At 38.8% G+C, this 72,089-nt stretch overlaps 1 protein-coding gene across 1 annotated transcript; it reads right to left on the bottom strand.

Moving 5' to 3' along the window:
• Positions 1 to 45,034: 45,034 nt before the first annotated feature.
• On the bottom strand, positions 45,035 to 47,313 carry LOC149152168 ((R)-mandelonitrile lyase-like). Its single transcript, XM_089440001.1, has 3 exons — positions 46,529 to 47,313; positions 45,555 to 46,425; positions 45,035 to 45,306 (listed from the first exon to the last, which is right to left on the bottom strand). The coding sequence occupies exons 1-3, from the start codon at positions 47,292 to 47,294 to the stop codon at positions 45,270 to 45,272; spliced, it is 1,674 nt and encodes a 557-aa protein (XP_089296127.1). The 5' UTR covers positions 47,295 to 47,313; the 3' UTR covers positions 45,035 to 45,269.
• Between the last annotated feature and the right edge of the window lie 24,776 nt (positions 47,314 to 72,089).

The raw sequence follows: 72,089 nt of genomic DNA, 5'->3' as shown, positions 1-72,089 counted from the left end.
ATGGAATTTCTCATGTCTGCAAAAGAACTTAGCTATAAATCTACCTATAACTCTATGGACAACCATCCCACTCCTTTCTTAGAGGAGGAGTTAGATGGTGATGTGGTTTTAGCTTGGATCCTTGACTCTACTTCTACTCTAGATTGCTTAGATACAATTTTACCATCCGACGAAGCAATTTTCGAAGTAATGACGGCTGTAGATCGATCAGGGGAAGATTTACATCATCGTTCATATTTTCGTCCCCCTGTGCATGAAGTGGAATATAGGTTTTCCAATCTACTTACTAGCGAGGTTTGTACAATTTCAAACCCTTTGGCTCCAGCACAATTATCTGCCAAAGGTGATATGTCAGTTATCTCAATAAATGTACCTATAAACATCTCTAGGAACAAGCTGGTGGAGCCCCCAAATGGGTTCTACCTTAAGAAGTATTTTTCTTAGGTTCCGGTCGAGCAATTGCTTGTTTGTATATATTATATTTTTGTACATATTTGTTGGGAATTTTGTGATATCTACATTTTTTATTTGCTTTCGCAGGTGTTGATGGATGACTTAATTTATTTCGGATTCACCGATGGAGCTAGTCAGCACACTTAGAATCTCGCTTTTGTAGCTTGGGTGATTTATTATCCATCTAGCCAATTGATGGTGTCAAGGGGAATATGTATTGGTCCTGCTTCAAATAACATTTCCAAATATACTACCATTATTAATTTACTATCCGAAGCTATTTCTTATGGAATTGATTTGTTGGTAGTTTATCTTGACTCACAGCTAGTAGTGTCACAATTAAATAACATTTATCGGGTTCGGGATCCTTATTTATATCACCAATTTTTGAGAGTGAGAGTGTTGCAACGATCATTTGTTTATATTACATATGTGCACATTCCACGATCTAAGAATTCATTAGCGGACTCTATCACTAATCAAGCATTAGATTGGCATATCAATCATTCATCAAATTAAGCAAACATCAAAAATTTGGATCTATATATATATATCATAAAACTGCCTGTGTATACATAAAGTGTTCAAAAAATAATATACAAAATTGGGACGAAATGCCCATAATCATGTCCAGTCTGTCTATCGGCTCAGCTCAGGATGAGTGGCTAAAACGTTAACTACTGCATTGGCTACACGCCGAAGTATGCGGACCCAGTCCCATGGTACTCCTACCATGCGGCGCTGCATATCCTCAAGTAGATCCTCTATGGCTATCATCAGTACCTAGTGAGTCAATCTCACCAAGTTTCTTTGAACTGCATATATGACTCTTTATGTCTCAGCTGATGCCTCTTCAGCACCTCTTCTGTGATGCCTGTGCCTCAGAAATCCATCTAGTCTCACTGGAACCACATCTAGAACATGGTCATTTTGTCATTGTTTTGTCCCATCAAAAATATTTCTATGTTCATTTCATATTTTAAAAAGAAAAAGAAAAGCTTAAAAATTTACAAAAACTTAAAAAATTGTTACCTATGTCTCCCCATGCTGTAGTTGGTGGCAGCATAGAGTCTGGATCTCCTCAGAAATCCATACCAACATACGGGTAGTCGTCGACTACGATAATCTGTTGGTCCCACCAGGCGAAAAACTCATCATCGAAAGTCATCCTAGGCATGTCCCTGCCTCCAAGGTGTTTCATAAAGTCATCCTATCTACACATCCAAGGATCTTGTGGGCTACTGATGGAGACAAATACCTTGGGACATAGCCCAGGTACCTTCTTGAAGAAGAAGGAGCATAAAATAGTCTCATATCCAAAGTTCTTTTTCTAACCCTTTTGAATGGAGGTCAGGTGGCTCTTCATGTTGGTCAGAAGAGGTGTGCACTAGTCGAAAACCATGGTTAGGCATTCTACTACCAGGCTCATGGACACTCATGAAGCCTGATGCAATGAAGCTGATCCATTTACCCTCGCAATGGTAAATAGAAAAATCCTCAGAGATAAACTATCTACGTGTTTGATTGGAATTTGACTTCCAATCTTTTCCGGGTGCCAAGGACAATATATATGTACATAGTCTTCTACTGAAAGACTACTCCTTATCTTGCTAGTCGAATGCACAACCTACCCTCTTTAGGAGAGACCTATAATAAAGTAGATGTCTTCCACCTCAATTCGTAGAGGCATCTGATCTATCATGAAGGCATCATCCTCTACACTCCAGTAGTGGATCAACAATTCAAGCAAGCGTGTGTTGGCTTTCATGTTCGACATTTTGAAGAATTTCAGTAAGCCACACCCTCTCAATGAATCTAGTGCATTATGGTCATTCATTACCTCATTGTCAATTTTGGTATGCTCTCTCTCTCTCTCTCTCCATGTGATGGTCATCCTGAAAAAAAAAAAAATTAGTTTCAACTGTTAGATTTTGTGTTTGAACACAACTCGTGTACACGTGGATTCCCTTTACACAGAGTCACGTGTAGGGACGTCGTATACACGGATTGGTCACATCCAACCTGCATGTACGCAGAGTTGGATTTTTTGGCATGAATTCCCACGGTCACATCTTAATGAAAACTTCTAAAAACTATCAAAAAACATTGCAAGCATGATTTTAGGGTTACCTGGTAACTTTGGCGCGATTTGAACAGTCCAATTCTTTAGAGGCAAGTTTACTCCTTTTTGATCCACAGCTCTTTTCCAAATAGAAATGAAAAATTTGTGAGTCCAAAAGTCAATATATAGCTTTGAAATTTCAAAAAAATTTCTCAAAACTTGATTTTTCATCTCATGAATTTTTTGACTTGTGGGCTTGGATTTTCGAGAATGGGTTATTGTTTCAGGATATTTTGGAGACTTCTTCGAAATCTTATTTTGGTCCCATTACCACTGACCCGTCATGGCAGGTATCATTCACTCAATGGCATATAGGTTAGGTAAAATCATTTTTCCATTGCATCTTGCATACTAGCCTCCGTTCAGCGATACATTAGCCATAGGGTTAACCTTATCGTGTCTTGGTTAGCAAACCATGTTCACTTGATAATTTTTAAATCATGATGCGATGGTAGAGCCATCATTTACATGGGCATCTTAGTTAGAACCTCACTAACATTGGTTTCCCATGTTGTTATATTGAGTAGGCTCGGGAGTCCTCTTTAGTCTCTCCATGACTTGTGCGTTGAAGACTCATTCTCCTTGCTTCTATGCTTATTTCTCGCCTTACACCCTAGAGGCTCCTTTGTGTTGAGTTGTACTGCTACATTACATTTTGACTATTTGCACCTTTTGGCCTTGAGCCGGCTTCACTTAGACTCGTGTTTAAGCCACTTATTTGGCCATGTTTTTTGCAAAATCAATCATGCAATCACTTAGCTTCTGCAACTTGACACTTCCTTTGACCCATGGAAGGAACACCCCTTTGACTATCCTTGACCAGTTTCACCTCCCTGCATTGAGCATAGGACTATTCCCATCCCAGGAACTAGATCATCTGTTTCTATGAAATTTGTTCTTTCCACTGTACTATAGCATTCTTTTATTCTTTTTCCAGCTTAAAGAAAAAGACAAAAAAAAATTATATATTCCAAAAAGAGCAGGAACGGGACAACATTTCCATATATTGTTGGCAGCTAGAGTCAGTCATGTCGCCCTTGAACAAAGAAATCAAAAGAAAGTCTCTCCTCTATTTTGGGCGGGATTTAGTTTGGCTTAGGTACGCCTTAACCTTGTTATTGAGTCAGTTCTCCTCTGATTGGTTACCTCCTCAATCATATGGAGATTTTTCTCCTACCTCCTGCATGACGTACTTATACAGAGTTATCATATGTTACCATATAGTCATCATTGAGTTGTGCTTTTGTTCAAGGGAAGTAAGCCTGAGTCGACCTCTCTGTAGTGTCTCTTGACCTATTTTTTAGTCAACCATCCTTGGTTGTCAGTGTCATGTTTGTCATTACATCAGTTATATTGGTCCTTTGCTCGTGCCGGTTTGAGAAGGTCTCCATTGACTTCTTGCTAGCAGGTCTTGTCCTTATCGACGATGACATATTGCTCTAAGGGCAGGCCTAGAGCCGCACCTTGGCCCTATTTTCATTATTGATAGGTCACCTTGTGTTCAACATCGATCAATATCATGGGTCTTTGACTGAGTGGTTTCCCTTGTGTTGGACATCAGCTTTCTTTATCACACATTGGGATTCATGCAGTGCCTTGGTTTCCATTTGACCCTATTGGTGGATTCCTCACCTCTGTGTTAGCTTTCATTATTGGTTAGTTCAGAGGGTTTCTATCATGCTCTAGCTACATCTTGTGTACGCCGGAAATGTGCTTCGGTTGGGTTACTACATCTTTTTCGTCTGATTCCTTCCACATTATTGGACTATGGGTTACACTCACGCTAGATTGATGAAGGATGCCTTAATGCCTTCCTTCTAGTGGATCTTTTCCTATAGACTACGGCTCATTGCTCTAGGACAAAGATCTAGAGTCCATTTGGCAGTACCTCGGGGTTTGCAGTCATTAGTGGTAGATTCCTTCGCTACCGATAGTGGGAAAGCATCATTGTCCCCTAATTGATAGATTCTTCCATGTGTTCGACTTCAGCTCATTCATTCGCACTTGTTAGATGTACTGGGTACCTTGACTCTCATTATCATTATCACTGAGTAGTCTCGCATTTATTAATAGTATACATCAATGAACAGTAATCAAACAATTTCTCACATGGTCAACCTCAGATCATTTATTCCTATTTTGTAGAAATGTACCACAGTGGTCAGTGAAGACCTTAGGTTGCATCATCATGTTTTGGTTCACTTGTCAGTTGCTCCTATTACTGCTAGTTGACACCATCCACCTTATATGTTGCAATCCTCCACAACGACATCTTATATGCTGGCATTTGAGTTGCGATGTAGTATCATTTTATTCCATCATGTTCATTTGGTACTATTGGGATCAGTTTTTGACATTAGTGATCAGCTTCATCTTTCAACTTCATTGATCATCTTCTTATATGTGATATTCAGACATGTACTTTTTGATCACGATCAACTGATCCATTATGTAATTTTAGTTCTTTATACTTGTATACATAGTGGATCCACTTGTACTTGATATGAGGACATACTTTACATTCTCTGAGCATGGGTATGCCCACCTCAGACAACAGTTTCTTTCTGATCTGTTTTTGATTGCTTAGCAGGGTAAATTCTGGTGAAGTCCTTCTCAGTCTCGACAGGATTCCTTTCCATATACTTCATACATTTTGGCCATAATGTACCCCTTATAACCTCATATATTAGGGTTCATCTATTATAGCACCATTTACCACCCTTGGTATTTGTGATGCTTGTTTTATGGCCTAGGGAAACCCCTCATTCCAGACTTCGTCCAAATATTTTAAAAATAGTGTTTTATTCCCTGTACATTACTTTGCCCTGAGATAAAAGCATGTACATGTGGATTAGTCAATACCCAACCTGCGTATATGTGTTAAAACACTAATAAATTTCCTTAATTATGGGCGGAGTTCATGGGTTTTACCTGTTGATTACCTCCTAGTGACCGTGGCCCAACTGTTTCCCAGCTAAAAAACTAATTGGGAGAAGTGTAAATAGACTTCTATGGGAAGGCCTTGAGGAGAAGAGATAGAATTATTATACTGAGATTATCCCTAGCTGAGTTTGAAGTATCCCCGTGCTTCAAGCACTTCCCCAAGTTTCAGGAAATCCTTGTTTCCTTGATTGTTGATATTATCCCTCTTGCTTAAGATATCATGCTATTGGTTATGGAAGGATGATGTTGAAGATTGGGACTGGATAGATCTGGAGGACGGTTCTGCTTGGAGCCAGAAGAAGAAGACTCAAGTGAATTCTCTCTGTGTTAGTTATAGCTTTCTACAATAAAAAGAAGCGTTGTCTTTTTCCTGAGATTAACTTTGTTTATGCATTAGATATAGTTCTAACTCATGTATGAAATTTATTTTGATGTATAACTAATCATTTTATTATATCATATAAAGTTAGTTTAATTAAAATTCTTTATCTATATGCTACTATGTATATTTGAATTGGTTGATTTGCAGATTTGAAAATCATCAGGAGTTGCAGAGGGTCTGAACCCTGCTGGAACTACCCAAATGGAGGACATCTGGGTATGGTCGTTATCACATAGTTTGTTTATATAAGCATGTTGCCTGAGTTGTATGAGTGTTTCTTACTATAGTTTTCTCTTGCTCTATTGGGGTTCCAAACCAAAGCCCTAGGGTACTTATTCCCATAACATGTATGAATTTATTTATTATGCTTATGTGATGTGTGAATGAATGCAATTACATTGAATAATTGAATGCAATTATGATTATCTATTTACACAATGATGACCATAATTATTTGATAAGATAAATAGGTCACTTAGAGTAATTGGGGAATCTCCACGACACGCTACCATAGTAGCGCGAAAGCACCTGAGCAGTAGGTTATGGTTGCACAAAGGTTGATCATACCATTTTGTGGAGGTATTAAAGGACAGAATAAAGGGCTCGTCGTACAAGCCTTAGAGCAAAGCGACCTGCACGAAAGCAGGGATAGAAGGAATCAAACGACATCACAACCATCTCAGGGTGCAGAAACTTGGTTCCAACATCCCCCCATTTTGCTTCGGGTGAGACTTCAGTCCATGCTTCGCGGGCTGATGCCAAAGGGCCAGTAGTGTAGGGATTTGTTTGGCTAATTAACGCTGAACGTGGGCCAGGCCCCCTCAAGCCAACAAATGGTTTTTTTTCCTGGACCATAATCTTCATAAGAGATGTGTGATGTCATTTCACTGGAATCCAACTAAGAAAGAGATCAGAGACTGGTTGGATAGGAAGATCCACGAATTCGCGGTGCAGGAGAATAGAAACCCATGATTGACAAAGGAACAGTGGTTGGACAAATACTTGTATACAAAGATCCACGAGCTATTTTTCTGCTCCTTCCCCATTGAGCTATATGAGTGGATCGCGAAGCTAGCAGATATCCAAGGAAGGTGGAAACTTGATGGTCCTATTGTGTGGACCCCAGAGCTAATACAAAAATTGGAAGCATCGGAGGATAAGATCACCCACGCTGTCGATCATTGGCTCGATTGGGTCATAAGAGGATTTGTGACTGAATTTGCAGTCGACACCTCAATCAACTACGGTGAGTTGGAGCAACACTTTTTCAAAGGGCTGTGAGGTAAGTACATAAAATATTTGAATACCTAGATTAAAATGCTATTGTGTGAAAAATGGGTTATGCAGCTATCTTGATGTTCAGAACTACACGAAGCGGAAAAACGTATAGGAACGAAGGTAAAAAGGGTCCGGAGTATAGTCCCTTGATTTCACCTCTGCGAGGTGACGAAGAAGGGATAGCAAAGGTTTCTCTGCGAAGTGTTATTCAGTTAATAAGACAAGGATTCCTGCAAATACCACCTCTGCCCACACCACCTCCAACTTCACCACCATCACCTCCAACTTCACCCGTACCACCTCCACCTCCACCATAGTTCAGTATGGCAAATACAGTGAAGCTGCCTTTGTTCAAAGGTTTGGGAAATGAGGGCCCAGACCAATTCTAGTTCGTCGTAAGGACTATATGGGAAGCTCAAGGTGTTATAGATGATCATATAAAGAAGGAAACACTAGTTAGTGCTCTACAAGATTGTGCGCTAACCTGGTATATTAAGTACTCTAATGATAACCCGAATGCTGGAGTGGCAGACATCCAGACAACATTAAATAGAGAATTCAGTAGGCCTAAATCTAAGGCGTAGTCGATTGTGGGATTCAAAGAAATCGCGATGCAACTAGCTGAGACGCCTTGGGAGATAGATTATAGGTTGAAGTGTACAATACGTGAAGCCAACATGAATTTGATAGATGGATAGCATCGTGAGTGGTTTGTGGCTTCACTATTGCCACATTTAAGGGCCGCGCTATCGCAGCAGAAGATAAAAACTTAGGCAGAGGCCTTGGAGATCACAATGAGGCTACATGAAATGTCAATGCAAGATCCTAACCTGGGGTCTAGCAGATCCATGCACAATAAAAGAATCTGTGCCTTGAAATGCAAAGTTTGAAGCAAGACAAGACGGTTCGACCAGAGGTGCACGAGGAGCTATGGTGCTTGAAATGCAAGAGTCAAGGGCATGACAAGGACCATTGCCCAGTCTTTACGAACTATATTGTAGGAGGGGGACCGACGCCTTTAAGGACGAAAGCTCAAGCAGGACCTAGCGCGGGGCCTGCATTATGGTGTGTTATCTATCAGGTAGCAGGAAAACATGCCACGGATAATTGTCACTTGCTACATAAGTTTGTACAGACACCGCAATAGTTGTTCTGCAAATTTTGTAGGTCGGTAGGGCATGATGAGCGTAGTTACAGGAGCTATGAATTGATGATGGATAGAACTCCTGCCTATAGGGTTTAGGCTAAAACACGGTCACCTGACCAGAGTGAAAGGATGGCGTTGACAAGAATTCAAGGGCGTTAATGGGGCCAAGGTGGAGGAGGTCCTGGCAGAGTTTGAGGACAGTTGATTTGCTACAATTGTGGAGGACTAGGACACTATGCCCACGATTGAACTAACCCAACATGTCTGTTGTGCAAGTATTGCACGTTGTTTGGTCATGAGACGGAAGACTATCCTACGATGACAGCAAGGATATTTGAAAAAGGGGTGCTACCACCTCTGTCAACTCAGAACCTACAGATGATGAGGTCTGAGCCGCACGAAGAGGATCCAAATGTAAATATAGTGCCTAGAAGCGGAATCACGATAGGATATGACAAGGGGAAATAGAACAAAGATAGTACATGGGTTTGTAAAGCTTTGGTGAAGGAAGCTAAGTTCGATTTAGAGTGTGCACGTGAAACCTTCATGGAAGCTCAGAAGAGCTTCGTTGAGGCCTCCACCTCAGGAATCAAGGATAAGCTTGAGTAGGAGATGGACTGCTCTATGCTCACAATTTTCCTAGAGACCTATATGAAGTTACTACACGATAGTAAGGCTGTGAAAGGGTTATAAGAGCTCATCAATAGATGCACTAGAACCACACCGAGTGAGCCACGCATAGTACGAAAGATTGGCAAGCATAAAATAAGGACGGGATAGGAGATGAGACTGACTGCACAGATAGGAGATTATGAGATGGATTGGGTTCTTTTGGACCTGGGGTCGGATGTGAACGCCCTACCGAAGCAGACTTGGGAACGAATGTGGACACCTGTGCTGCAATGGTCTCCAATTCAGCTAAGGATGGCCAATCAACAGAAGATCATCCCCATGGGGTAACTGCAGGGGTGACAATGGATATTGAGGGAGTGAACGTGCTGGTTGATTTTGAAGTAATAGAGATAGTGGATGAAAATAATCCCTATCCTTCCCTCCTAGGAATTGACTGGACCACTGATTTGAACAGGGTAGTCAATCTGAAGAAGCGGAAGATGATCTTTGAGAAGAAATTGCTACGCGTAATAGTACCTCTAGATCTTGCTGAGGGATTACGCTATACTGAACCAGTCTACAACTATGAAAATAATGAATATTTGGATTGTATCTATAAGATAACAGCACGAGACCAAGATTGGGTGAATCCCACCATGGATGGACGAATTACTTGGGATAGCCAGAGTTCCTGCACTTCGGACTCCGATGAAGAGTTAGAGCATTGGAAGAACCGATTACATGAAGTGACTACATTGAACTACAACATGATGACCCGATCACTGCACTGTGTGTCCTCAGAGGTAAGAAATATGCCTACTTATGATGGTCCAAATGAGGTAGATATCTTTTTGGATGCATTTGAAAGGGAGTTACCAGAAAAGAAGCGCTTCCAGGCGTTGGACTGGGCACTGCATGCTATGCCTGCAAGATGTTGGGGTACGCATAAGGGAAGCTTTAATTATTGGTGCAATATAGGAGAATGATGAGAACTCGCTTTGGGAAGCCAAATATGTGAATGACAGACAAGTATGATGGGAAGGATGATCCGCACGCACATTTGGCCAAATGGACCCAGGCTTATGGGGAAAAGCCCCACCCTTAATGGGTGCACTTGTTTTGTCACACACTCGATATTGTCCCAATCAACTGCTATGTAGAAACCAGGCTCCACCATGGGACAAGCGAATGGGATATCATGCACAAGGGATTCATGATGACATATAGGGTGGGTTTGATAGTATTGATGAAGTGCTACAAGAAGTAAAAGCAACAATCTTTAGGATACCACAGTATCCTTTAGACCTGATTTAGCCTAAATGGGCTACTCAGCTGAGTGATGCGCTATAATGTTATAATGTAACTGCTGAAGAAGAGGATGAGGATCCATGAAAGATTAACATTCCGGAAACAGAAGGTCACCGCGAGGTTCAAGGACCATAGATATAGAACCCTGATATAACTGCGTCATTGAAAACAAAACAAGTAAACATTGGTACATAGGCAGAACCCAAATTTGCAAATATTGGAGACTAATAGGACGACGCAATGGTGGATAAGGTCACTAAATTGCTCTGCAAATACCAAGATTTATTCCCTACCAAGTTTACGGATCTGAAAGGGATAAACAGGGACCTAGGAATGATGAAGATTACATTGAAACTCGACGCGAAGCTAGTTAAGAAAAGGCCTTACTGTCTCAATCTGAAATATAAGGAAAAGGTCCGCTTAGAGTTGGACAAGATGCTCGTGGCAAGCATCATTGAGCCTGTGGAAGAATTTGACTAGGTAATTCCAATGGTGGTATAGGAAAAGAAGCAGAAGGATGAAATAAGGATATGCATGGATCTGAGGAAGCTGAAGGACACTTGTGTGCATGATCCTTTCCCGACTCCATTCACTGATGAAGTGTTGGACAATGTAGGTTGCCAGGAAGCATATTCTTTCGCTAATGGGTTCTCTCAGTACCACCAGATCAAAATCGTGCTGGAAGATAGAAGCAAGACAACCTTCGCGACTGAATGGGGTTGTTTCAGTACACTGTAATTCCATTTGGATTGAAGAATGCACCTGCAATCTCCTCGCACATAGCTGTTGCTGCGTTCAATGAATTTATTCATAAGTTCCTGGAGGTATATTTTGATGACTGGACTGTGTTTAGACTGGTTAAATGCCATGTAGCAAGCTTGTGCCTGATGCTTGATAACTGTCAAAGATACCAGATCACGCTCAGTCTCAAGAAGTGTTTGTTTTGTGTTCCTTTTGGGAACTTGTTGGGGCATGTGGTTTGTAGAGAGGGACTAATGGTAGATCCCGCAAAGACAGCGGTGATATTGAACTTGGAAGCACCAAGGAGTGTGAAGCAGCTGCGCGCTACCCTGGGAAATACGTGATATTACAGAAAGTTTATCAAAGGCTATGCCCAGATCACCACACCTATGGAGAAATTGTTGAAGAAGAATGTCACATTCTGTTGGAATGATGACTATAAGAAGATCTTGGATATATTGAAAAAAAAATGGTCACCGTGTCGATTCTCCTCTTCCCGCATTGGAAGAAAGAGTTTCATGTACATGTCGATGTGTCATGTATAGCGTTGGGAGCAGTACTGACACACGTTGGCAGAGAAGGCTTGGATCATCTTATCGCCTTAGTGAGCCGAATATTATCCAAAGTGAAGAAGAACTATTCCACCACTAAGCGCAAATGGCTAGCTATGGTGTATGTGCTTTAGAGGTATAGGCACTACCTGTGGGGAGGCCATTTTAAGATGTATACGAATCACTCCGCACTGAAGTACCTGGTCAATAAGGCTGTGTTGGGGGGTAGAATCTACAGGTGGCTCTTATTATTCTAGGAGTATGATTTTGAAGTTATTGTGAAGCCTGGACGACTGAACGCTAGACCAGACCATCTGTAGCGCATCAAAATAGGAGAATAACCCACTAACTTGGAAGAAGGATTTCCTGATGCACAGCTATTTGCAGTGCACATCGCAGATGGTCATTTTGAGGATATAATACAATTCCTAACGACAGGTACTGCACCGGAAGGATACACTATCCAGCAGAAGAAGGAATTGTTGGTGTGAGCGGCGGATTTCTCTATCATTGCTGGGCATTTGTACAATATGGGGACTGATGAGATATTGCGATGGTATGTACTTGAGTTTGAAAGAAGCAACATCCTTGTGGATGCTCATGGGGGCGCCGCAGGAGGACATTATGCAGGGAGAGAAACTGTGCAAAAGATTCTATGTGTAGGGTTGTGGTGGCCAACCCTTCGTCAGGATTCAAAAGCATATTGCAAGGCGTGTGACATGTGTCAACAGACTGGTAGGCCATCGTGGAGGATGAGATGCCTTTGAATCCACAAATGACATTGCAACCCTTTGAGAAGTGGGCGATAGATTTTGCGGGGCCTATTCAGCCACAAGGAAAGACGAGAGCAAGATACATTATCACCATGACAAAGTATTTGACTCGTTGGGCAGAAGCACAGCTAGTGAAGGATTACACGGGCGTGACTACCGTGAAGTTCCTATTTCAACATGTATTGATGTGATTTGGCTGTCCAAAGATCTTGATGAGTGATCATGGTACGCACTTCCTGAATGAGATGATCAATGCGCTGATGAAGGAATTTCAGGTATACCACCAGAAGAGCACACCTTATCTCCCACAGGCTAATGGGACAGTGGAGGCATTTAACAAAGTTCTTGAAACCATGCTAACCAAGGTTAGCAATTCTCAGCAAAGTGATTGGGACCTACGCATACTTGTAGTACTACGGGCTTATCGAATGACATGAAAGAAGTTGACTAGACAAACTCCCTTTAGGCTTTTCTATGGTGTTGAAGTAGTAATGTCTATGGAATATATTGTGCCTAGTCTACGGATAACAATTCTCACAAGTATGATGGATTGCGGAGCACTAGAGGAGAGGCTCACATAGCTGGACGAGTTCGAAGAAGAGATATTTTTGGCTAGATTTCACTAGCAGGTCCAAAAGCAGCGCAAAAAGGCATGGCATGATCGACACATCAAACTGTGCACATTTAAGGTAAATGACCTCATTTTGTTATATGAAAATAAATTTGATAAATTTCTAGGGAAGTTTAGGATGCATTGGTTAGGGCCTTATGTTATTAAGGAGATTACCGATGGAGGAGTGGTACAGCTGGTCAAATTGAATGGAGAACCCTTCCCTGGAAAGGTGAATGGCAGTCACTTGAAGCCATACACCAATGGTCTGGCCATGTGACTAAATCAAAGTAGCATAGTCAACACTCCAGGCAGCTGAAAGGAGGCGCGGGACTATAAACTGCACTACCCCAGGTGGGGAGCTATGCGATTGGAAGATGGCATGAAGCAAGGAAGTGTCATTGGGTCCACTGCAGCGCGAAGGGAGTTGTGCTACCGAAGCATAAATCACGCAGGTTAGCTGTAAAGTGACCGTTACGGTCACTGTTCACGAAAAGACGGCAGAAGTGAGCCAAAATGGAGCGAGCGACTGGAATTTAAGGTGAAATTTATGGATCAGATCCTTGAAAATATGCCGCCAATTCGGCATTAATGAATCAATTTTGGGGGGAACGGTCGGATTTGAATTCAAAATTCCCTATAAATTACAAGTGGCTATCCAACAACAAACACTTAGCATTTTGAGTATTCAATTGTTGAGCTCTCAGACGCCTATGGACCCAGAGTTCTTCGAGGCTCTCAAACAGACTCCTGCATTTGCGAAATTTCCTAAGACGTCGCGAGCACTGATAGAGAGTGTTATGTTAACACCCCTAGAAGATATCAATATAGAGCAAGTAATAGAAGAGACGCCACATAAAATGGAAAAACAGGCAGAAGTAGCTACTCCTGAAGTGGCCGAAGTATTGGCAGAGGTCCCTAAGTCACTGAGAACGCCAAGACCGAAGCCAACCCAAACTAAGGAAGCCGGGAAGGACAAGAAGTGCAAGCATCCTACCATACTGGTGCATGCCTCACCAAGGCGAACGCTGCCAAAGCCCACTGCACAAGAGAAAGGTAAGACTATAAACCTAGAAGCTGAGGAGGAAGATATTGAAGACATCCTGATGGATGATGAGGATGTGGGAATGGAGGTAGAGGAGGTTGAAGCCTAGGGTGAGGACCCTGTTACACGGTTTCCGAAGTATGTCCCTCCACACAAGCCTAATTCTAAGGTCCCAAAGGCCATTGATGGTAGTAAGACTCCCCTGCAAACCACTCTACTACCAGACGAAATTGCATTCGACGGTCCACGTTTGGCCCGAGTACCGATATTAAAGCTTGAAGACTGGGACTTGGCAGACCATGAGAAGTTCCCACACCTAGCCAACGAGCAGCTGATGCACCGCCTAATAGACACAAATACAGGAATGGCCGCTTGGAGCCGTGGAAGTGGCCCAGGGGAGTAGAGAAGGAAGGATTGCTCAACCTGCTCTGGGTGTCGCACTATAACCGCACCCTGGTGATAGTCTTGGTCATCAAGCAGCTATTGTGTTTGGTGCATGATGGGTGTCTGTGGTTGGAGGAGTTGATACCCATCACAGATATGTTGATTCACCACATAACATGCCTACCGTATACAGGTGAGAATCCAGCGATGATATTTGGCGGCAAGGGTGGCAAGCAGGCTCTCGTAGAGTCAATGAAGGAGAAATTCAAACTGGTGAAGAAGTTGCATGGGTATGCTATCTCCAGCATCTGTGACCCCATTGTGAAGGTAGCAACGCAAATCCTTGCAGGGAAGGTGATATGGAAGTGTCATGCTGATGAGGTGCCGGTGCCCGTCGTCCCGCTCGCATAGTAGTGTGCAGAAGGAGTCTAGTCTAACTAGTTGGACTACCTTCGCGGAAAGTTCCTGGCGAACTGTTTCAAAGCACAAGAGAAAATTAAGACATTACACTATGTGTGGCTCTTGCTGTTGATTGTGCTAGTAGCATGGGATCTACTAGAGGAGAGCCAGTTCCCTTCGGTCGCACCAAACCTCCCTGAAGTAGCGAAGTACGCTTCGCTGTGGGAGACCAAGGACGCATAGTGAGTTTGGGATAGAAAGATCTTTTGGATCTTAATGGAAATGAATATCCATATGGCCATCAATCGCAAGTTGTGATTGTCGCCCACGGTGTACACTAACCTATAGAGCTATGCCGAGTTCAAAGCTGATTTCCATCGAGTATCAATCAGGGCATGGAAGGACCCTACGCAGAAGTGGTATGACTTGCCGTATCTGGCCATAGATGATGCCATTGATGCAGTGCTTGATCAATGGCTGGTGGAGTGGAACACTATCACGAACTTGGTGGTGGGTGGAAGCAAGTCTGCCATGAAGAAGAAGAAGGAGGAGGCCAAGGTGAAGATGTGGCAGCTGGTCGAGAAGAGGAAAAAGGAGGCCTCTGAGAAGGCCCAGGCAGAATAGGAAGAAAAGGAGGCAGGAAAATAAATAGGTGGCGCAGAGCAGGGCTCTGACAAAGGCCCATGGTCGCCTTCACCTGAGGCTGAAGAGGAAGAAAAAGAGCAGCACGGCATGGACCCTTAGGAGACATCTGCTCGCATTAAGCACCCAAGAGAGCTAGAAAAGGGAGGGTCTAGAAATAAATCCAAGGTGATCAAGACCTCGCTGGACCCTATCACACTGACAGAGGGTGACTTATACAACATCGGCAACACAGTCAATGATTTCACCATAGAAGTCCTATTGCAATTTGAACAACAACAACAGATCATCCTAGGAGCCATCCAGACTGGGTCGCAGGAGTTGCAGACCCACGCATTGCAGGCTGGTACAGTGTCTACCAGCTTGGCTATCGACACTTAAAAGGCTACCGATATGCTGCGCATGAAGGATTCCAGTGCAATAGTGCTACGAAAGGGAGCACTGACCACAAAAAATGTGGCTGATAGGCCCACTATCAGCGGCCTGAAGGGAGTTGGGTTAAACCTGGCAGTGCTTCCACGTGAAGCACTCCTCCTCTTGCAAGATGGAGTAATTGCAGAGGTTAGGGCCCATGAGCACCATGCCCTCTAGATAATCAGTGAACAACATATCAACAATTAGTAGATGACCCTAAAGAGAACTACTACCATCACCGCTGACACTGAGGTGACCGCTCAGAGCAAGAATATTATGCAAGTTGTTAAGGAGGCATGCAGAATGGTCCCAGAGGAGGAGCCAGTTGAGGTCTGCATCCACAAGTTGGCCACATGGGTGTGCGGCACTCAGACTGAGATGACGCGGGTTTAGCTAGAGTTGAACCTGCAAATTACAGAGCTTCATTTATGGGCCCAGCCTTCAACACGACCAACAGTAAATGAACAATGGATGTCCGCTATCACAGAAGTAGTCACGGCAGTGGAGAGTGCAATATCAGACTGCACACAGTTGTTTGAGCAATGATTTGAGTTCTTGACAAGCTTGTAGGAGGACACAAATATACAGAGGCTAGGGAGGGAAGCGCGCAAGCTACAACAACGCTATGATGAAGTTAAGGGCACAACACAAACCGTCGCGCTGACACAAAGGCTAGCCAAGTTGAAGGAATCCAAGCAACTGAAGGAATAGGTGGACGCAGCGCTGCACAAGGAAGCAGTGTTGAAGGCACAACTAAAGCCATGGCTAGAGGAAGCTTATTCAGTCATAAGAAATATTGAAGGAAAGCTTGCAACTCTGCAAGTGACGCAACAAAAACTTCAAGCTAACAGCATAGGAGAATTGACTGAGAAGATAATGAAAGATGCAAAGCAGGAGGTAGCTCAATGCACGGCCGAGGTTGCGGTCATACGAGTTGAACTAGATGGCCTTCGTGCAAAGATCTCCGCACCTACTGAGTGACTCGAGGGCGAGTCACGATGTTTGTGTTGGGGGCCTGTTGGGAGCGGGATACCCAAGAGAAGTTTTGGGGCTAAAAGCCCATGTTTGAGTTAAATTTTGTAATATAATGGTAAATTCTCCACATTTTGTGGTTGTGGAGCACAAAGGTGTTATGTGTCATAAATGGTAGTCCACCCTTAGTTTTGTAAAGTAAATTTGGCTATAAGAGTTCTACCCATGGTCTGCAAACCATGGGATTGTATAAAAACAGCTAAGCTCTAAGTAGTTAGAGCAATCAAACATGGAATAGAGTCATAGCTTTAAAGAAAGAAGTCTAATTTTTGGATTGTAGCGTAAGTAGAGGCTCTGCAGCTGAGTACACAAAGGCCTAGGGTAGAAGTCCACAGCTGAGTGCGCGGACCCTTGCAGTTGTGTTCGCAAGGTGGACAGAGTTGTAAACACTTGGAAGATATTAATAAAGAAAGAGATTTTGCATTTCCTGTGTCATTGTTCTGTTATTGCATCTTGATATGATATGTATGAATTTCCTTTATTATGCTTATGTGATTTGCGAATGAATGCAATTACGTTGAATAATTGAATGCAATTATGATTATCTATTTACATAGTGATGACCATAATTGTTTGATAAGATAAACAAGTCACTTAGAGTAATTGGGGAATCTACACGACACACTGCCACAAAAGCACAAAATCACCTGAGCAATAGGCTAGGGCTACGTGAAGGTCGATCATACCCTTTCGCGAAGGTATTAAAGGACATAATACAGGGATCGTCTTACAATCCCTAGAGCGAAGCGACCTGCACGAAGGCAGGGATAGAAGGAACCAAACGACATCACAACCATCTTAGGGTGTGGAAACTTGGTTCTAGAATCCCCCCATATTGTTTCAGGTGAGACTTTGGTCCGCACTCCATGGGCGGATGCCGAAAGGGCCAGTAGTGTAGGGATTTGTTTGGCTAATTAACGTTGAACCTGGGTTAGGCCCCCTCAAGCCAACACCAGCTAAGGCCTTAAGGGAAAATATTGGTTATGATATAAATATGCTTGAAAAATATGGATTATAAATCTGACTCCTCTTATGAGAATGCTTCAAGATTTAGATTCCTTGTACCATGAATACCTCCCTAGTTAAGAGGGAGTACTAAAACTTATAACTAGATTTGGCCTTCATTATGATGTAATTGTAATCATGACATTGTATATTTTTTATAATGAAAGAGAAAATGAAAGAAAGAGAAATTATATTTTATTTTGGAGTACTATGGGTTCCATACTCAAGTTTGACTCAAAAGAAGGTTCTTCATCCTTTTAGGTCTTCTAAGTCTCTCTAGGATAAATGTTAATATTGGTCATGTGTCACAGTCCCATTTGGACTCATTTTAATGATCTGGGTGGATGTTGGTGGCCACCCACCTATTCCACTTGGACCCCCACCACTGTCTCTTTTAGTTTTTTAGTTTTCTAAATTGTAGCACAATTGACTATTTTTCGCAGATTTTCGGGTGTTGAACTTTCGAGGCCCTAAACGATAATTTTTTGGAAAACTGGGGACAACATGGGTCCTTGACTATTGTTGGCCACTCAAAAGTTGTATTCCTCAGATATATGTTTCTAACAAGGTATTGTGTGTGTCAAACAGAGATTGTATGCCAATGTTATGACCCCGGAAAGTTGATGTACCAATTTACCCAAACAGAGCCCATAGTTTTGGTGCTTCATCTCCTAGGGTTAGGTTTTTGGATGTTTAGGGTTTTCCATTGTTTCTCAATAATAAATAGGCATTTGAGCCTCATTATAACATAGTTCAGATTCATGTAGACGCCACATCTCTTCTCAGAGATAAGCTACCGTCACCTGGGCCAGTCTTATTTCCATCCTATTTGTAAGCGTATTTCAATATTTGATATTAATGAATTGAAGTGTTATTTCTATTGCATCTCTGTATTTATGGTTATATTTGTAATTTTTTGAATTCCTGTTTGAGATCGGATCATTTGTATCATAGACGTCTGTTCTTTCTCTGTTTTACTTTGCATGTACCCAACGAGGTCGGGTGTTATGAAACCAGCTCAAGAAAAGATAGATCAACGCCTTAAAATTCAGCCTCTTCGAGGGGGAAACCTCCTTTACATTACATAAATGAACAATTCTTGGATGATTCAGATGAAAAAACCTCCTTTCTATATATAGGAGTCTAAGGAGTCACAATATAACCCAGCCGACCTAACAATAATAATATAAATCCACAAAAATATCAATAGAGGGATTCTATGGGGCACAATAATAACAATATGGGGATAATAGGGGCACAACAATATTAATAAGGGATGAAACTACAATAGTAATGGGGTAAACACTAGTATTATAGGGACCCAACATGCCCCTCTCCTTCAAAAAGTGTTGTCCTCAACACTTGAGTAGTTCTGGATGCTTCTGTATAAAATTCTCATCCTCCCATGTGGAATCTTCAGTGGATAAGTTCTTCCACTTGATAAGATACTCTGAAATTGATTGATTTCATAGATGTCGAGTTCTTGTTTCCGTGATTGCTTCTGGTTCCAATATAATTTTTACTTCCTCGTCAAGTTCTAGAAATATTGTTTGAACTGGGAGCTTGTCGCCTATAACCTTCTTTAAACATGAAACATGGAAAACTGGGTGCAATCGAGATGCTGCAGGAAGCTCCAATTTGTATGCCATAGTACCAATCTTTTGCAACACCTTGTACTGACCATAATACTTTGGTGATAATTTATTATTCTTCTTAGCTTGCTTGAGGGACATTTGCTTATATGGTTGTAGCCGTAGGAATACCCAATCACCTACATCAAAACTTCTTTTGTTGCGATGTTGATCTGCCTGTTGTTTCATTCTATTCTGTGCCAACACTAGGTTATCCTTTAAGAGTTGCAAGACTTGTTGTTGATGTTTGATGTGATGTTCTACTGCTTGAACCTTAGAATTTTCTCTTAAATATGATGTGATGGATGGTGGCTGATATCCATAAAGTGCCATAAATGGGGTCACTTTTGTTGTTGTATGGAAGGAAGTGTCATACCACCATTCAGCCAGAGGCAACCATTTGACCCATTGTGTCTATTTATCAGATACAAAGCAACGAAGATATCCTTCCAAACATTTGTTTACTATCTCAGTTTTCCCATCAGATTGAGGATGATAATATGAGCTATGAGCTAACTGAGTACCAAGACAAGAAAATAATTCTGTCAAAAAATTTCTAGTGAAAATGGGATCTCTGTCACTTACAATAATCTTTGGGTTTCCGTGTAGCTTTTGAATTGTTTCCATAAATGCAGTAGAAACTGTACTGGCTTTAAACGGATGTGATAATGCACAAAAGTGTGCATACTTGGTAAGTCTATCAACTACCACCATGATGACACTCTTTCCCTCAGACTTGGGTAAACCTGTGATAAAATCCATTGAAACCTCCTCCCAACGTTGGCTTGGAATGGATAAAGGTTGTAATAGACCTAGTGTCTTAATTGTTTCAACATTATTTTGTTGGCAAACCAAACATTCCACCACAAATTTTTGAATATCCGATTTAAGGCCATCCCAAAAAAATTCCTTCTTAACCCTGTGGTAAGTTTTTGAAAATCATGAGTGCCCTCCTAAGGGAGAAGTGTGCAATTCCATAAGAATCTTTTTTTTTAGTTGGAAATTCTTATAGAGTTATAAGCGATCTTTGTACCATAAAGAATAATTTTTCCAGCTAAATTTATCAGACGTACTGGAATCTTGTTGTAACTTTCGAATAAGTGCCCACACTTCTTCGTCATTCTTCCATTCCTCCCTTGCTTCGTTTATCCAATTTGGTTGGATAATAGAAATGGCGCACAACAATGCTTCCACATCCTCATCCTTTCTTGAGAGTGCATCTACCACCACATTTTGCTTCCTTTTTTTGTAGATGATTTCAAAGTCATAACCCAACATCTTTGTGACCCACTTTTTTTGCTCTTCAGAGGATAATCTTTGTTCTAAAAAGTATTTAAGGCTATCATGATCATTTTTTACCTTAAAGTGTCTTCCCATTAGGTAGGGTCTCCATTTCTTAAGTGCATGGAGTATTGCCAATATTTCCTTCTCATAAATAGCTTTGTGTAAAAACTTTCCCTTGATTGGACGACTTTCAAAAGCAATGGGTCTTTCATCTTGCATTAAAACAGCACCAATTCCATTCCCTAAAGCATCACATTCCACAATAAAGGTCTTTTTGAAGTCTGGTGTAGCTAAGACCGGTGCTTGGCACATTGCCTCTTTAAGATGCTCGAAGGCCTTTGTTGCTTCTGGAGTCCATGAAAATGCATCTTTATTCAATAATGTTGTTAGAGGTGCTGCTATTCTCCCATAATTATTAACAAACTTGCGATAATACCTTGTCAACCTGAGAAATCCTCGCAGATGCTTTATGGATGTGGGGATTTTCCATTTCTTAATGGCTTTAATTTTGCTAGGGTCTACCTTAATTCCTTCATGAGATACAATATGACCTAGATATTCCCCCTCTTGTACTCCAAAGAAACATTTGGATCTTTTTTCATATAATTGTTTCTCCTCCAATAGTTGTAGCACCTTGTCAACATATTCGACATGATCCTTCCAAGACTTGTTGTAGATTAGTATATCATCAAAAAATACTAACACAAATTTTCTAAGGAATGTTTTGAAAATGAAATTCATCAAACCTTGAAATGTTGAAGGTGCATTGGTAAGGCCAAAAGGCATGACCAAAAATTCATAATGACCCTCATGAGTTCTAAATGCTGTTTTCGGAATGTCTTCAGTCTTCATTATGATTTGATGATATCCTGAACGAAGATCCAACTTGGTGAAGTAAATTGATCCATGCAATTCATCCAATAATTCATCAATGACAGGGATGAGAAACTTATCTTTAATAGTGAGCTTGTTAAGCTCCCTATAATCTCGACACATCTGCCATGATCCATCCTTCTTGTGCACTAATACTAATGGAGTAGAGAAATAACTTTGACTCGGTTGAATTATACCGGCCTCTAGCATTTCTGCAACCACATGTTCAATTTCACTCTTTTGGGCATAGGGATATCTGTACGGCCTGATGTTTGGAGGAACACTTCCTAGAATGAGATGAATAGCATGATCATGATCACGAATAGGTGGGAGACCTTTGGGAGTCTCAAATACCTTGGAATGATTGTCCAAGACTTTTTGGAGATCTGGAGAAATATATGATTGCAATGTGGAAACATCTAGTGAACATAATTGTGCAGTTACACCCCTTTGTTCCTTTTTTAGAAGCTTTGTCATACCATTAGAGTTGATTATCTTTCCTGGTTTCCTTGCAATACCCCTTAATTCAGCTTCCTTTCCTTCCACAGAAAATTTCATGAAAATTTCTTGAAAATTAAAAGCTATTGTACCCAAGGATTGTAACCATTAGACTCCTAGTACAACATCAGCACCTCCCATTTGAATGGAAAGCATTGGGCTAGTCAATACATATTCTCCCATCGATAGCTTGATATTATGGCACTTTCCAGAGCAATTTATTGTTCCTCCATTTGCAACCATCACTTGACACTCTGGTGTTGGATATAAGAAGCAATTCAATTTTTTTGCTACCTTACAATGAATAAAATTGTGGGTACTTCCTGAATCAATCAACACTATTACCTTTTTCTTCTCGATTTGTCCTTCTATCTTGATGGTTTGAGGAGTGGTAATTCCCCCCAATGCATTACAAGATATGGTCAGATTCATTTCTTCTTTATCTAGGCTTTGTTCCTGGAGTATATCCTCTTCTTTTGACCTTTCTTGCTCCTTTTCTTCTTCCTCTTCGCATTCTATGTAGAATAATTTCTTCTCAGCACACATATGACCTTCAGTGTATTTGTTATCACAACTGTAACAAAGCCCTTTTCCTCTTTTTTCTTCCAATTTTTGTGGTATCAACCTTATAGGTTGTGGAAGACTAGGGGCAACAACACTTCCATCTTTATAGTTGTGAGTGGCATGCTTCTTGGTTGCCATAATTTTGCTTTCCATTTTTCTTGCTAACCTGAATGCCTTCTCTAATAAATCAGGTTCCCAAAGGCGAACATCATGTTGGATATTATCCAAAAAAGTCCCTATGAACACATCAATCCTATGCTCTTTTGAAATATTTTTTACCCTTATGTTCAATTTTTGGAACACCTCAATGTGCTCCATTATTGAACCCATTTGTTTGAGACTTATCAATTGGCTGAAAAAAGTGTTGCTTTTTGTATCCCCATAATGTGCTGTCAATTTTTCCGTAAAAATTGCCCAAGTGATAATTTGTTTACGAGAGCAAAGCCATTGATACCATACAAACTAATTTGGTTCCAAATATAAAGTTGCAATACGTACCTTTTTTGTGTTTTTCACATTATTGAGATCGAAAAATTGCTCCATCTGTAATATCCATGTTGAGGGATCCTTGCCATCAAACTTCCTCATATCGATTTTTGGAATATGGTGGGTCTTAGATCCCACATTAGAGTCTAAGAAATCATGATTAACATTTCTTTTTTCGCATCATGAGTTTCCTTTACTACCTTTTCACCATCAATAAGTATTTCTTGTAGAAAATTTGTCAAATCTGTCTTCAAATCTGCCATGTCTCTCTTCAAATCTGCCATGTCTCTCTTCAAATTTGTCTTCAAATCTATCTTCAAATCATCCATATTAGCTTCCATGCCCTTTATCTTAGATTCCATGCCATTTATCTTAGCTTCTGTTAGCTTTTGTGAGAGTGACATTTGTTGCACTTGTTCTTGTAATTTTGATATATCATGTAGCATTTCTTCCACTTCTTCATGAGTCATGCTAGAGATTTTAGGTTGCTTACTAGGTGTTTGCATTTTCTTTCCTTGGGGCATCAGTTACCGATAATAATTCTCTACTATGCCCTTTTAATTCCTTCAAAATAAATTTTCAAACCAAGCTTAAGCAAAAATTTAAAAAAATCTACACACCTTTTTTCACTTGTAGGAGCTTGATATTGCCTCTGATGTATCTCTGTACTTTATGATCACCTAGTTCTAAAATTGTGACCTGCAGTAGCCCTCTGTGTCTTCTTTCCAACACCACCAGTCTGACCCAAATTGGATTCTCGAAGGAAGAGTATGTGAAATCTCCCAAGTGGCTTGATTATAGACTAGTTCAGTAGAGCAAACTTGTACTAGGTGCCACGAGTCATTGTTTCAACCTTTGTCTTTGAACAATATCTACAAGACACTACAGTCCATACTATTTCTGTAACTTCTTACGAAATCTCAATCCGATGCTCAGAGAGAAAGTTATGACGATTTTCCCCAGGCCACCTGTTTGGAATGTAATTTAGGAGTCTGCAAAAAGACCGACTTCCTAAAATCATATGTCCGCAAATATAGCGCGAAAAACTTTGAAATTTAGATCCGAGGTTCAGAGCGATGTCTTCTCAAATGGGTTTTTTTTAAGTTCCTGAAGCGTTGCATAAAAACATTTATAGCGAAAATTCCACAATGACCTATTTGGAGCAGTGAAACCCTAAAATCCAAAGCTGTAATACCAAATGTTATGAAACCAGCTCAAGAAAAGATAGAAAAGATAGATCAACGCCTTAGAATTCAGCCTCTTCGAGGGGGCAACCTCATTTACATTACATAAATGAACAATTCTTGGATGATTCAAATGAAAAAACCTCCTTTCTATATAGAGGAGTCTAAGGAGTCACAATATAACCTAGTCGACCTAACAATAATAATATGAAGCCACAAAAATATCAATAGAGGGATTCTATGGGGCATAATAATAACAATATGGGGATAATAGGGGCAAAAAAATATTAATAAGGGATGCAACAACAATAGTAATGGGGTAAACACTAGTATTATAGGGACCCAACATCAGGATAGAAGGAGTTAGGGCGTAAACTGGTCAAACCTTTGCAAGACTGGCTACCCCCATGGTGGAAGATAAGAAAGATGACGGGGCAGGAGATCCTTTCAAAATCTTGCTCAAGGAATCCCTCGAGCGACAGAGGAATGCGATGATGGACAAATTTTCCGAGATCCTTCAGTAGCTACCCAAGGGAGACACATCTCCTGCCAGGGTCAGATAGATGCAGATGTCATAGATAAATGGTTAAATCTGATAGAAGGATATTTTTCTGTTCATGATTTTTCCAGACGGGAAAAGATTACTTTTTCACTTCTTAAAGCCACCCCCCATGTCAAGGATTGGTGGGAGACCTATTGTGACAAGAAGGATGAAATTACACCCTCACTATTTTCTGCCACACCCACTTGGAATTCATTCCAAGATGCCATCAAGGAGCAGTACTACCCTGTCAGGATCTATGAGGATAAATACATAAATTGGACCATGTTGCGCAGAGAATGGACCAATATGTGATGGATTTTACCAATGTTTTGCATACCCTTCGCATGAAGTTGGGTATCAAGGATTCTAAGAAACATTTGGTACTCAAGTACCACAACTGCCTACATAGGTACATCCAGGATGAGATGGAGTTCTTGGACATATCCTTGCATGGCACGGCATATCAATACATTTTCAAGATTGAGCATATGTTTAAACATGAAAAGTGAGACTTTTGATCTGTGAATTCAAAGCAAGGGAAAGGTTCCCTCAAACAACAGAGGAAAGGGAAAAGGCAAGATGGGGCGACCCAAGATAACTCGTTGAAGCCGCAAGAAAATAACAACACCATAGGACAAAGAAGAACAAGGGAAAGTGGTGTGAGTTCCATAAGAGATCCACTCACAACACAAGCGAGTATTGGGCCAAGTAGTCATTGGTGGCTGAGCTGAAGGTTTTCGAGTGAGACACATGTTCTGACTTTGATTTAGAACTCGACAAGGGGAATGAAAAAGGGAAGTAGATCATTAACATGGAGCCCAGTGCTACCGTGGCCACCACTAAGATTAATAAGATTGAGCTTGAAGATCCATAGGAGGGGGAATGCATTTTCCACTCACAGATGTGGGTGAAGGGTTCTCCGCTGTAGTTTATTGTCGACAGTGGGAGCCAAATGAACCTCATTTCAGTAGAGGTCATGAAGCAGATGGACGTACTGATTAAAACACATCTACAGTCATACACCATCGAGTTTCTTCACCAAGGACAAGATCTCCTCATTAGCCAATAGTGTTGCCTTTCCTATAGCATCAAGCCCTTCACGAATGAGGTAATGTGTGATGTTGCTCCTCTTGAAGTTTGTGATGTATTATTAGGAAAACCATACTTGTGGAAGTGGCATGTTGTATATGGTTCTAGGCCCTACTCTGTTATTATTTAGTTTGGTAGTAAGCTATATAGGATACCGGAGATAGCCCCGACCTACCGACATCTCTTTGATATCCACTAAGCAATGCATTAAGATCATCTCCAAGACTGGGAAATTTATTTTCTATCTTATTCGCTCTCAAAGTAAGGGGAATATCGCAACCACATCCATTTCCCCTAGGAAGGGTTTCTCCATGAAACAGAAGCAGGTGGATACAGTTGTGGAATATTACAAGGACGTCTTCTCCCCACCCACAGGGGTACCCTGGAACTATCAGGAAAAGCATTCAATTGATATGAATCCTGGAGCACCTCTACCCAACTGGTCGATATATCACCGCTCCATTCTGGAAAATCAAGGGATCAAGTGGAAAATCCAGGCGTTGCTACAAAAAGGGCACATCCAACCAAGTTCCTCGCCTTGTGGGAGCCTGATTGTACTTTTACCTTAAGAAGGATGGGACTTGGGGGCTCTACATTGATTATTGGGCACTAAACAAAGTATTTGTGAGGAACAGGTATCCAATCCCACAAATTGATGACCTTTTGGACCAAATCAAGGGGGTCAAGTATTTCAGCAAGATCAATCTGAAGATTATATATCACCAGGACCCAATAGAGCCCATAGATGTATGGAAGACCACCTTCAAATCCAAGGAAGGTGTTAGGAAAGGAATCCCCCCACAGCATGTTTTGGGGCTCAAAGCCCAAGTTTTGAGTATTATTGTTGAAAATATTCCGCGAATTATGGGCGTGGAGTGCAAATTGTATGTTAGATTCATAGGGTTTTCTACCCTAAGCTTTGAATGTAGTGTCGGCCTACCCATGGTCTGTGGACCATGGGATTGTATAAATAGAGAAAGGCTCTAAGTTGTAAATAAAATGAGAGATAGAAAAAAGAACGAATGGAGTTCAAAAGATAGTGAGCATAGAGTAAAGGTCTAAGTGCTTTGGGTCATAGTAGTAGGAAGAGGCTTTGCAGTTGAGTGCGCAAAGGCCTAGTAGAGTTCGCAGCTGAGTGCGCAGAGGCCTAGTAGAGTTCGCAGCTGAGTGCGCAGACCCCTGCAGTTAAGTGTGTAGGCCGGAGTTGAGTTGAGTCTGTAACCAAGGAAAGAGAATAATAAAGAGAAGTTTGATTCCAAATCTTGTGTATCTGTTTTGAGTTATTATATGGTTGATATCTTTTGCAATTATACTGTTTTATTTATCATGTGCACTGGCATGAATGGTGAACTCTGTTAAGTATAACTGAACACATGCAGATAAGCTAAGTGATCAACTAATATCGGGTTAATAATAATGGATTGGGTACTAACGTGGATCGAGCCCCAAGTAGGGTTGTGCGAAGATAGCATCACCAGTTGTGAGGTGCTGACAGGAGCGCGTAGCGATGTGCGCGCAGGGTCAAACCGTGGACCATCGAAAATCAATAGACATCTCTATGGTGTGGAAACCTAGTTCTAGCACCTTCCCATACTACTTCGGGTGAGACCTCAGTCCATGCTCCACGGACTATTGCCGAAAGGGCTAGTAGTATCGGGATTTGTTTGGTTAAATCACCTCTGAACCTGGGTCAGTTCTCTACAAGAAAACAAATGGTTTCATTGCTAGGACCGAGATCTGCATAAGGGATGTCTGATGTTGTGTCACTGGAATCCAACCAAGAAAGAAATTGAAGGGTGGTTGAACAAGAAGATTCACAAGTTCGTGGCGTAGGAAAATAGGAATCCGCGAGAATCTAAGGAACAGTGGTTGGAGCGCTACTTATATACGGAAATCCATGAAATTTTCTTTGCATCTTTTCCTTCTGAGTTGTATGAGTGGATCACAAAGCTAGCAGACAGTCAGGGAAGGTGTAGGCTCGACAAACCAATTGTGTGGACCCCAGAATTAATGCACAGACTAGAAGTGTCAGGAGATAAGATCTTGTGAGCTATGGACCATTGGCTCGATCAGATTATAGGAGGATTCATAACTGAGTTCGCGGTAGATATGACCATCAGCTATAGTAGACAAAACGATGCTTCCTTAAAGGACCGTGAGGTAAGTATATTGAATCTTTGAATAGCTGGAATAAGATACTATTGTGTGAAAAGTAGGTTATGTGAATAAATTAATGTTTGCGACTACGTGAAGTGGGAAGATCTACAGAAACGGAAGTAGTGAAGAGTTAGAAATTAGTCCCTTAATTTCACCCTCACGGGAAAGTGAGGAAGAGCTCGCGAAAGTTTCTCCAAGAAGCGTGGTCAAGTTTGATAAGGCAACGAATTCCGTGCTTACCACCTCCACCTACACCGCCACCCATCTCACCCTCTTCACCTCCATCTCCACCCACCCCACCTCCGCCACCACCATAGTTCAGTATGGCGAGTGCGATCAAACTGTCAGTATTCAGAGGAGTAGGGAATGAGAATCCGAACCAATTATGGTTTGTGGTAAGGGCAGTATGGGAAGCACAAGGAGTTGTGGATGACAATATAAAGAAGGCTATGCTGGTAAGCACGTTGTAGGATTACACATTAACATGGTACATTAAGCATTCGAATGACCATCCAAAAGAAGGAATCACAGAAATCTAGGCTGCACTGAACAAGAAATTTAGCAGACCAAAGTTAGAGACATAATAAATTATTGGATTTAAGGAGATCGTGATGCTCCCGGGCAAGACCCCCTAGGATCTTGACCAGAGGCTGAAGAGTGTGATTCGCGAAGCCAACATGACTTTGATGAATGGAAAACACCACACATGGTTTGTAGTGTCATTAACACCACATTTAAGGACGATGCTATCACAACAAAAGCTTTCCACCCAGGCCGAAGCCTTGGAGATGGCAATGAGATTGCATGAGACCCCTATACAAGATCCTAGTCTGGGAGCCCAACAAATCCACGCGCAACTACAAAATCTGTCTGAAAATGCATAGTTTGAAACATGGTAGGACACCTCAGCCAAAGGTGCGGGAGGAGGTATGGTGCATAAAATGCAAAGGCTAGGGGCATGAAAAGGACCATTGTCCAGTATTCACGAATTACTTAATGGGAGGAGCGTCGGTGCCATTAAGACCTGAGGCACAAGCAGGACCAAGCGCGACGCCTGCACTATGGTGTGAAATCTATCAGATAGGAGGAAAACACACTATGCATAATTATCATCTATTGCAGAAGTATACGCAGACGTCCCAACAATTGTTTTGTAATTTCTTCAGGTCGGTAGGCGATGATGAATGCACCTACAGAAGCTACGAACAAATGATGGATCGAACTCCTGCCTACAGGGTACACATCGAAATGTGAGCCATCGACCCAAATGCAGGAATGGTGTGCACTGGATTTCAGGGGCACAGACGAGGTCGAGGTGGAATGGGACCAACAAGGGGTCATGAACAACTAATTTGCTACAATTATAGAGGTCTCGAACACTATGCCCGCGATTGTATGAATCCGATAAGAACATCATGTTTGTACTGTACTCAGTTTGATCATGAGGCAGAAGACTACCCTACCTTGATAGTGAGGCTACATGAAAAAGGGAAACTCCAGCATCCCCCCACTCAGAATTTGAAAATGAGGAGGTTTGAGCCGTGCAAAGAAGACCCGAATGTAAACATAGTGCTTAGAAGCAGTATCACCACTGGAGATGATAAAGGGAAGAAACTAGAAGAAAGTGTGTGGGTTCGTAAGGCTCCTACAAAGGAAACGTTCATGGAAGCTAAGAAGAGCTTCACAGAGGCCTCCACTTCAGGTAGTAAGGATCAACTAGAACCCGGGATGGATCCTTCAATGCTCACTACGTTTCTGGAGACATGCATGAAACTACTGCACGACAGAAAGGCAGTAAAAAGACTACAAGAATTTATCACTAGATTTGTGGGGTCAGGAGAACCACGCATGGTCTGGAAACTTGGAAAGCATGCATTGCGCATAGGAAGGGAAATGAGGTTGACTGCACAAATCGGCGAGTATGAAATGGATTAGGTAATCCTGGCTCTCAAATCGGATGCGAATGTACTACCGAAACAAACATGGGAACGCATGGGCGGACCCACATTACAATGGTCTCCTATTCAATTGTGAATGGCGAAACAACAGAAGATCCTCCCCATGGGGAGGTTGCAAGGAGTAACGGTGGATATTGAAGAGCACATTGGCGAATTTCAAAGTGATAGATATTATCGACGACAACAATCCCTATCCTGCGCTACTAGGAATAGACTGGGCCACCGATATGAACGAAGTCATAAATATGAAGAAGCGCAAAATGATTTTTGAGAAAAAATTATTACACGTAGTAGTACCACTAGATCTGGCCGAAGGAGCATGATACACTGAACCAGTGCGCGATGATGATAGTGATGACGATCTCGATTGTATCTACAAGATAACCATGCGAGAACAGGATTGGGTGAATCCAATAACAGATGGTAGGATTTTGCGGGAGCGTGAAAGCTCCTGCACTTTGGATTTAGACAAGGAAATAGAACGATGGCAAAACCAATTACATGAGGTAACCACACTTAATTACAACATTATGGTTAGATCACTGCATTGCGTGACAACAGAGGTAAGGGATCTGCCTAGGTATGACGGGTTGACAACGGTGGATGAATTCCTGGAAAAATTTGAAAGCGCGGTACTAGAACAGCAGCGGTTCGATGCTCTGAAATGGGAACTGTCTGCAACGCCCACAAGGTGGTGGAGTACACATCAGGGAAGTTGTGAGGACTGGCATGGATGCAAGAGGATGATACACCTACAATTTGGAAAACCCCAGCTAAGGATGAGAGCTGGTTACGAGGGGCAAAACAACTTGTGCGCCTACCTTTCCTGATGGGTACAGACATATGACATGCTGCCCGCACAGGTGCACTCCACTCCCAGAATAGAGAATTGAAACAAAATACAGTAGGAGGAAAGGCAAAGCACGATAAGGATTATCCACAGAGAAGCACTTGACAAGGTGTGCGAAGTGCTGAACAGGGTTCACTAGGTGAGACGCATTGACTGGGACCTGTGTGTACCAGTGGTTTGATGTGCCTATGGGACCATATGCAAAACCCTGACTGCAAAAAAAAATCCAAGGAGGTGGATTGAAGTAAGGACCGTAATCTCTGAGGAGCATGTGAAGATCAGTCCACACGAAATAGCACCCACAGGTGTGACAATGCGTGAAGCCCAGGATGAGGAAATCACACAGCGACACAAAGTAGAACACATAAGACTTCAAGAAGCCATTCGGCAAGGGAACCTTAGACTTCGCGAACTTGAAAAGGATTGGGTACAGCTAAGGAAGAAAAACATTTTGATGGATGCAGAGGTCAAGAGGTTGGAAAATGAGATCAAGGGAGCATGTCTCATCAATAAACCAAGGACGGCAAGGTAAGGTGAGGGTGATCATACTAATGAATTAGAAGACTATCGCCGAGAATTAATTAGTCTGCTTCCGTGGCTAGGATTGTATATCAGGAAACACAGTACCCAGGGGAGCACACTACAAGCAATAGAGTGCGCAACACTGATCACCACAATGACAGATGAGGATTTTCTGCGGACTATACTAGAGGGCGAGATGGAGGCTCACACAGGTGGTACGACCACCTGACTAGCTAGAGGAAGAACAATCTTAGCACTCTAGGCAGCTAAAAGGGAGCGTGGGACTATAAACTATTCTACTTGGAAGCTACGCACTCTGACAAGTGCGTGCAAGAACAACCTATCACAAGGTTCGTGCCTGCGCATGGAGGGATGCGCTGCCACACGGGTGGGTTGGGAAGTGACCCTTGGTGTCACTGCTCATGGAGGGATGTCCGATTTGAGGCCAAACGGAATGGGTGGCGAGCATTTACGCAACAGTTATGGGCAAGATTTCGAAAAATCTGCCGCCAAGAAAGAATTGATGGCTAGGAATTGGGGTGAACAGTTGAATTTTAATTCAAAAAGTGCTATAAAACTCAAAGGGATGGCCAATGGACAACACTTGGTCATTTGAGCATTGCGGTTGAGCAGAGCACAAAGCATTGAGAGCCGAGCAATAATAGAGCCCCTCAGTTCGCGAGAGACCTGTGTAGAAATGATGGCGGCCAATAAGGATGGATTGGGAATTGAGGAAGGAACCGTCGTTGAGGCCACGTAGACCCCCATGGTACAGGATGTTCTCGAAGTCACTGGGGTCATGACAAAAATCCCTAAATCGCCGATGGACGCTGAGGCCGAAGAAAGATAAGTAGGCAATGGGACCAGTATGCATGTCCCCGAGGAATCCACGGCACAGTAAGTTATCAATGGAAGAAAAAGGCAAGGTAGTCACCATTGAAACAGATGAAGTAGAAGAGGACTTGCAGGCTTTGATTGCCACAATATAGGAAGAAGAAGATGTGGAGGAAGATATCCAACCAATGCGCCCCGTAGTGAAATTGCCCGAGTATGTCCCTCCATGGAAAGGGAAAGCCAAAGTACCAAAGGATCTAGATGCAACGAAGAGTGCACTCTAGACCTTGCTCCTCCCTGATGCAATTACCTTTGAGGACTCGCTTCTAGGATGCGTGCCCACCCTGAAATTTGAAGACTAGGACCTCGGACAACGAGTAGTTCCTGCACTTAGAAACGACGAACCTAATGAAACAAAATACGGAAGGGCTGGCGATAACGTTAGATCCGTGAAAATGGCTATGTCGTGTGGAAAAGGTCGGGTTGCTTCGTTTGCTATGGATACCACATTTCCACGGTACACCCATCAACATTTTCGTCATTAGGTAGCTACTTTTCCTGGTGCATGATGGGTACTTATGGCTAGAGGATCCTATTCCCATCACGGCAGATTTCTCGGCTTCCCTGTAAGGGAAAGGACCCCGCGGTGATAGTAGGGAAAAGCAGTGACTTGGATCTCGTAGAGGCCACGAAGAAAAAATATAAGATCGAGAAGAAAAATAGGGGTTACACTATCACCAGTATCAAGGATAAAGGGGTGCACGTAGCCACCCAACTCCTAGCTGGTAAAGTAATGAGAAAATGTCGCGGCGATGAAGTACCAGCACCGGTAGTTGTGCTGGCCGAACAATGTACGGAAGGGGTCTAGTTCAACTAGGCCAAGTTCCTCTGTGAAGAGTTTTTGCTCAACTACCAGGAGGCCTAAGAACAGGGTAAGACCTTCCACTACACGTGGTTTCTCTTATCCATCTTGTTGGTAGCAGGAGAACTACAGGAGGAAAGCCTTTTCTCGAGCATCGACCGTGATTTACCAAAGGCCACGAAGTATGCTTCGCCTTGGGCCACCAAGGACGTGAAACGGATTTGCGATACCAAGATTTTCTGGGTGCTCATGGAGGAGAGCATCCGAATGTAAATTAATAGGAGGTCGCGCCTATCCCCCATAGTGCACAATAGTTTGCAGAGTTTTGCAGACTTCAAGGTGGACATGCAAAATATCTACATCAGAGTGCGAAATTATTCGGCGCAGCAATGGACAAAGCTCCCATTCATAGCCATTGATGACATAATCTTTACAGTGTTAGAGACATGGCCTCCCGAGTGGCATGCCCCGGATTTGGCGGAGTTGGAGAAGACAACAACACAGAAAAGGAAGGATGATGCCAAGCTATGTGTCACCGAACTCGCTGAGAAAAGGCACAACGAAAAAGTGGCAGTCGAGGTCAAGGCAGCCCGCGAAGCGGCAAAGGAAGCCGCAGAGCAGAAAAAGGTCGTTGAAGCAGCAGAATCAACGCAGGCAGTAGAGGTCGCAATAGTGCAGGCAGAGGAGGGCCAAGTAGTGTCTATAGGATAGGAGGCAGAGGACACGGACCTTGCAAAAGAGAGCATGGACCCAGGAACCACCTCAACCCAACTCAAACGGTCACGCGTCGCAAAAAGATCGGGTCCAAGAAAAATGGTCAAGGCCTCGAAGTTGGCCATTGATCCGATCACCTTATCTAAAGGTGATCTCCATGACATCAGTGAGATGGTTCGCGATGTCACTAGTGAAGCACTCCAAGACTTTATGACGGAGCAGCAGAGTGTGTTGGGGGCCCTTAGGACACAGCTACAGGAGTTAAAGGTGCGGCCCCCTCAGGAAGGTATCTTGTTTACACACGTCACACCGGACACTTCAACAGCAGAACAGATGCTGCGCGTGAGGATGGCCAACACAATAGTGTTGCCAGAGGGACCGTTAGTATCAACAGATGCGATGGACAGAATGACAGTTAGCATGATGAGAGGCTTTGGCCTTAATCTAGCTGCACTTCCTCAGGAAATGCTCTATTAGCTACATGATGGAATAACAATAGAGTTGCACGCCAGGTAGAGTCGTGCGATCTAGGTTCTGAGCAAGCAGAAGATTAATATAGAATAGCTTAGCTTGCAGTGCAACCATTTGGTGTCGCAGAACCAACAGTTGGTACAGACGGTAGATGACGCTTGCCGACGCATCCTAGAGCTGGCTATTGCAGCAGATCTATTGGTAGAAGTGCAGATTCACAGTTTAGCAAGTGGAGTCTGCGATGCCAGAGAAGAGACAACAAAGGTGCAACTAGAGCTGAATATCCAGATTGTTGAGCTGCATTGAAGGTGCAACCTTCCACTCCCCAAGAAGTTAGAGAGAAGCGTTCCAATGCTATTGTAGTAGGGATGGAAGAGATTGGATGTGTAGTGCGCGACTGTACCAACATGTTGGAGTAGGTGCTTGATGTCCTCATGATGTTGCAGGAGGACCCCAACATCTAGCGGCTAGAGACAGAGGCACATGACTCCAGTAAAAATATGACAAAATCAAAGGGACTGCACAAAAAATAGACCTTACTCAGCAGCTTGCAAGGATGCAGCAATCCAAGGCATTAAAGGAGCAGGTGGATGCGGCACGCCATAAGGAAGTTGTTCTCAAAGCACACGTCCATCCATGGATTGATGAAGCCTTCGCAATCATAGCAGATATTGAAGGAAAGCTCGTGCAGATTCAGGGGATGCATGTATATATGCAGCATAAGACACCGAAAACAGAGGGCTCAGAAGACAGAATGCAGTAGGTTCAACAGGCAATAGCTCAGTGCACTGCCGACATTCAAGCCATTTGGGACCAACTGGAGGGACTCTGCACTAAGATCATCGCGCCGAAAGAGTGACTTGAGGACAAGCCACAATGTTTGTGTTGGGGGCCTGTTGGGCATGGAATCCGCCCACAACATGTTTTGGGGCTCAAAGCCCAAGTTTTGAGTATTATTATTGAAAATACTCCACAAATTATGGGCGCAGAGTGCAAGTTGTATATTAGAGTCGTAGGGTTGTCCTCCCTAAGATTTGAATGTAGTGTCGGCCTACCCATGGTCCGCAGACCATGGGATTGTATAAATAGAGCGAGGATCTAAGTTGTAAAGAAAATGAGAGATAGAAAAAGGAATGAATGGAGTTTAGAAGATAGTGAGAATAGAGTAAAGGTCTAAGTGATTTGGGTCGTAGTAGTAGGAAGAGGCTCTGCAATTGAGTGCGCAGAGGCCTAGTAGAGTTTGCAGCTGAGTGCACGGAACCCTGCAGCTGAGTGTGTAGGGCAGAGTTGAGTCTGTAACGAAGGAAAAAGAATAATAAAGAAAAGTTTGATTCCAAATCTTGTGTATCTATTTTAAGTTATTATATGGTCGATATCTTTTGCAATTATACTGTTTTATTTATCCTGCGCACTGCTATGAATGGTGAACTCTATTAAGTATAACTAAACACACACAGATAAGTTAAGTGATCAAATAATATCGAGTTAATAATAAGGGATTGGGTACTAACATGGATCGAGCGGCGAGTAGGGCTGGGTGAAGACAACATCATCGGTTGCGAGGTACTGATAGGTGCACATAGCGACGTGCACACAGGGTCAAGCCGCGGACCACCAAAAGTCATCATACATCTCTAGGGTGTAGAAACTTGGCTCTATCACCCTCCCATACTACTTCGAGTGAGACCTTAGTCTATGATCCGTAGACTGTTGCCGAAAGGGCCACTAGTACTAGGATTTGTTTAGCCAAATCACCTCTGAACCTAGGTCAGACCCCTACAAGCCAACAAAAGGTGTTTTTGAATGGTTGGTTATGCCCTTCAGGTTGACAAATGCCCCTGCTACTTTTATGTGGCTAATGGATTACATCTTGTGGCACATCACCAACTCATTCATGGTTGTTTATTTGGACGACATCCTCATCTTCAACAAGAGTTCGGAAAAATACTTACAACACATTCGGAAGGTCCTTCAAACCCTTCAGTAGCACAAACTATGTGCCAACATGGAGAAATGCACCTTTGGCATGAGTCAGGTCTAATACTTGGGTTAGATCATAGATGAGTGTGGCGTGTATGTGGATCCAACTAAGATCCAAGTCATTAGGATTGGCCAGCCCTAACCACTTTGACAGAGCTTCAGAACTTTTTGGGCCTAGAAGTTTTTTATCGGAGGTTCATGCTGGGATTCTCCCATATCACTTGGCCTTTGAGTCAGATTACTAAGGGCAGGGCGATATAAAAATTTTCCTAGTTCGACTCCCAACAGACGGCGTTCATTGAGTTGAAACACCGACTCTGCTATGCACCAGTACTCACACTGCCAAACTTGCAGCAACCATTTGAAATCGAGACAAACGCCTTAGACTATGCTATTGGTGTAGTCCTCACCCAGCACGGGCATCTAATGGCCTATCATTGTGAGACAATTTTTGATACAATTTGAAAGCACCCCACCTATGATGAAGAGATGTATTACATTGTGTAGGCTTGCCAGTAATGGAAGCATTACATTTTAGGGAAGGAGTTGGTCATCCACACAGATCACCGACCTCTTTAGTTTATATAGACACCATGGAAGTTGCAGAACAATCGCCATTAGAAGTGGTCTACATATCTGCAAAAATTCCACTTGAACATTAAATACAAAAAGGGAAGCGACAATAATGTTGCAAACTGCCTCAACTGACCCCCAGTTGTAGCACTGACTACTGTTCTCAACTCTTGTGGCCATGAGACCTCTAGATGGCTGCAACTATACAAAAATGATCCAGAGTTTGCCTCCACATACCAGATGCTAGTATATGGAAAGAAAGTTCCTAATTTCCACCTCCAGGATGCATTATTATGCTACTTGGGCCACCTTTGTGTTCCTTCAAGCGAGTGTGCCAAGCTGATTTGGGAGGCACACTATAGTCAGGTTGCAGGAAACTTTGGTGTGGAGAAAATTGTGGTTGTACTACAAAAGTACTTTATTGGCCCAAACTCTGACTAGATGTTGGGAAATATATCAAATCCTGCACTGCTTGCGCCATCGCCAACCCGACCATCAAGAAGCAAGGCATGTACACTCCTTTGCCTTCTCCAAACTAGTTGTGGGAATCCATCTCCATGGACTATATGTCTAGCCTCCCTTCTACTAAGCATGGTAATGAATATGTATTTGTGGTCATGGACATATTTTCTAAGATGGTTATATTGGCGGCCTATAAGAAGAGTATCACGGTAGAGGAAACTGCCAAACTCTTCTTTGAACTTGTATGGGTACATTTTAGGATCACACAGACCATTATATCAAATCAGGATAGCAGGTTGTTGAGCACATTCTAGTCAAGCCTCTCAACACTATTGGACACCAAGCTCACCAAGTTGACTACCTTCCATCCCCAGACTGATGGTAAGACAGAGGTCGTCAATGGGATGATAGTGCACATACTCTGCATGTACAATTCCAAGCACCCACTAACCTGGAATGAGAGTCTTCCCTATGTGAAGCACAGTTATAATAGAGCTCTCCATAGTTTGACTGGTCATAGTCCCTTTCAAGTGGGTCTAGGATTTCAACCATTGTGTCTGATTGATGTTGTCATGCCTCATGTGACTACACAGACAGAATCCACACATGTATTGTCTGAGTATGATAAAACAACCAGATTTATTGAACGCATCCAACACATCCACCAGCAGGTTCATGAAATCTTGGAGAATTCAAATTCCAAGTACAAGCAATGACATGATCAATATTGGGTGCCACATAAGTTTCAAGTGGGCGACCAAGTTTGGTTGCATTTGCAAAAAGAACACCTTACTTGAGCCCATAAGAAGCTCAAACCACTTCGATATGGTCCTTACACCATTGCCAAGGTTGTGGGAGACAATGATTTTGAGCTCAGCATTCCCCCATTCCTTCGCTTGCACCCAGTGTTTAATGTGGACCACTTTCGACCATACTTCCCACCATTATTGGACACATTAGACATTGAAAAACAACTCACACCAACATAGTCAAACCCATATTGAATGGAACGGGCCACAACTGATCAGATGATTGGCACACAGGTCAATAATAATCACTAGTAAGATATCCAAGTATATCGGGTTGTCAAAGCTAGCAACTCCTACACCAAGGCAAGTGGCTCACCAGGGACCAAGTTCAGCAGAAGTTTCCCCTTCTCATGGAGCCACTCAATGTGATGGTGACCATTGCTTCCTAAGGTGGGAGGATTGATCAAGATGGATGTTGGTGGTCACCCGCATATTCCACTTAGACCCCCACCACTGTCTCTTTCAGTTTTTCAATTTCCTTAATTTTAGCACAGTTTACTATTTTTGGTAGTTTCTTAGGTCCTAAACTTCGAGGGTCATTTTGAGGCCATAAACGATGTTTTTTGGGAAAATCAAGGACAACGTGGGTCTCAAATTGATTTTGGTCACTCGAAAGTTGTAGTCCTCAGATAGATCATTCTAACGAGGTATTGTGTGTGTCAAACGAAGATTGTATGCCAAAGTTACGATCTCGGGAATTTGATGTACCAATTTACCCAAACGGGGCCCATAATTTTGGCGCTTCATCTCCTAGAGTTAGGTTTTTGGATGTTCAAGGTTTTCCATTGTTTCTCAATAATAAATAGGCCTTTGATTCTCATTGTAACAAAATTCAAAGGCTTGTAGCCGCCATATCTCTTCTCAGAGATAAGCTACCATCGCCTGAGCTAGTCTTATTTCCATTTTGTTTGTAAGCATATTTCAGTGTTTGATATTAATGAAATGAAGTGTTATTTCTATTGCATCTTTGTATTTTTGGTTATATATGTAATTTGTTTCGTTCCTATTTAAGTTCAAATCATGTAATGAGGAAAAATATTATTTTATAATGTAAAATACATGGATAAGCCCAAGACCAAGTCAGCCCAAGACCAAGGACAAGTTGGCCTAATTGAGGGCTATGCAACCCTCAAGAGAGGCTATAAATAGAAGGGAGATCAACCTCATTTTGACACTCATCTCGAGCAAGTTCGATCTACCATAATGAAGGTCAAGAAGAGTAGCTAGAGGACGAAGAAGAGGAGTAGAAGTCAAATTTTATCAAGGGTTATCTCTCTCTCTGTGCCTCGCTAGGGTTTTTAAATCTTCCATCTACAAGATACTGAAATTCAGAAGCAATTGCAAGGGGTCGAAGTTGCAATGAAAAAATATGTAGTTGCGGTCAAAGTTGCAGTAGCAGTGTAGTAGTATCGAAGTGTTGGAAGTTCTCTCAAGGAAGATCTTGTTGGGGGCTGACTTGGGTCTTGGAGGGTTTGTTGGCTTTGGTCTTTGGGTCTTGGAAATCTCTTTTAGTAACCAGATTTTAAAGAAGAAGAGAATCATTTTCTATGTTTTCCCCTTGGAGGGGTTTTGCCCTAACTTAGAGCCTGTATCTTGTGTACTCTGTCTCTTTGTGATATTATTGTTTTTGGTAATTTATTGATGAAAAAAATAAAAGAAGTAATAGCAGAACATCCATCATCACATGTAATTATCAAGCTAAGGACAATATGTTATAATATGAAAGTCTCCATATTTTCCAACACCACCCTAGGTTGATGTGTGGACTGGGGTACCATATCATTTTCCATGTTTCAAATGAACAATAATTCCAACGTGGAACCAAGTATAAAAACTGCAAATGGCCATAACTTGGTGATCCAAATTCGAATTTTAATAAAATTTATATCACTGAAAGGTTCACAATGGGTGGAAAGTGCAAGGGCAACTTCAAAAGTGAGGTTTGAGTTGAATAAAGAAAGAAAGAAAAAATATAATGTTAATCTCCGTAAGGTCACTTAAGAGGTTAGGTGTGGGTGTGGTTGTTGCAGTGTCATATTAGAGCTAATCACAAAGCTGGTGAAGATAAAAAATTAGTATCTCTTATCATTAATAAGGCTTTAAGGGGACAGGGTATATGACACCCAAACAAAGAGCCTTTATTTACACCCTTTTCCTATAAAAGGATTAATTTACATGAAAAATTCTAGAACTTTAGATGTTTTGTTAGGACTTCCGACTGTCTTATTAGAGCCAACACATACCAAGAATATTATAATAACTCAAAAACACAAATCAAAATTAATGTTGAATCTCCTTAAATAAAAAGGTATAATGCCCATTACAAGCACATAATACATTAATTACACCAGAATAGGGCTTCTACAATTTTAATTTAATTATCAAGAATTATTAGGTGGATGGTAGGAATTTTACCTCTAGTGAATATTCTAGAATATTCTTAGTAGTAGTCATATCAAAGGTTGAGATTTGTCTCAAAAGTAGTTATGTCATGTTTTTCTTTTTAATTAAATTGATTAATTAAAAAAATGTCATATTGACATGTGACATATGAACATGAGTATGATAATAATTTAAAATAAAGTTATAATTTAGTTATTTTTTATGATTTTTTTAATCTAGTCAATGTGAGAAGTATCATGAAGTAATTGGTTTGATGTCTATTGGAATTTACCAACCATTTAATTTATATGGTTGTGCTAGTAATTATTATAATATGTGTTTCTTCACGGCAACGATGAATTAAATTTTGATTTCCTGGGATCATTATTGAGTTCAATCCTCTTTGAATTGAAGAAATTTGCAATCCAATGTGGCAAGTGGAATTTTTTTTGGGATTTGAAACAGGCCACTTTCATCAATTTTGTCAGTCTTCTTTTGTGAACTCACATTCCATGAAGAAGTGAACAATTACTTAAATTCTATTCTTTTCCTTCCTCAAAAGCTCTACAGGTCTTTCACTTAAGCAAAAGGAGAACCTCTATTACCTAGTGTGGAGGTTGTGTAGTTGATTATACTAGAGATAAGAGTATGTAATGTTACTTTTAGTGAAGTTTAGGCCATGAGCATATGATAAAAGAACTTCAGTGAACAAGAGGAGTAAGTGTGCCATGTACCAACAAGTGGTTGGGAATAATTTCATCTTTTTGTTGTTGATGGTGGTTGTGACAATTATCCTTTTGCATCTCTCATAAAAATGGTTATTAATAAGCACCCAATGATAGTATTATTTCCCCTCCATCTTGCATTTCATTTCATTTCAAAAAATCGGCCTCACAGAGTTTGAAATTTTGTGTGGCATGTCGAGTTGGATAGTTTTGGTGGCATGGCAAGTTTGAATGCTTGGGTGTGGAGGTGGCACTGAATGCTTGTAGGTGGGAATCTAATCCACCATCTATATTAAGTACACTATCTTAGAAATAATGCTTCCATGGCTTCACTGCTGAGTTTAGAATTAGTTTGGAATTTTGTTGATAGAATATCTCAACATCCTTGTCTATGTTTGGTATCAATTGGATCTCAATCCAAATATATATATATATATGTGTGTGTGTGTGTGTGTGTGTACCACATTTGTGAATGAAAAAAAAATATTATGTATGAAAATTGGTTTTCATTCTTGGTATCAGAGACCATATGGGCCTAACTCCCTCAAAGGGAGGGCCTAGGAAGATGAAAGAAATATGAGAATTTATTATCTATAAATAAATAGATTAGTTAGCATGTGATAGTGTTTAAATAGGTTAGTTAGTGTGTGAGAGTGTTTATTTCCTGATCGTTGCAGTGTTGAATATGACATTTTTTTGTGTGTGTTTGGTTGGGCGTGATTACAGGGAGAAGCCAAACTGTAGCAAGAGTCACTGTGTGAGTATGTAGCATGAACCTACGTATGTGATATTATCACCAGCAAGGGATGCGCAAAGTGGTACCATAGATGGACTAATCAAAACACAAAATTAGAGGCCAAAGTTGTTTTTCCATGCAAGGAGAGTCGTCGTTCGTGGTTATTACGATACTGCCTCCATCTATAAGAAGCCTCAGTCTATAACAAGGTTGCCCCTAGAAAGCCACAATGCCACAAGCACTCTCAAAACTCTTATAGGCCATATGCTGGATTAAAGAGTGAGAGCCACAACAAACAAACCAGAGGGCCATGGTGCCACCCTTGTCCCTATTTATCTGGTATTCCTAGAGGCAGGGTTTTTTTGAGCAATTTTCATACCATTTGTAGTTGTGTAGTGTGCAACAGTTGTGTGTGGAACATCATCATCTCTCAAAACCATAGTGCTACAAATTTGAATCATTTTATGCCTTAGAACATGATCTTCCGCTAGTGCGATTTGTAGCTTCCAAACGTGGTTTCTCTCTCTCATTCTTTGGTTGATCTGCTCATGGGATCTATGCTCAAATTCCTTTCAGATCACGGGTCTCCCTTCATGGCCAACATCTAGAAAGTGGTTACATAATGTTTGAAGAAATTGAAGATTCATAGAAAACAAAAGGCAGAATATACATACATAAGTTATTATGAAACTATTGACGATGGGAACGAGTTACGAGTCATTTGTACACCCCATAATTGCAAATCAACGACAAAATGTAAGTTTATTTTATTACTACATTTATTTCTCAAGTTCCCTTTTTATACAAAATATGTCGTTGCGTGTCTCATCTCAGGTCAGTTTCACGACAATTTTCTTCACTGAATCTCTGATGAGCACAGAAGATTCAAAAGGACGGGAATGAATATGGAGACCTATGTCTTCAATGAGAATAGGAAACCTCATGATGAAACGACATGTTTGAAGACTATTGGCGTGGTCGTTTGGTTGGTGAGGTGATTTAATAATTCTTTGCAATTTGCTGTGTAAAGAGTTGAAGGAGGTTGTGTGCTTAACATCGTAATTGATTTTGTTGTAAGCTTTGTGTAGTTTTTTTTTTTTTTTGTTGTAAGCTTTGTGTAGTTTTATTTTTTTCATCATGCTTGTAAAAATTGTAAAACAATTTTGCATAATTCAAATTATGGAACAATTTTGCATAATTCAAATTAGTGGTTCTTGATGTACTTCGGTGCCAAGAGCACATATCACTAATTTAATTATGTGATTATGTATATGCTTATGGGTCTTGGTGTGTTTTGGGCTTCAAGAACATTGTTTACAGGTTATCCATGTGTGTGTAAATTTGTGTACATTAAAATAGCCAGTTGTATGTTGGATAAGCTCAGTGTGTAGACAACTTAGCTATATAATTGGAAATATGCATTTTGATGCATACTACTAGGATGGAAGCATGTCCATATAGATATTATGTATCTAGGCTATTCTTTGGGGTCTTAGCTATATAATTGGAAATATGCATTTTGATGCATACTACTAGGATGGAAGCATGTCCATATAGATATTATGTATCTAGGCTATTCTTTGGGGTAGTCAAGAAGCGTCAATTGTACAAAATTCGTGAATGATGATCAGAGGCAATTATGTCTGAAATGGAGGTTAAGTGACAACTCATAATGTGGTGGTCCAGAAAGAGCGTTGTTTCCGAGATTCTAGAATAGATATGAGTGTTGATGAAGAAGAGTGAGACAAAAATTTCTTGTTGTTGCTTTCAATGTTTGCCAATGCTTCCATGCTGAGTTTAGAATTAGTTTGGAATATTGTTGAGAGAATATCTCAACCTCCTTGTCTATATTTGATATCTGTTGGATCTCAATCTAATTATATATGATATATGTGTATCATATTTGTGAATAAAAAAACAATATTATGTGTGTAAAAGAAAACTATAAAATACCATGCATGTCAATGATCCTCTAACACCCTGAATCTATGGTGCACAATAGCCTGTGGGTTGTATCTGGTGCTGGCGTTAACTCTGACAAATGGGGCTCCCAGCGGAGAACTCTCAGTCGATACCATTTAATTTTCTGTTAGACGAAGAAGAGGATAAATAGGGGCCCACCTACCCACCTAGGATAAAGAAGAAAAGGTGAATAGGGGCCCACCTACCCACCTAGGATAAAGAGGAAAGGGTGTATAAGATGTCAGGAATTTTGGTTTCGGTGATGGGAATGAACGTTGTTATTTCAATATAATGTGTTGTTATGACCTAACTGCTTCAGCATTATCAAAACCCCTATCCCTAATCCTGTAGATCGTTTTCATGAAATTTTAAATACAATCCTTTAGTGGAGTTTTTCCCATTCAATCATCATCATCAAGCTGCCTCTTGCTAGTTACTTTTTGTCGTTTTTGTCTTATTGAAATCCAAACTTGGTAAATCCTTTTTATCTTTTCCTCCAACCACATGTCAATTTGTTTTAACATATTTATAACCTTCTCATATCAAACAAGTTTACTTTCTCTTATTTAGACTGCAGTATGTACGGTCTAAAAATGTTTTTGTTTTGTTTTAACATATTTATAATTTTCTCATATCAAACAAATTTATTTTCTTTTATTTAGAATGAAGTATGTTTTAAAAATGTTTTTGGTTGGTTAAGAGTTTGTTTTTCAGGGATGTAAGAAAACAGGGACAAGACTTAAAAAGTTTAGGCAGTTGTGAAAACCTAGGTCTTACAAATCACCAAAAATCATTCTAAATAGAATAATTTTCCTTAAATAATAATGATTAATTTAACTTACTTTTATAAATAACCCCAAAAATAATTATTCTCATTGTTAATTTTACAACTAAATTTAAATAATTTTTCCTACTATATTTAAAAATAAAAAATCAATAATTTTTTTAACATCAAGAACAAATATAATTTTTTTATAAATAATACAAAGCCAACCATCTTTGATCTGCAACGGATCATATTATCTCCTGCTCAAGTCCATTAATATTACATACATGTGACACGCCAATACATATGGGTTAATTTGTTTCTTTTACATATTGATACTAATTTTTTTTGTTGTCGTCTAACATTAAAAGCAAATGTAAAATTTTATCAACTAATAGAAAACCAACATCCTTTAACCTGCAACAGATCCCGTTCGATCATGCTAGACGCAGTATTGTAAACAACAGCATTAATATCACATGTTATACAGTACACTGCAAATGCTTCTTCCTTCAGAATCTTTCTCCTAGCATCTTCATTCCCATATACCTGCACGCATACCAGTATATAACAACATTACGGTTACCCTTTGTTTATTCAAAACACTGCAAAACAGACTAAAATATTAAGATTATTATAAATGTAACAGTTACCTACAAAACAGACTAAAATATTAAGATTATTATAAATGTAACAGTTACCTACAAAACAGACTAAAATATTGAGATTATTATAAATGTAACAGTTACCTACAAAACAGACTAAAATATTAAGATTATTATAAATGTAACAGTTACCTGCCAAGCATCATAGTGGTGGCCTGTGGATTGGTTCCAGGACCGTCTTTAAATGTTGAGCCATCCACAACCCTCAGACCCTCAACTCCCTTCACCTGATATTTGTGGTTAACCACAGACCCAACATGACATCCTCCATGGAAATGCCACATTGTGCTCACAGTATCACGGCAGAACTGAATCATGGCTGCATCGTCCGACGTGTTCTTTGGCAACGCTGGCCCGATGAAGTGAAATCCATTAGAGGACTCACTACCTGTTGCATAAGCAAATTTCTTCAGAGACCGTGTTTTGAGGACTTTAGCGATCATCCTCGCGCCATTCACGCATCTTTCCAGGTCCAGAGGGTGGGAATAATAGTTGTATCGAACAGACGGATTGTCTCGAGGATCCGTGCTACGTAGCCGAAGCTCTCCCCTCGACAATGGAAAAGCCAGCTTCTCAAATATGCTTCCACTATATACATTCTTGGGCTGTGAAGATGCGCTTCCATTTGCACTGGAAGCCGTCTGGATGAAACTGCTGGACTCGAGGTAAATTTGAGAGCCTTTAAGAATACCCGCTACCTGTATGCTGGAGAATTCCAGGGGTGTGGGGGATTGCAAGGTTACGGTTGCACGGGGGCTGTCTTGAACCCCTTGGCCTACTGAAGGCAAATTTAAGACAAGAGGAATATTGAATTGCTCGAGATGTTGAGATGGGCCAATTCCGCTCAACATCAGCACCTGGGGGCTGCCTATGGATCCCGCAGACACGATTACCTCGCTGGAACGTGATGATCCTTTAAGAAAAGCTTGATAAAACCGACCATGGGCGTCCATGAATTCTACTCCATTGGCCTTCGGCTTCATAGAGGAGCTACCCTTCTTTCCTGCAAGTTTTCATATTGAAAGTACTGAATCTAAATTTAGACATCCGGAGATAAATCTGAATGTTGTGAAATGGCATTCGTGTATGATAAATTAATTAATTACCTGGAGATGTAGAGTTATTGAAGAGAATCCTGCTGACGGTAGCATTGAGAAGGACTACGATATTGTTGGGGTTGGCAGACTTGAGAAGGTCTGCTGCTGTGTGTCTCTTGCCATTGTTGTCAAAGATGGAGGCGCTGATCTTGGTTCCCTCCACATGATCCAACGTATATCCATTATCCGGAACAACTCCTGCTTCCAGAAGCCCATTTCTGAAAGCCAATGACCAGCTGGAGAGATCTGGTTGGAAGGCGTTCTGCTTTTCCACCCATTCATATGACTCCTTTACAACTTCTTCATCCCATCCCATATAACGGACGTATTCGGAGCTCGCCCTGCTGTAGAAACCGGCATTTAGAGCGGTTGCACCTCCCAAAACTCTGGCTCTCGCTAAAGTCAGTCCATCCTCCGTAACAAATGACTGTGCTGGGGAAGTGTAATTGTCGGTCTCCCCAAGTAAGTTTCCAAAATACTTGGCATCCTGGATTTCGGGAACTCCGTAAGGAGATCCTCCCCTCTCAATTACCAAAACCGAATACTTGGCGGACAGCGTTGCGGCAAGGGGGCAGCCGGCCGTTCCTCCTCCAACAACAATGTAATCATATTGTTTTGCGGCTGCTCTCTGACAATCCACACTCATGAACACGAACGGATTTGAATTTGAGGGTGGACTGGTTGCATTAGAAGAGGATGACAGCAAATTGCTGCTTAGCAACATCAGCGTTAGAAGCAGCCATGCATGAACATTCAGAACCAACATCGTCTCCATCACAAAGAGTTCAACTCCTACAGGCCTTTCGAAGATGTGGTTCCATTTCAGTCTCTCTCTCAAGATATTTGTAGGCGATTGCCGTGGTGCACTTTCGATATGAAGGCCTGTTTAAGAGCCTAAAGGTTTTACATTTTGGTTTTACTGTTTAGCATAGACGTTTTACTTCTTGGTTTTTCTGGTTCATGATGCTGATGGAGTATGTTATATTTTTTTAAATATAGTGAGAGAATCTATAATGTTAAATTAGTCTGAGCATTAACTACTATTTATTAATGTAATTTATCACTCATCATTTGTATTATTTATTATTATTTGTTAATATAAGTTGATTCATTATTCATCATTTTATTATTGATTATTATTTGTTAATGTAAGTTGACTCATCACTCATTATTCTTATCACTGATTATTATTTGTTAATAGAAATTGACTCATCATTCATCACTTTAATCATTGACTATTATTTGTTAATGCAAATTAACTCAACACTTATCTCTCTTACTTTAGAAAACCTCCTCACTTATAATTACCCTATCTTAATGATAAAAGTGCAAGCTTTCACTCTTCCTAAATACTTTTGAGTCATGACCTACTGACTCAAAAGTCTAACTCTTAACCAACCATACTTCAAACCCTATATATATTATATATAATGTTATAATTATAAATTTTCAACATATAAATAAATTTATCATTATTTATTAAAAAACCGATTATTAAGAAGAAAAAAGATTAAAGGAAAAAACAGCACCACACAGAATGGGTCCGGCATCACATGGGTAACCTGTGGCCATGGCTAGATTCTGACGTCTCAAAACATGTATTTTCACTTTCAAAACGTACAAAATGTCTTTGACAGTTAGGTTTAAATCTACAACATAGAAAATGACAATTTTTTCCAAATTATAATTTTAGATATTTATGTGAACTATTAAAATTATTAAGGAATTTAGACCATAACATTGTTAAGATAGTCTTTGGCAAAATCACATAAACCAATCTTTTGTCGACGCGTTTCGAACCAACCAGTGTGGTTCATCGTAGGACAAGTTGAAGAACCAATTTGGCTTACCTAGATTAAATAGAGCGTGCAGAGACTCCAACAGCTATAATGCTAACGGCTAATTTTACGTAATGGTCAAACAACTCAAATAGTTTAATTAATATTCCTAGAAATAGTTAAAATCGGTAAATAAGGAAATTTATATTATTTCAAATATTAATAATTTAATCTATAATGGTCCATGTATAATCTATATTGAATGACAGAATTCTACAGTTGTGCACAACCAAGGTATTCAAGTGTCATTTTCAGAAGTTTAAAAGGCTCGGATACTTACAATTTCAGGTTTTGTTTTTTACTTAGCCGTAGCCAATTGCTTAATAGATTCTTAAAATACGCAATAAATATTTCACAATTTTTGTATGTCATAAACATAAAAGAAGTGTACATAAAATATTTAACCCTAAAATGAAGTGAGCGAAAATTTTGACCATAGTGATATTTTCATAGACAAATAACCTCACTATGATATTCCAAGCCCAATGGCATCGTTGGACCTCTAAATAAAGTGAGCTTGCGGTGAATCGAATCGAAATCTTAGCCAGGAAAGCATGATGTCAGTGTATTTAAAATCATCCCCGTATAGCATGATGTCAATGTATTTAAAATCAACCTCGTATAGCATGATGTCAGTGTATTTAAAATCAACCTCGTATTTCTTGAAAGTACGTAAAATTTGAGATTGTTTCTAGTAACTTAAACTAACAAGGGTCTGAGGGGTAATAATAATGTTGTAAAAGTCGGGAAGGCGTGAGCGGGAGCGGCTCCAATTAACTTTGAGGAGAAATTAGTTTTTCAATTTGTTTGTGGTAATGGAATTTTAACCAATAATCCAGCAGAGTTTGAGTTTTTAGTATTATGGAAAAGGCTGAACTATTGTTGGCAAGGAAAATTTGAAAACTCATAGTTTGTGGTGACTCATTATGGGTTATTAATTAAGTATTGGTAAAAACTTGGTGACTTTTCTTATTTTGTGAAAGATATCATTACTCATTTCTTAGTGTGAGCCATTGGAGTCTTTCCACGTGTATAAGCATCTAAATGAGAGGGTAGACATGTTGATAAAATAGGGTTCTTCTCTAAGTCAAGGGAAAATAATTATAAATTTGAGAAATTTAGAGTACTATTCTATCTCTTAATTATAGAGAGACCTCGATGGTATGCAATCACTGATAAGGCTATATCATTCAAAATGAATCTATGGTTCCTGGGATTGAGCACCCACCTTAATCATATCAGTCTTATCTCGGCTCAAAATCATAAGTTGACGAGGCCAGTGGCCTAGTTGTCAATCACTCCTCCACCATGAATTTTTAAACTCCATACCTCGTGGCATATCTTTTCTCCCAAATGGCACTTGATCATAAATTATATTTTTCCAATCCAATACAACCATTCGTCCAACCGTTGGCTAGAGTAGGTGGGTCTTTATTTAAGCACACTGAAACATTCCTTAAGAAATCAATTGGAGTTAATGGCGATTCTGGCTTCCCACACTTTTGATAATTTTGGCTCTGCGATGGATTCTAGTCGAGCTCGTGACTCAACGATGAGTTCTATTTGATGGTTCGTTGGGAACCCATTGATAGATGTGAAGTTTTATTCATGCACATAGATTGTTACAAAGGTGGTGAGCTTGATATTGGTTCTCTTTGGACTACCTCGACTATGGCGAAGCACCAAAATATTACAGACTATGGATTTGAGAGTACTGCCATGGATCTTATTTAGGATGTTGCAAAAGATTTTCTTGATGCCCGTCAAAGGCACAGCAACGTGGCTGATATGGCTGATAGGTAACGTTAGCTATTTCAACTATTAATGGAGCCAAAACTCCTTTGCCATCTTAATGATATGAATAACTCTTTGAATGTCTTAAGGAATGAGATTATTGCTCTTATGGTATAAGTTGCTACACTGGAAAATATTATTGTTGGTAGTTCTCAATTTGGCTCGAATGGTACTGGCTCTGGGACAACTCCTACGAAGAAGACTCGACGATGGGGAAGACTACCATGGAAACGGGTGCATCTGTTGGTGGAAAATGGTTACATGTATTCAAATAAAATTTGAAAATTAGAAGAAGAAAAAAGTCATTAAATAATGTAGTTTGTAGTAATGTTTCCATTAAAATTGCTTATGTACAGTGAAATATTATAGAGAGTCTTATAGAGCATGAGTTTACTCCTATAAAAATCTACACAGGAGCGTGCATCTATGCTGGATATTGTAGAGTAGCGTGGAATAACATAGATAGATGGCTTTGGTTCTCTTAATTTCCATTTTTAAGTATTTTTGTAATCATCTGATACAACCAATATCTTGCAACATTTATAAGAAATGTGCACAACAATATGGATGGACATAAAAGGTATGAATATATGAAATTTAATTTTTGGAACAATGTGTTGTTATCTAGTGGCTATAAATTTTCTTGTTGGTATGGCTACTAACTATGAGGGATGCCTTTTGCAACATATGGCATGTTTCTTGTGCTCCTATGCCACATTTCTACAAGTTTTTTTGCAAGGATTTTTTGAATTGTGAGAATGGAAGGATTGAGTATAGGAGTAGAAAAAGAAAATTCTATGAAGCATATGGTGTAAGCTTTTAGACTTTGTTTATGCTTTAGATGCATACTTGGAAATATAGGTTTGAAAAACATAATTGAATGGTAATCAACATTGTCACACCAAATTGAAAGGATCTGAGTATTTATGACTATTTAGCCAATTTTCATTCTAACCAAGGGTGTAGACCATATCTCCATTCACATCAATGAAAAATTTAGAGGAGGCATGCAAATCCCATGGTGCATTATTCCACCATTCATTGTCAGTTCCTTTCTTTCACAAACAAGTATTAATTAAAAAAAACAAACAAGGTAGACAAACTCCCTTGAAGAGAGATTTATTAGATGTTATCCATCTACACAATAGTATCGCATACTTACAGTAACATGATAGGTACATCAAATAACTATAAAAATCAATGACAAATGGATGAGAGGGACACCTAAATGGGTTTACAACACACAATTATATTGGAAAGCAACACTCTTAAGAAGAATACATTGGAGCATTGATGATCTAGAAGAATGCATTGGAATAATGCATTTATCTCATTAACTCTAGAACACTCCCTTAACGGAGAAATGGATTCGATTCAACACCTAACTTGATCTAACATTCCATTGGTTGATGTCTTCATCAATAGGTTTCTTTATAGCACATGATTTGAAGAACCTCTTGGTCAACAAAGTTTATGTCTGGTCCAGCATAGCATTGTCATCATACCCTTAGGATACAAATATTACAAAAATGTTGACATCCATATAAAGGAAAAACCATCCACCAAAATGCATGGTTAAACAACCACTACAACCATTGGTCTAGTAGGGTTTCCTTTTTGTACATGGTTCATTTAACCATTCTCTCATCACATGTCTTCATACATGTACCATTAACCCCTCGTGCATCATCTTTTTCTTCGATTTGCCTTAGCTTACCCATGACCACACTATGGTATTACACCTATGGATTTTTGCGGATAAACCTCAACCATGAAAACTTAAGTGGTTTTTTCCTATGACAGACATTGAATCAAATGGCTTTGTCTAATTAGAAAGCATACACTACACCAATAGTTTTTGGCTTAGCACAAGCCTTATACTACAAAGTGGTTTTTAGATTACTATGAACATTATGGGAGTACAATTTTCCTCATAAATCTTACATTTGACTCAAGTACATACAATTCTCGCACTCCATCCATGGAGATAGTAGGTACATAATAAAATATTATGTCAGGACTAATGTATCAAGTGAAATGTGATACCATAAACTTGCTTACAAATATAATGTGTGTCTCACAACTCTCACAAACTATTAACTTTGATTTTCCATCATCATTTGTTTTCATTTGTTTCCACAAGGCTTCCACATGCACTGCCACCAATTTTTTATTGTCTTCACTAGGGCTTCATCCTTGAACTTTCTTTTGTAACTACATAAAACTTATTATTGATTTCCACATAAAAATTAATCCATTTGACATTCCTACCATTAATCGAAGACACAACTTATTTGATTCCACATCAAGTTAGCATGCGAATACTCCTAAAACTGTTGTATCTATTCAAGTGGTCTATTCCACAACTTGATGTCATATCATGTCTATGCATAAAGGGATACGTGCTACATGATTACATGGGATACCACAATAATGCAAGTAGATATAACTTAACATCGCTTGAAAAACACTTGAGAAGAAAAACATTTACAACTTTGAAAAAAAACTTTTCTGATGCGAGGTACAACCACTCATGCACCCCTTACATAATTCCATAATTTAATCTCAAGTACAACAAATCACCATCACTCATTTGTAGAAATTAATATGTCCAAACATATAAGTCAATCTCATCTCATTTTTACTCACTTCTCTTTTATCTCTTTACTCATACTTGACTTATATTTACCTTTACAAAGTGTTATTTTTTGTTGGGGGGAGGTGTTACCATGAACCATAATAATAATAAAATCCTCATGGCTTAAATAATTCACTAAATAGAATGATGTACATGATTAACTCTTGCTCCTCCTTGATGAAACATGACTTTTGGAGGACCAACTAACTCATGAACTTTGTATGGTATATATTGTTGTATATTGTAAGACTTGATGTTGTACAATCCTTTCAACATTAAAGTAACTTTGTTTCGTTCATGCACTTCTATTCAACCACAATGTACCTGTTATAGCTCGTATTTCACTATGTTTTTAATTGTGAAAAAAGGAAAAATTATATATTTCAAAAAAATAAAAATAAAAAGCATACTTATTAAAGTGTTAGGATTTTCTAAATTAATGGTGGATTAGTATTGAGATTAAGGATAATGTAACATTATGATAAAGTATGTTGGTGGGGCCCTGGTGGAGTTGAAAGAACTGAAGGATTAAATGGTGGGTTTGTTCATATGGTGGAGTTGTTCGCGGTGTCGGGTCCTCCCGATGGTGGAAACACGACATCACAAAGGTTTCAAAGGCTATGTTCCTGAGTACCTTTGCAAAGGAGTCAACGTTAGATTGGAGAAATCAATGACTAAGATCAATTGTGCGATCACTACTACCAGGCCTCGCCCATTACAGTGGATGCGCTCGTAAGTCTGCAGTAACCAAGTGTGACTCAACGGATCAGTTAACATTCCACCACCACATCACCACTATAATATTTTATAGATTATACGTTGATTGTATGATTTCATGGAACTTTAATAAGATTACAATGATATGTACATTTTAATTACATAAAAACTAGTTTCCTAAAACTAATAGTTGTAACAATCTCCTATATGGAAAATATAACACAATCTATTATAAAATGTAGCTATATTGGTGATAAACACATCACCAATTTACATAAACTCAAAATGCATAGTTGTTTTACTATTGAAGTCACTCTGTTGGTTTTTCTACCTGCCTCTCTATCATAGACATTTATAATATGTTAGATGAATTCCTTCATCGTACATAACAAAATGCAAGGATGCACCAAACAGGTGTGTTGTAGATCCATTTCTAAGATCGATCTTAGTGTGTATGTATGTAAAGAATTCTTCATGTACAATTGTTTCATAGATGGTGAAAAAAAAAATCGACACATCTTAATTTCCCATAATTTTATGGCAAAGAAAACAAAATAAATAAAATGGTTACATGTATTCAAATAAAATTTGAAAATTAGAAGAAGGAAAAAGTCATTAAATAATGTAGTTTGTAGCAATTTTTCCATTAAAATTCCTTATGTACAGTGGAATATTATAGAAAGTCTTATAGAGCATGAGTTTCTCCTATAAAAATCTACGTAGGAGTGTGCATCTAGGTGGGTATTGTAGAGTAGAGTGGAATAACACAGATAGATGGCTTTGGTTCTCTTAATTTCCATTTTTCACAATTTTTGTTAGCATCTAATACAACCAACATCTAGCAACATTTATAAGAAATGTGCACTACATTATGGATAGACATAAAATGTATGAATATATGAAATTGTATGTTTGGAACGATGTATTGTTATCTAGTGGCTATAAATTTTCTTGTTGGTATTTAAAGAGAACCAACGATGACTACTAACTATGAGGGATGATTTGCAACATATGCTATGTTTCTTGTGCTCCTATGCCACATTCTAAAAGTCTTTTTGCAAGGAATTTTAGAACTATGAGAATGGAAGGATTGAGTATAGGAGTAGAAAAAGAAAATTATATGAATTATATGGTGTAAGATTTTAAAATTTGTTTATGTTTTAGATGCATACATGGAAATGTAGGTTTGAACAACATGATTGGATGGTAATCAACATTTCCGCACCAAATTGAAAGGATCTGAGTGTTATGACTATTTATCCAATTGTCATTTTAACCAAGGGTGTAGACCTTATTTCCATTCACATAAATGAAAAATTTAGAGGAGGCATGTGAATCCCGTGGTGCATTATTCTAGCATTCATTGTCAGTTCCTTTCTTTCACAAACAAGTATTAATTAAAAAGAAAAAACAACATAGCCAAACTCCCTTGAAGAGAGATTTATTAGATGTTATCCATCTACACAATAGTATCTCATACTTACAATAACATGATAGGTACATCAAATAACTATAAAAATCAATGACAAATGGATGAGAGGGACACATAAATGGGTTTACAACTCACACTTATATTGGAAAACAACACTCATTAGAACAATACATTGGAGCATTCATGATCTAGAAGAATGCATTGGAAAACTAATGCATTGGAATAATGCATTGCTCTCATTAACTCGAGCACACTCCCTTAATGGAGAAATGGATTCACTTCAACACCTAACTTGACTTAACATTCCATTGGTTGATGTATTCATCAATAATTTACTCTATAGCACATGATATGAAGAACCTCTTGGTCTGCAAAGTCTATGTCTGGTCCAACATAGCATTTTTATCATAACCCTAGGATACAAATATTACAAAAATGTTGCCATCCATATACAGGAAAAGCATCCACCAAAATGCATGAGTGAACAACCACTGCAATCATTGGTCTAGTAGGGTGTCCTTTGTGTACATGTTCATTTAACCATTCTCTCATCACATTGTCTTCATATATGTACCATTAAACCCCCATGTATCATAGTTTTCTTCTATTTTCATTAGCTTACGCATGACGACACTATGGTATTGCACCTATGGATTTTTGTGGATAACCCTCAACCATGAAAACTTAAGTGGTTTTTTCCTACCACAAACATTGAATCAAATGGCTTCGGCTAATCGGAAAGAATACACTATACCAATAATTTTTGGCTTAGCACAAGCCTTATACTACAAAGTGGTTTTTAGATTACTATGAACATTATGGGAGTACAATTTTCCTCATAAATCTTATGTTTGACTCAAGTACATAAAATTCTCACACTCCATCCATGGAGATAGTAGGTACATAATAAAATATTATTTTATGACTAATGTATCAAGTAAAATGTGACACGGTAAACTTTCTTACAAATATAATGTGTGTCTCACAAATCTCACAAACTTTTAACTTTGATTTTCCATCATCATTTGTTTTCATTTGTTTCCACAAGACTTCCATATGCACTACCACCAATTTTGTATTGCCTTCACTAGGGCTTCATTCTTGAACTTTCTTTTGTAACTACATAAAACTAATTATTGATTTCCATATAAAAATTAATCCATCTGAAATTCCTACCATTAATCGAAGACACAACTTATAGATTATAAGTTGATTGTATGATTTTCACGGAACTTTAATAAGTTTACAATGATATATACGTTTTAATTACATAAAATCTAGTTTCCTAAAACCAATAGTTGTAACAGTCTCCTATATGGAAAACATAACAAAGCCTATCATAAAATGCAGCTACATTGGTGATAAACATATCACCAATTTACATAAACTCAAAATTCATAGTTGTATTACTATGGAAGTCACTCTGTTGGTTTTTCTACCTACCTCCCTATCATAGACATTTAGAATATGTTAGATGAATTCCTTCATTGTACATTAAAAAATTCAAGGATACCCCAAACAGGTGTGTTGTAGATCCATTTCTAAGATTGATTTTAGTGTGTATGTATGTAAAGAATTCTTCATGTACAATTGTTTCATGGATGGTGAACAAAAACTTTGACACATCTCCATTTTCCATAATTTTATGGCAAAGAAAACAAAAATAAATAAAATGGTTACGTGTATTCAAATAAAATTTGAAAATTAGAAGAAGAAAAAAGTCATTAAATAATGTAGTTTGTAGCAATATTTCCATTAAAATTTCTTATGTACAGTGGAATATTATAGAAAGTCTTGTAAAGCATGAGTTTACTTCTATAAAAATCTACATAGGAGCGTACATCTATGGTGGGTATTGTAAAGTAGCGTGGAATAACAGATATAGATGGCTTTGGTTCTCTTAATTTCCATTTTTCAGTATTTTTGTGAGCATCTGATACAACCAACATCTTGCAACATTTATAAGAAACGTGCTACAATATGTATGGACATAAAAGGTATGAATATGTGAAATTTTATGTTTGGAACGATGTGTTGTTATCTAGTGGCTATAAATTTTCTTATTGGTATTTAAAGAGAAGAAATGATGACTACTAACTATGAGGGATGGTTTTTGCAACATATACCATGTTTCTTATGCTCTTACGCCACATTCTACAAGTCTTTTTACAAGGAATTCTTGAATTGTGAGAATGGAAGGATTGAGTGTAGGAGTAGAAAAAGAAAATTCTCTGAAGCATATGGTGTAAGATTTTAAACTTTGTTTATGCTTTAGATGCATAGTTGGAAATATAGGTTTGAACAACATGATTGGATGGTAATCAACATTGCCGCACCAAATTGAAAGGATGTGAGTGTTATGACTATTTAGCCAATTGTCATGCTAACCAAGGGTGTAGACCTCATTTCCATTCACATCAATGAAAAATTTAGATGAGGCATGAAAATCCCATGGTGCATTATTCCAACATTCATTGTCAGTTCCTTTCTTTCACAAACAAGTATTAATTAAAAAAAAGACAAGATAGCCAAACTACCTTGAAGAGAGATTTATTAGATGTTATCCATTTACACAATAGTATCTCATACTTATAGTAACATGATAGGTACATCAAATAACTTAAAAAATAATGACAAATGGATGAGAGGGACAGCTAAATGGGTTTACAACTCACGCCTATATTGGAAAACAACACTCTGTAGAAGAATACAATGGAGCATTCACGATCTAGAAGAATGATTTGGAAAACTAATGCAATGGAATAATGCATTACTGTCATTAACTCGAGCACACTCCCCTAATGGAGAAATGGATTCCCTTCAACACCAAACTTGACTTAACATTCCATTGGTTGATGTCTTCATCAATATGTTACTTTATAGCACATGATTTGAAGAACCTCTTGGTCTGCAAAGTCTATGTCTGGTCCAACATAGCATTTTCATCATACCCCTAGGATAAAATATTACAAAAATGTTGCCATTCACATAAAGGAAAAACCATCCACCAAAATGCATGGGTAAACAACCACTGCAACCATTGGTCTAGTAGGGTGTCCTTTGTGTACATGGTTCATTTAATCATTCTCTCATCACATGTCTTCATATATATACCATTAACCCCCCATGCGTCATCTTTTTCTTTGATTTTCCTTAGCTTACCCATGACCATGCTATGGTATTACAGCTATGACTTTTTGTGGACAACCCTCAACCATGAAAACTTAAGTGGTTTTTTCCTACCACAAACATTGAATCAAATGGCTTCGGCTAATTGGAAAGCATACATTAAACCAATAGTTTTTGGCTTAGCACAAGCCTTATACTACAAAGTGGTTTTCAGATTACTATGAATATTATGGGAGTACAAGTTTCCTCATAAATCTTACGTTTAACTCCGGTGCATACAATTCTCACACTCCATCCATGCAGATAGTAGTTACATAATAAAATATTATGTTAGGACTAATGTATAAAGTGAAATGTGACACCATAAACTTGGTTAGAAATATAATGTGTGTCTCACAACTCTCACAAATTTTTTAACTTTGATTTTCCATCATCATTTGTTTTCATTTGTTTCCACAAGACTTCCACATGCACTGCCACCAATTTTTTATTGTCTTCACTAGGGCTTCATCCTTGAACTTTCTTTTGTAACTACATAAAACTAATTATTGATTTCCATATAAACATTAATCCATTTGAAATTCCTACCATTAATCGAAGGCACAACTTTTTTGATTCCACGTCAAGTTAGCATGCGAGTACACCCAAAACTATCGTATCTATTCAAGTGGTCTATTCCACAACTTGATGTCATATCATGTTTATGCATAAAAGGATACGTGCTACATGATTACATGGGATACCACAATAATGCAAGTAGATACAAGTTAAGAGGGCTTTAAAAACACTTGAGAAGAAAAACGTTTACAACTTTGAAAAAAAACTTTTATGATGCCAGGTACAACCACTCATGCATCCCTTACATGATTGCATAATTTAATCTCAAGTACAACAAGTGACCATCACTCATTTGTAGAAATTAATGTCCAAATATATAACTCAATCTGATCTCATTTTTACTCACTTCTCTTTTATCTCTCTACTCATACTTGACTTATATTTACCTTTAAAATTTATTTATTTTTTGCTGGGGGGAGGGGTTATCATGACCCATAATAATAATAAAATACTCATGGCTTAAATAATTCACTAAATAAAATTATGTACAAGATTAACTCTTGCTCCTCCTTTATGAAACATGACTTTTGGAGGACCAACTAACTCATGAAATTTGTATGGTAGATATTGTTGTATATTGTAAAACTTGATTTTGTACAATCCTTTCAACATAAAAGTAACTTTCTTCCATTCATGCACATTTATTCGACCATAATGTACATGTTGTAGCTCATTTTTCACTATGTTTTTAATTGTGAAAAAAAAAAGAAAAAATTATATATTTCAAAAATAAAATAAAAAAGCATACTTATTAAAGTGTTAGGATTTTCAAAATTCATGGTGGATTAACATTGGGATTAAGGATAATGTAATAGTATGATAAAATATATTGGTGGGGACCTAGTGAAGTTGAAAGAACTGAAGGGTTAAATGTCAGGCTTGTTCATCTGGTGGAGTTTTTCGTGGTGTCTGGTCCTCCCGATGCTTGAAACACCACATCACAAAGGGTTCAAAGGATATGTGCCTGAGTACCTCTGTAAAGGATTCAATGTTAGATTGGTTGACCAGAAATCAATGAATGAGATAAGTTGTGGGATCACTACTAGCAGGCCTCGCCCATTACAATGGCTTCTCACATAACTCTGCAACAACCAAGTGTGACTCTATAGATCAGTTAACATTCCACCACCACGTCACCACTCTAATATTTTATAGATTATAAGTTGATTGTATGATTTTCATGGAACTTTAATAAGTTTACAGTGATATGTACATTTTAATTACATAAAATTTAGTTTCCTAAAACCAATAGTTGTAACAATCTCATATATGGAAAACATAACAAACCTATTATAAAATGCAGCTATATTGGTGATAAACACATCACCAATTTACATAAACTAAAAAAGCATAGTGGTTTTACTATTGAAGTCACTCTATTGGTTTTTCTACTTGCCTCCCTATCATAGACATTTAGAATATGTTAGATCAATTCCTTCATCGTAGATAAAAAAATGCAAGGATGCACCAAACAGGTGTGTTGTAGATCCATTTCTAAGATCGATCTTAGTGTGTATATAAGTAAAGAATTCTTCATGTACAATTGTTTCATAGATGGTGAACAAAAAATTCGACACATCTACATTTGCCATAATTTTATGGCAAAGAAAACAAAAATAAATAAAATGGTTACATGTATTCAAATAAAATTTGAAAATTGCCCACGGGGCTTTGGATTGATGGTGAATGGGTGCGCTGTTAAGGCACTCCTTGTGATAGGTCACCAGTTCAAATCCCCCGTGGGTACTTAGGTTAGTCTTAACTAGAAAAAAAAATAAAATTTGAAAATTAGAAGAAGAAAAAAGTCATTAAATAATGTAGTTTGTAGCTATTTTTCCATTAAAATTGGTTATGTACATTGGAATATGATAGAAAGTCTTATAGAGCATGAGTTTACTCCTATAAAAATCTATGTAGGAGTGTGCATCTATGGTGGGTATTGTAGAGTAACATGGAATAACACAGATAGATGGCTTTGGTTCTCTTAATTTTCATTTTTCACTATTTTTGTGAGCATCTGCTACAACCAACATCTTGCAACATTTATAAGAAATGTGAACTACAATATGGATGGACATAAAAGGTATCAATATATAAAATTTTATGTTTGGAACAAAGTGTTGTTATCTAGTGGCTATAAATTTTCTTGTTGGTATTTAAAGAGAAGCAATGATGACTACTAACTATGAGGGATGGTTTTTGCAACATATTCCAAGTTTCTTGTGCTATTACGCCACATTCTACAAGTCTTTTTGCAAGGAATTTTTGAATTCTGAGAATGGAAGGATTGAGTGTAGGAGTAGAAAAAGAAAATTCTATGAAGCATATGGTGTAAACTTTTAAAATTTGTTTATGCTTTAGATGCATAGTTGGAAATATAGGTTTGAACAACATGATTGGATGGTAATCAACATTGCCACACCAAATTGAAAGGATGTGAGTGATATGACTATTTAGCCAATTGTCATGCTAACCAAGGGTGTAGACCTTATTTCCATTCACATCAATGAAAAATTTAGATGAGGCATGAAAATCCCATGGTGCATTATTCCAACATTCATCGTCAGTTCCTTTCTTTCACAACCAAGTATTAATTAAAAAAAAAAGACAAGACAGCCAAACTCCCCTGAAGAGAGATTTATTAGATGTTATCCATTTACAAAATAGTATCTCATACTTACAGTAACATGATAGGTACATCAAATAACTAAAAAAATAATGACAAATGGATGAGAGGGACACCTAAATGGGTTTACAACTCACACCTATATTGGGAAACAACACACTTTAGAAGAATACAATGGAGCATTCACGATCTAGAAGAATGAATTGGAAAACTAATGAACTGGAATAATGCATTACTCTCATTAACTTGAGCACACTCCCTTAATGGATAAATGGATTCCCTTCAACACCAAACTTGACTTAACATTCCATTGGTTGATGTCTTCATCAATATGTTACTTTATAGCACATGATCTGAAGAACCTCTTGGTCTGCAAAGTCTATGTCTGGTCCAACATAGCATTTTCATCCTACCCCTAGGATAAAATCTTACAAAAATGTTGCCATTCATATAAGGGAAAAACCATCCAGCAAAATGCATGGGTAAACAACCACTGCAACCATTGGTCTAGTAGGGTGTCCTTTGTGTACATGGTTCATTTCATCATTCTCTCATCACATGTCTTCATACATGTACCATTAACCCCCCATGCGTCATCTTTTTCTTTGATTTTCCTTAGCTTACCCATGACCATGCTATGGTATTACAGCTATGACTTTTTGTGGACAACCCTCAACCATGAAAACTTAAGTGGTTTTTTCTTACCACAAACATTGAATCAAATGGCTTCTGCTAATTGGAAAGCATACATTACACCAATAGTTTCTGGCATAGCACAAGCCTTATACTACAAAGTGGTTGTTAGATTACTATGAACATTATGGGAGTACAATTTTCCTCATAAATCTTACATTTGACTCAAGTACATACAATTCTCATGCTCCATCCATGCAGATAGTAGGTACATAATAAAATATTATGTTAGGAATAATGTATCAAGTGAAATGTGACACCATAAACTTGCTTACAAATATAATGTGTGTCTCACAACTCTCACAAATTTTTTAACTTTGATTTTCCATCATCATTTGTTTTCATTTGTTTCCACAAGACTTCCACATGCACTGGCACCAATTTTTTATTGTCTTCACTAGGGCTTAATCCTTGAACTTTCTTTTGTAACTACATAAAACTAATTATTGATTTCCATATAAACATTAATCCATTTGACATTCCTACCATTAATCGAAGACACAACTTATTTGATTCCACATCAAGTTAGCATGCGAGTACACCTAAAACTATCGTATCTATTCAAGTGGTCTATTCCACAACTTGATGTCATATCATGTTTATGCATAAAAGGATACGTGCTACATGATTACATGGGATACCACAATAATGCAAGTAGATATAACTTAATAGGGCTTTAAAAACACTTGAGAAGAAAAACATTTACAACTTTGAAAAAAACGTTTTGTGATGCCAAGTACAACCACTCATGCATCCCTTACATGATTGCATAATTTAATCTCAAGTACAACGAGTCACCATCACTCATTTGTAGAAATTAATGTCCAAAGATATAACTCAATCTGATCTCATTTTTACTCACTTCTCTTTTATCTCTTTACTCATACTTGACTTATATTTACCTTTAAAATTTATTTATTTTTGGTGGGGGGAGGGGTTATCATGACCCATAATAATAATAAAATACTCATGGCTTAAATAATTCACTAAATAAAATTATGTACAAGATTAACTCTTGCTCCTCCTTTATGAGACATGACTTTTGGAGGACCAACTAACTCATGAAATTTGTATGGTAGATATTGTTGTATATTGTAAGACTTGATTTTGTACAATCCTTTCAACATAAAAGTAAATTTCTTCCATTCATGCACATTTATGTGATCATAATGTACCTGTTGTAGCTCATTTTTCACTATGTTTTTAATTATGAAAAAAAAATTATATATTTCAAAAAATAAAATAAAAAAGCATACTTATTAAAGTGTTAGGATTTTCAAAATTCATGGTGGATTAACATTGAGATTAAGGATAATGTAATAGTATGATAAAATATATTGGTGGGGGCCTAGTGAAGTTGAAAGAAATGAAGGGTTAAATGTCACGCTTGTTCATCTGGTGGAGTTTTTCGTGGTGTCAGGTCCTCCCGATGGTGGAAACACCGCATCACAAAGGGTTCAAAGGCTATGTGCCTGATTACCTCTGTAAAGGATTCAATGTTAGATTAGTTGACCAGAAATCAATGACTGAGATAAGTTGTAGGATCACTACTAGCGGGTCTCGCCCATTACAGTGGCTTCTCACGTAACTCTGCAACAATCATGTGTGACTCTACAGATCAGTTAACATTCCACCACCACGTCACCACTATAATATTTTATAGATTATACATTGATTGTATGATTTTCATGGAACTTTAATAAGTTTACAATGATATGTACATTTTAATTACATAAAATTTAGTTTCCTAAAACCAATAGTTGTAACAATCTCCTATATGAAAAACATAACACAACCTATTATAAAATGTAGCTATATTGGTGATAAACACATCACCAATTTACATAAACTCAAAATGCATAGTGGTTTTACTATTGAAGTCACTCTGTTGGTTTTTCTACCTACCTCCCTATCATAGACATTTATAATATGTTAGACCAATTCCTTCATCATAGATAAAAAAATGCAAGGATGCACCAACAGGTGCATTGTAGATCCATTTCTAAGATCGATCTTAGTGTGTATGCAAGTAAAGAATTCTTCATGTACAATTGTTTCATAGATGGTGAACAAAAAAATCGACACATCTACATTTTCCATAATTTTATGGCAAAGAAAACAAAAATAAATAAAATGGTTACATGTATTCAAATAAAATTTGAAAATTAGAAGAAGAAAAAAGTCATTAAATAATGTAGTTTGTAGCAATTTTTCCATTAAAATTGGTTATGTACTGCGGAATATGATAGAAAGTCTTATAGAGCATGAGTTTACTCCTATAAAAATCTATGCAGGAGTGTGCATCTATGGTGGGTATTGTAGAGTAGCGTGGAATAACATAGATAGATGGCTTTGGTTCTCTTAATTTTCATTTTTCACTATTTTTCTGAGCATCTGCTACAACAAACATCTTGCAACATTTTTAAGAAATGTGCACTACAATATGGATGAACATAAAAGGTATCAATATATGAAATTTTATGTTTGGAACAAAGTGTTGTTATCTAGTGGCTATAAAATTTCTTGTTGGTATTTAAAGAGAAGCAATGATGACTACTAACTATGAGGGATGGTTTTTGCAACATATGCCATGTTTCTTGTGCTCCTATGCCACATTCTACAAGTTTTTTGGCAAGGAATTTTTGAATTGTGAGGATGGAAGGATTGAGTATAGGAGTAGAAAAAGAAAATTCTATGAATCATATGGTGTAATGTTTTAAACTTTGTTTATGTTTTAGATGCATACTTGGAAATGTAGGTTTGAACAACATGATTGGATGGTAATCAACATTGCTGCACCAAATTGAAAGGATCTTAGTGTTATGACTATTTATCCAATTGTCATTTTTATTTTTTGCTGAAATAAGCATCGGAACTTCTATTCAAATTAATATTACAACCAAATTACAAAATGTACAAAAAGAGAAGTGGGCCACCTAGAGCCTAGGATACTAAGCCTAACTCCCACTCACGAGGCCCAGGGCCCACAAAACACATGACGAAATGTCCACAAAATATAATTGGAAGCCCTAACCATTCGATCAATCCTTAGAGATCTAATAGTCATTAACAATATCGGGCCGTTAACAAGCACCCCCTTTAATTCTTGAATCGGACCCAATGAGCCTATAGAGACTGTTCTATAAAAATTTCGGGTCTTATTTGGCTGATATCCCTTGCACATGTAATCCACCCGAAATCCACGATATGCTTGCGATTCTCGCCCAACTGCACAACTTTCTTGCTGTTTAACATTGCTTTCGGACCCAAAGCCTGATAAAACCACTGTTAAATTCGAATTTTGGTCTTATTCGCTTGATAACCATATTGCTATTTGCACCACGGATTTGATGTGATTGCTTCTAGTTCTCCTATCTACTCGTTCTTTAACCAATCTCACTGCATAGCCAATGACAGGGCTTTTTATAACATGATTCAAATTCATGTAAATGCTTATGTTGTTAGTTGGAACCCGCTCGAGAACCTTTGGATTGTAGGATTCTGGGCACCTATTTCAACTTAAGGAATTGCCATTCATTTCGTTTATATCCATGGATTACTGTTTCATGTGGGCTAACATTCAATTATATCCCAAAGACTACAACCTGTTAGTGTCCCCTGCTCTGATAAAGCTCCCGGTCCTCATTCGCTAGTCTGAGACACTCTTCCCTCAATCTACCCTGGGATCTCTCTCCATTTATAATTCTTGTTGCTTTTAGCACAGAGTACACCTTCATTAGCTAAAATGTCCACTAATTTGTTGGTTGTTCGGTGCACATGAGTGAAACTCAAGGTTCTCATGTTCTGCAAGTGGGATTGAATCCTTTGATAGACTTGTAGAAGCCTCCAATGTCTTAAAACATTTTTCGGAGCTGAGCCATAGCAAATTCTCTTAACCGAATTGATAATCAATTCAAAATTGACTTCAATTATAATGTTATGAAGATTTTAGTCCCTCGGGATTTCTAAGCATTGCTCCAGGGCCATGAGCTCTGCCATATTGTTTGTGGGTTTCCCCAGATTAATATGAAAGATTATTTTTATTCAACCCATTTCATCCCTTATCACTCCTCCATAACCAGCCATGCTCGAGTTTCCCTTTGAGCCCCCATCAATATTACATTTCAGGAAACCTTGGGGGGGGTTGCCAAAAATCCTTATTAGCAGTTATATGATTTGCATTTTTGTTTTTACCTTATGGGGTGAGCCCTTGCATACCCAACTACATTAGTATCTGCAAATCAATATCTTTCAGTTGGTTCTCAGGGGAGTTTTTAATGAGAGTTCCTATCGTCTCATTGAGTTGTCTTAAAATTTATGCCATGATGCACTCTTTAAGAACCTTTCCTGTTTTTGAATATTCTGTTGTTGCGTTCTTTCTAGACATCCCGGATTAGAAAGCTTGGAGCTAAAGCCCAAGCTTTGTTGACTGTTTCATTATCAGAGATATTTTTCCTCCACTTCATTAAGGTGTTGGTAATACTCCCCATGTCTTTGTCTGTTTGTCTGAATATTGAGGCAATCCAATTCCATAATGTGGATGTGAAAGGATAGATGTTTAGAAGGTGATCCATAGTTTCTTCTTGAGCTTCACATAGCTAGAATTTAAATGGACCAACTACCCCTCTTTTCCTCAGGTTTTCCCTGGTTAGAATTTTTTTATGCTGAACTAACCACATGAACAGTTTGATCTTCATCTAGCTTTCATTCTGCCATAGGTCCTTCCATACCCAATTAGGTTTTGGAAAGTCAAGCCCAATGGCTATGCACTTGGCCTCTTTGAGGTTAAAGTTGCCTTCACTGTTATTGCCCCATCTCAGCTGGTCTAAATCTGCTGATATCAGAATCTTTCTCTGTTCCAATATAGCTGTTAGAGCTTCTGCCTGTGCCTTCAAGGGGGAGTCATCACTATATTCCAAGTTCTTCCATATCCTCCATTTTCCCTCACTTTTTTCTTGGTCCTAGAATTCATTTACTCTGAGTAACATTTTGTTATCAATATCATTCTTGAGATTTGAAAATTCTTCTCTTAACAATTTGGGTTCCTGTTGCCAATTGTCCTCCCAAAACCATGCAATATTCCCATCTCTAATTTCCCAGAAACTGTGTTTCTGAGTAATGTCTCTATTCTCCTAGGCTTTGTTCCAAATGTCAGAGCCTTTAATGATCCCCGACATTCTAATGTGATCCTTGTCTTGCCAATTGTTTGCATATTTCTGTTTCCAGATTTGGGCCCAAGGGGAAGCTGAATCTTTTAGCGATCTCCACCAAAGTTTTTCCCCCAAAACTTTGTTTAGAACTTCAGTATCATCCAGTCCCAAACCTCCATGTGACTAGGTTTACATATATTTTCCCAGGCTACCAAGGCCCATTTTTTTCCTTCCCCTTTGCCCCAAAGAAAATCTCTTTGGAGATTTCTGCATAGTTGCATGACTCCTTTAAGAGCTGGAAGGACTGAAAACATAAAGATGGGGACCATTTGTAAGACATCTTTTGTGAGTACAAGTCATCCTGCTAGGTTCAAAGACCTACTTGTCCATTTTCGAATTTTTTCCTGTAGTTTATTAATCATAGGTTCCCAAACCATCTTTCTCAGAGGTTTGTCAGTTAGCGGTACTCCCAAGTATTTGGAGGGTAGCATTTCTCTTTGAAAGCCTAGAATTCTGGATATATTTCTCTGAATAGCAATGTTAATATTGAAAAAGAAAATCTTAGTTTTGGTAAGGCTTACCTCTATGCCCGCCGCCATTGCAAAGTCTTTCAGGATTTGTTTGTAGGCTAGAGCTTCCCTGACCGTAGGTGTTCCCTATAGCATAGTATCATCCACAAATTATTGATGGGTCAAAGCCTCTCCGTTCATGGTGAGTTTGAGACCCTGGATTTTACCTTCTTCTTTGGCAGACTTGATAGCTTTGCCTAGCCCTTCCATCATGAGAATAAAGAGAAAGGGTGAGAGAGGATCTCCTTGTCTGAGACCTCTAGTCAGATTAAAGGGCTTGGATGGCGAACCATTTACCGGGATTGAAAAAATAGAGGTAGTTATAAGGGCCATCATCCATCTTACCAAGTTATGGTCAAATCCATAAGCTATAAGAACTCTCCTTATGTAAGCCCAACTTATCTTATCATAAGCCTTTCCAAGGTCAAGTTGCATAATCATTCCTGCTTGCCTATTACTTATAAGTGAGTGAACCACCTCATGTGCTTGAATGATATTGTTTAGAAATTGTCTTCCTTCCACAAACCCAATTTGTTCCTCAGATATGAGGGTTGGGAGAAGGGGTTTAAGCCTGTTGGCAATAATTTTGGAAATTATTTTATACACCACAGTACATAATGCTATTGGTCTGAATCAATCTGGTGTCATAGCATTATCCTGTTTTGGAATTAACGATATGAGAGAGGTATTGAGTGCCTTCAAAATAGCTCTATTTTTCCTTGAGACCTCCACCACTTCGAGGATATCTTGCTTGACTATTTTTCAACATCCTTTAAAGAAGTCAACATCCAGACCTAGTGCCTTCCCATTTTTCATTTCTTTGATGACTTTGCTGAACTCCTCTTCATTCACAACCCTGTTTAGATTTTAATTGTATTCTCTTGTCACCAGCTTAGGAATGTGCCTTGTAAAGTCATTGATGAATTGTGATCTGTCCAAGAGAGGTTCCTCTACTATTCATTAGAAATGTTTAACCAGATTAGCTTCTATTGCTTTGTGGGTATCGAGTTGATTCCCTTGAGAATCTTTAATTTTTGAGATCCTGTTATGAGACCTGTGATCCATTGTTGATTTGTGAAAAAACATTGTGTTCCTTTCTCCTTCCTTTAACCATTGTACCCTTGATTTCTACTTCCAGAATATCTCCTCTTGTTTGCATAATTCTTCCCATTCCTGTTGATGGTATTCAACTTGTTCCTTTCTTTCATCATTGAAGCCATCTGTAATGAGGATCTGGTTAATTTCATGAAGCTTTCATTCTACCACATTTTATGCTTCAAAAATGTTTCCAAACTCACTTTTATTCCAATCTTTAAGTCTGATTTTGACATGTTTTAATCTTTTATGCAGGAGGTACATTTTAGTGCCCTCAACTTGCATATCCTCTGGCCACCATTTTTCAATATTGCTGATAAAGTCTAGATGGGTGAGCCAATTTTTTTCAAACTTGAACGGTTTGTTCCTTGGAGTTCCTATAAAGGATGCTTCAAGTTGAACAGGCCAACGATCTGAGCCACCAAAAGGGAGTATCATTGCTGACAGGTCAAGGCCTGTTAGGATAAGGTAGACCTTATTTACATTCACATCAATGAAAAATTTAAATGAGGCATGCAAATCCCATGGTGCATTATTCCAACATTCATTGTTAGTTCCTTTCTTTCACAAACAAGTATTAATTAAAAAAAAAAAAACAAGATAGCCAAACTCCCTTGAAGAGAGATTTATTAGATCTTATCCATCTACACAATAGTATCTCATTCTTACGGTAACATGATAGGTACATCAAATAACTATAAAAAACATTGACATATGGATGAGACGGACATCTAAATGGGTTTACAACTCACACTTACATTGGAAAACAACACTCTTTAGAAGAATACATTGGATAATTCATGATCTAGAAGAATGCATTGGAAAAATAACGCATTGGAATAATGCATTATCTCATTAACTCTAGCATACTCCCTTAGTGGAGAAATGGATTCAGTTCAACACCTGACTTGACATAACATTCCATTGGTTGATGTCTTCATCAATATGTTACTTTATAGCACATGATCTGAAGAACCTCTTGGTCAGCAAAGTCTATGTCTAGTCCAACATAGCATTTTCATCATACCCCTAGGATAAAAATATTACAAAAATGTTGCCATCCATATAAGGGAAAAACCATCCACCAAAATGCATGGGTAAAAAAGCACTGCAACTGTTGGTATAGTTGGGTGTCCTTTGTGTACATGGTTCATTTAACCATTCTCTCATCACATGTCTTCATACATGTAACATTAAGCCCCCATGCATCATCCTTTTCTTTTATTTTCCTTAGCTTACGCATGACCAAGCTATGGTATTACACCTATGGATTTTTGTGGATAACCCACAATTGTGAAAACATAAGTAGTTTTTTCCTACCACAGACATTGAATCAAATGGATACGACTAATCAGAAAGCATACACTACACCAATAGCTTTTGGCTTAACACAAGCCTTATACTACAAAGTCGTTTCTATATTACTATGAACATTATGGTACTACAATTTTCCTCATAAATCTTATGTTTGACTCAAGTACATACAATTCTCACACTCCATCCATGGAGACAGTAAGTACATAATAAAATATTATGTTAGGACTAATATATCAAGTGAAACGTGACACCATAAACTTTCTTACAGATATAATGTGTGTCTCACAACTCTCACAAACTTTTAAATTTGATTTTCCATCATCATTTTTTTTCATTTGTTTCCACAAGACTTCCATATGCACTGCCACCAATTTTTTATTGTCTTCACTAGGGCTTCATCCTTGGAATTTCTTTTGTAACTAAATAAAAATAGTTAGTGATTTCCATATGAAAATTAATCCATCTAACATTCCTACCATTAATCAAAGACACAACTTATTTGATTCCACATCAATTTAGCATGCGACTACACCTAAAACTATCTATTCAAGTGGTCTATTCCACAACTTGATGTCATATCATGTCTATGCATAAAAGGATATGTGCCACATAATTACATGGGATAACACAATAATGCAAGTAGATATAAATTAAGAGGGCTTGAAAAACACTTGAGAAGATAAACTTTTACAACTTTGGAAAAACAAATTTGTGATGCGAGGTACAACCACTCATGCATCCCTTGGATAATTTCATAATTTAATCTCAAGTACAACAAGTTACCCTCACTCATTTGTAGAAATTAATATGTCCAAACATATAAGTCAATCTCATCTCATTTTTACTCACTTCTCTTTTATCTCTTTACTCATACTTGAGTTATATTTACCTTTACAAAGTGTTTTTTTGGTGCAGGGAAGGGTTACCATGAGCCATAATAATAATAAAATTCTCATGCCTTAAATAATTCACTAAATAAAATGATGTACATGATTAACTCTTGCTCCTCCTTAATGAAAATGAATTTTGGAGGACCAACTAACTCATGAACTTTGTATGTTAGATATTGTTGTATATTGTAAGACTTGATGTTGTACAATCCTTTCAACATAAAAGTAACTTTCTTCCATTCGAGCACTTCTATTCGACCATAATGTACCTATTGTAGATCATTTTTCACAATGTTTTTAATTGTGAAAAAAGAAAACGTATATATTTCACAAAAGAAATTCAAAAAGCATACTAATTAAAGTGTTAGGATTTTCAAAATTAATGGTGGATTAACATTGAGATTAAGGATAATTTAACATTATGATAAATTTGTTTGTGGGGCCTCGTGGAGTTGAAAGAATTGAAGGGTTAAATGTTGGGTGTGTTCATCTGGTGGAGTTTTTCGCGGTGTCGGGTCCTCCTAATGGTGGAAAAATTACATCACAAAGGGTTCAAAGGCTATGCGTTTGAGTACCTCTATAAAGGAGTCAATTTTAGATTGGTTGACTAAAAATCAATGACTGAGATTAGTTGTGGGATAACTACTAGCGGGCCTCACCCATTACAATGGGTGCTCTCATAACTGTGTAGCAACCAAGTGTGACTCTACAGATCAATTAACATTCCAACACCATGTCACCGCTATAATATTTTATAGGTTATAACTTGATTGTATGATGTTCAGGGAACTTTAAGAAATTTACAATGATATCTACATTTTAGTTACATAAATCCAGTTTCCTAAAACCAATATTTGTAACAATATCCTATATGGAAAACATAACACAACCTATTATAAAATGCAGCTATATTGGTGATAAACGCATCACCAATTTACATAAACTCAAAATGCATAGTTTTTTTACTATTGAAGTCACTTTGTTGGTCTTTCTACTTGCCTCCCTATCATAGACATTTAGAATATGTTATATGAATTCCTTCATCGTATATAAAAAAATGCAAG

Source organism: Pinus tabuliformis, chromosome 9, assembly GCF_031772625.1.
Source record: "Pinus tabuliformis cultivar Carrire ecotype Pingquan chromosome 9, CPIR1, whole genome shotgun sequence".
In the NCBI taxonomy this organism is placed as follows: domain Eukaryota; kingdom Viridiplantae; phylum Streptophyta; class Pinopsida; order Pinales; family Pinaceae; genus Pinus; species Pinus tabuliformis.
Note: the sequence above shows the minus strand (reverse complement) of the source record. Positions and strands in the feature narration are given on the sequence as shown.

Excerpts from the sequence above, each read along its gene's own strand:
- LOC149152168 (XM_089440001.1), bottom strand. The coding sequence starts at position 47,294 with ATGGAGACGATGTTGGTTCTGAATGTTCATGCATGGCTGCTTCTAACG. Across the intron at positions 46,426-46,528 it reads CAATAACTCTACATCTCCAG|GAAAGAAGGGTAGCTCCTCT; the intron begins GTAATTAATTAA and ends GAAAACTTGCAG. Across the intron at positions 45,307-45,554 it reads ACCACTATGATGCTTGGCAG|GTATATGGGAATGAAGATGC; the intron begins GTAACTGTTACA and ends GTATGCGTGCAG.